General features: G+C 36.9%; 6 protein-coding genes and 4 long non-coding RNA genes across 19 annotated transcripts; 2 read left to right on the top strand and 8 right to left on the bottom strand.

Annotated features, from left to right (window-relative positions):
* The first annotated feature begins 3,331 nt into the window (after positions 1-3,331).
* LOC133783221 (cytochrome P450 71D11-like) lies at positions 3,332-5,271 on the top strand. The gene is made up of 2 exons (XM_062222767.1): positions 3,332-4,380; positions 4,507-5,271. The coding sequence occupies exons 1-2, from the start codon at positions 3,487-3,489 to the stop codon at positions 5,140-5,142; spliced, it is 1,530 nt and encodes a 509-aa protein (XP_062078751.1). The 5' UTR covers positions 3,332-3,486; the 3' UTR covers positions 5,143-5,271.
* A 6,215-nt stretch (positions 5,272-11,486) lies between these two features.
* Positions 11,487-13,414, bottom strand: LOC133783219 (cytochrome P450 71D11-like). The gene is made up of 2 exons (XM_062222765.1): positions 12,301-13,414; positions 11,487-12,211 (listed from the first exon to the last, which is right to left on the bottom strand). The coding sequence occupies exons 1-2, from the start codon at positions 13,207-13,209 to the stop codon at positions 11,573-11,575; spliced, it is 1,548 nt and encodes a 515-aa protein (XP_062078749.1). The 5' UTR covers positions 13,210-13,414; the 3' UTR covers positions 11,487-11,572.
* A 404-nt stretch (positions 13,415-13,818) lies between these two features.
* LOC133783220 (uncharacterized) lies at positions 13,819-14,501 on the bottom strand. Its single transcript, XR_009870836.1, has 2 exons — positions 14,225-14,501; positions 13,819-14,127 (listed from the first exon to the last, which is right to left on the bottom strand). It is a non-coding gene; the product is annotated as an uncharacterized LOC133783220 (long non-coding RNA).
* Positions 14,502-40,867: 26,366 nt separating this feature from the next.
* LOC133783218 (receptor-like protein 19) lies at positions 40,868-44,248 on the top strand. Of its 3 annotated transcripts, XM_062222764.1 has the most exons (3): positions 40,868-41,384; positions 41,605-43,957; positions 44,080-44,248. In XM_062222764.1, the coding sequence occupies exon 2, from the start codon at positions 41,855-41,857 to the stop codon at positions 43,904-43,906; it is 2,052 nt and encodes a 683-aa protein (XP_062078748.1). In that variant the 5' UTR covers positions 40,868-41,384; positions 41,605-41,854; the 3' UTR covers positions 43,907-43,957; positions 44,080-44,248. The 3 variants fall into 3 exon arrangements, with proteins under 3 accessions (XP_062078748.1, XP_062078747.1, XP_062078746.1); XM_062222763.1 differs by having other exon boundaries at positions 40,868-43,957; positions 44,090-44,248; XM_062222762.1 differs by having other exon boundaries at positions 40,869-43,957.
* Positions 44,249-45,328: 1,080 nt separating this feature from the next.
* LOC133786037 (cytochrome P450 71D10-like) lies at positions 45,329-46,574 on the bottom strand. The gene is made up of 3 exons (XM_062225250.1): positions 46,570-46,574; positions 46,127-46,394; positions 45,329-45,952 (listed from the first exon to the last, which is right to left on the bottom strand). The coding sequence occupies exons 1-3, from the start codon at positions 46,572-46,574 to the stop codon at positions 45,329-45,331; spliced, it is 897 nt and encodes a 298-aa protein (XP_062081234.1).
* Positions 46,575-51,652: 5,078 nt separating this feature from the next.
* Positions 51,653-52,330, bottom strand: LOC133786035 (cytochrome P450 71D11-like). Its single transcript, XM_062225249.1, has 2 exons — positions 52,313-52,330; positions 51,653-52,249 (listed from the first exon to the last, which is right to left on the bottom strand). Exons 1-2 carry the CDS (start codon positions 52,328-52,330, stop codon positions 51,653-51,655), a joined length of 615 nt encoding a protein of 204 aa, XP_062081233.1.
* Positions 52,331-52,927: 597 nt separating this feature from the next.
* Positions 52,928-53,670, bottom strand: LOC133783216 (uncharacterized). The gene is made up of 3 exons (XR_009870835.1): positions 53,567-53,670; positions 53,270-53,468; positions 52,928-53,010 (listed from the first exon to the last, which is right to left on the bottom strand). It is a non-coding gene; the product is annotated as an uncharacterized LOC133783216 (long non-coding RNA).
* A 143-nt stretch (positions 53,671-53,813) lies between these two features.
* LOC133783214 (uncharacterized) lies at positions 53,814-56,240 on the bottom strand. Of its 5 annotated transcripts, none has more exons than XR_009870830.1 (6): positions 55,993-56,240; positions 55,577-55,713; positions 54,911-55,437; positions 54,235-54,384; positions 53,983-54,098; positions 53,814-53,896 (listed from the first exon to the last, which is right to left on the bottom strand). It is a non-coding gene; the product is annotated as an uncharacterized LOC133783214 (long non-coding RNA). The 5 variants fall into 5 exon arrangements; XR_009870831.1 differs by having other exon boundaries at positions 54,911-55,113; XR_009870832.1 differs by having other exon boundaries at positions 54,911-55,009.
* Positions 56,241-61,564: 5,324 nt separating this feature from the next.
* On the bottom strand, positions 61,565-64,931 carry LOC133783212 (beta-galactosidase 9-like). Of its 4 annotated transcripts, none has more exons than XR_009870828.1 (5): positions 64,385-64,931; positions 63,229-63,811; positions 62,986-63,074; positions 62,244-62,354; positions 61,565-61,908 (listed from the first exon to the last, which is right to left on the bottom strand). XR_009870828.1 is itself a non-coding variant. In XM_062222760.1 (4 exons), the coding sequence occupies exons 2-4, from the start codon at positions 63,068-63,070 to the stop codon at positions 61,801-61,803; spliced, it is 279 nt and encodes a 92-aa protein (XP_062078744.1). In that variant the 5' UTR covers positions 63,071-63,074; positions 63,234-63,322; the 3' UTR covers positions 61,565-61,800. The 4 variants fall into 4 exon arrangements, 1 of the variants encoding a protein (XP_062078744.1); XR_009870827.1 differs by having other exon boundaries at positions 63,229-63,808; XR_009870826.1 differs by lacking the exon at positions 64,385-64,931 and having other exon boundaries at positions 63,229-64,158.
* Positions 64,932-64,954: 23 nt separating this feature from the next.
* Positions 64,955-67,039, bottom strand: LOC133783215 (uncharacterized). Its single transcript, XR_009870834.1, has 3 exons — positions 66,873-67,039; positions 66,275-66,372; positions 64,955-65,773 (listed from the first exon to the last, which is right to left on the bottom strand). It is a non-coding gene; the product is annotated as an uncharacterized LOC133783215 (long non-coding RNA).
* Between the last annotated feature and the right edge of the window lie 4,030 nt (positions 67,040-71,069).

The raw sequence follows: 71,069 nt of genomic DNA, 5'->3' as shown, positions 1-71,069 counted from the left end.
TACTCCTGACTGTATTTCCCCACATTGGAGATGTGGGTGGTGTCACTTAGGAAGGTTCGGGTGGTCTCCTGGTGACAAAAATGAAAGAACCTCGTACCAGACTGTTGGGGGTTGGATTTAAGGGCAAAGAGATAATTGACCTCATGGGGGGTAGGCTCTGGCCAATTTTTATGTTTATAAAGGATATAGAGTGCAGCAGGCATCCTATATTCGTTGGGTGTAATTTGGAAAGGGGCGACACCAAAGTAGTTCGCCACCTCCTGAAAGAATGGATGGAGAGGAAGGGCAGCCCCCGCCTCTATGTGATACCTCGACCAGGCGCTGTAAACGCCTCCATGCAAATTAGCCTTCTGTTCCGCAGTGGGGATTTTGAGAGTTACCCCAGTGAGGCAATATTTCCTGAGGTAATTAGCAAGCAACCTGGGGGTTACTTGGCTAAGTGGAGAAAGATACCACTCGACATCAGGAAGAATTGAATGTCGAGGGCGAGCCCTAACCTGGATAAGAGGGTCTGGGACAGTGTTTTCTCGACCACTGGTCGAGGGAACCCCAGCCTGCGAATCAGGCTGAGTTGGAGGGTTTGAAGTATGTTCAGGCTTTTTCTTTTGGGCAGTGGATTTGACACAACCCATTCTGGCTGCAGATGGTTGAGGTCTGGAAGGAGAGAGTCTAGAGAAAGGAATCTCGTGAATGCACTGGGCAGGCTGTTCTTCACCTTTAAGCAGTTGCGCAAGAAGATCGTCTTCGATCGGCCTCTCACCTCCCCACAAATCTAGCATTAAAATCTACGAACAGAAAAATTGGGAGGTGAGGATGAAGAGTCTAGAAAGTCGGTTAGAATAACGCTGGCCGTGTATAAAAGTCAAACTTTTATACAACAACATTTTAGCAAAAAACTAACTTTTCCATGCGAACAGTTTGAAAAACAGATCAAAAAGTGAAAGTAAACAGTTTTTTTTTTTTCTGAAAAAGCTTTTTCAACTTCAGTAAGGGCGGGAAAAACTCAGTTTTTCAACTAGCATAAAAATCAAATTTTTACTTCGATTTTACGTCCTAAATTTATGATCTCGACTATCAAACTGATTCATAACTCCTAAATGGAAAAGATACACCATCCTATCTAGCATCACTCGATAAATACCCTATTTTCATGCATCTCAACCCAAGAACGCAGACAATATCAGAACCTAAAAGCTAACTTACATCGGCATGCACAACAAAAATGAAGAGTGCAAAAGTTCTAAAGCTTACCGATGCGAAGATTATGAAGCTTTGAAGAAATTCCGAGCGTAGGTGAACAAACGACTGATTCCTGGAACGTCGAAAGATGATCTTCAGGGAGAGTAGGGGTTCTGACTTAGGGTTTCTTGATAGAAAAATAGCTTGCGTAAAAAGAAAAAGGAAGTTCTGGAGGCTATATATTTCGTTTGCAGCATGAAAAAAGAGGTAATCATAAGTTTCCTCTTTTCAAAGAATGGGGGAGAGTGATAGCTGTCAATGGATTGCTTGGGAATCGAAAAGGCATGATTAGACAGGGGTATGCCACTTTTTCCAAGAAGGCACGAACTACTCTGAGAGATTTGGTGGGGTAATCGAAGAGTCATTTTCCTTAAAGTTCATTTATTGCTGGTCGTAATAAATAAACTTGGGGGGCAAATGTTATCCAAAAAGCAGGCATGGGTGACGTGGCAGACGTTTTTAACACGTGGCTGACACCTGGCAGAAGTTTTGTTCGACCATCGACCAGTGAAATTCCCTTGACATAACATTTGGATTTTATATACGACCAGCCTGGTCGTATACTCCATATATTTTGACATAATCTTGTACAATTGTAATCATATTCGAGATTACCTCCCATGATCCATGATGATCCGATTATTTAGGAAAGAATATATGTAACTAATTCGTGTAATCCTCTTTGAGCCTATAAATAGAGAGAAATAGCTCAATGAAGGGACTTTTTAGCTGATTTAAGTTTATACTTTACAAGAGAATTAGAGCTATTATCTTACGATTGTATTATTCATCTCTCTAAGGTCTGTGAAACTCAGAGAACCCTAGTTCTTTGATCACTCCTTTGAGATTCAATATCAATAATAGCTTAAGTGGACGTAGGTCATTACTAATTCTTGGGGCCGAACAACTATAATATTTTTGTGTCGTTTACTATTCTTTCCATTAGATCTGTTTCAATACCTTTTGTCACATCAAGTATTTAACTCCGTGTCAGTTGACCAAAACGAGGGTCAACATCTTTAAACCCTCGGTCGTGGCGGTCGAGCAGCTGCATATTTACACATCGTCACCTAAGCTCTCCAACTCAAGAATGGTCCGGATTTCTTTTGCCTTTACCTGCACCACATAGCACCCGTGAGCCGAAGCCCAGCAAGAAAACTCAATATGCTCATGAATAGTAATAACATGTCATTAAATCATAAGGCACATGCCTAGCAAATATAGCCTTATTCAAGTATGCAAATAAGTTCACGTAATGATGGGCATCTAGGATAAGGAATCCTGCCCTCCTGAGTGGATGACTATCAAGTCAATCCTAATCCGATAAGTGATTTAACACTAGTGGTTCCGGTAACTGTAATGCCCCGAAATCCCTAATGCGATTTTTTTTTTAATTTTAGTATTTTTTCGAGATCTACAAGATTAGAATGAGAGAGTGAGAGAAAGAGCGATGTGTGAGAGAGAGAGAGTTCAGATTGAGAGAGAAAATGAGTGTTTGAATGTTAGGGGTATTTTTATCTAAAAAATTAAAATTGTCATATATTTAAAATAATAACATATTAAAAAAATTTACTAAATTATCATGCGTATAACATGAAATTTCCTTCTTGCTATTTGAAAATATTTCAGAATAATGTAGAGTCGGTAGCCAATTTTGATAAAATTTATACCTTTGTCAGTAAGTTTCTCTAACAACCCTTGGATCTCAAAAACTTGTTTTTTTAAAAAAATAATCCAATGGATACTATTGCTTGAGGTATGTAATCCTCGAAATGAAGTGAGGGATTAGAAAGGCCCCCAAGTAAGAAAGACTATTAAGGAATCATATCTTCCCTCTATACATCTCTTTCACACACCTGTTTAATATGTCTTTAAAAGTACAACCGGAACTGTTCAAAAAAGGAAAAAAGTTTTGTAATTAAAGTGAAGATTTTATGGACCCATTCTCCAAATTATTGTGTCGTTACCTATCAAATTCAAAATTTTGTTTTTATTTTACAATTTAATAAGCAGGACTAGCAAATTATAACGTTATGGAGTCCTTTATATTTAAATTTAATAAGCAGGACTAACAATTTATAACGTATGACCTCATGTAGTCCTCATGTGGAGGTGCGGAGACAAATATCAATACTCATCCTTATCCCTATCTAACTCCATAACTCCACAGCTATATGAAAGCTCGTCCTTTTAACCATAATTATTAGTGCAACAATATATTAGACCTTCAATCTCATTGCTTTCCAAATGGATCTCCAACTACCTTCTATCCCAATCCTCTTCTCCTTCGTTTTTGTGTTTATGGTAGTGATTATAGTTTTGAAAAGAGGTCAAACAAAGAACTCAGTTTCAAAGCTACCCCCAGGACCATGGAGACTACCATTAGTGGGAAATACGCACCAGCTTTTCGGCTCTTTACCCCATCTTAAACTCAGAGACTTATCCAAGCAACATGGGCCACTCATGTTCCTCAAAATTGGACAAGTTCCAATTCTAATAGTTTCATCATCAGAGTATGCTAAAGAGGTCATGAGAACCCATGATGTTGTTTTTGCATCTAGACCCCGAACTCTTGCTGCACAGATCATTGCATATAATTGTACGAATATTATATTTGCTCCATATGGTGAGTGTTGGAGACAGCTCAGAAAGATTTGTACGCAGGAGCTTCTAAGCCCAGCAAGAGTTCAAACTTTTCAACCCGTTAGAGAAGAAGAGCTGTTTAATCTTGTAGAAGGGATAACTTCAAAAGTTGGGTCAGCTATCAATCTTACTGAAATGGTTAAAAAATCATCTTATGGCATCACATCTCGGGCTGCCTTTGGCAAGAAAAGTAGAGACCATGATGAGTTTATATCGATTATGGAGGAAACTATCAAGGCAGCTGGAGGGTTTGAGTTTGCAGAGATGTTTCCTTCTTTGAGTTTTCTTGATTGGACAAGTCGTCCTAAGTTCGAGAGCATCAAACTAAGGTCTTCAAGGATATTGGAAAATATCATCCAGGAGCACATAAAAGAGAATGAAATTTCAGCAGAGAAAGGTGGAAGACATGAAGACTTGGTTGATGTTCTTCTGAAGTTTCATAACAATGGAGATCTTGGGTTCACCATAACAAGGGACAATATTAAAGGAGTAATCCTTGTAAGTTTCATCAACATCACCTTCTTTATATTATCAAAGTTATTGTTATAGAATAAGTACTTCTTCTATAAGTTTGTGAAAATAAGCATGAAGAATAATGAAATGAAAAATGGTGACTTATTTCAGGACATCTTTTTGGCTGGAAGTGAAACATCGGCTTTATCTGTGGATTGGGCTATGGTAGAAATGATGAGAAATCCTAGAGTGATGAGAAAGGCTCAAGATGAGGTGAGAGAAGTCTTTGGCAGAAAAGGGTCAGTGGATGAAACATCAATTGATGAGATGAAATATTTAAAATCAGTTGTTAAAGAAACTCTAAGGTTGCATCCTCCAGCTCCTTTGTTACTTCCAAGGGAAAGTAGAGAAAAATGTGACATAAATGGTTATGAGATACCTATGAAAACCAGAGTAATGGTAAATGTTTGGGCAATTGGAAGAGATCCCAAGTATTGGATTGAACCTGAGAATTTTCTGCCAGAGAGGTTTTTTGACAGTGCTATTGACTTCAAGGGCAATAATTTTGAGTACATTCCATTTGGTGCTGGAAGGAGAATATGTCCAGGGATGTCATTTGGCCTCATCAATGTTGAGCTTCCTCTAGCATATTTGCTATACCACTTTGATTGGAAACTCCCCAATGGAATGAAACATGAAAATTTGGATATGACAGAGTTATTTGGTATTACAATGAGAAGAAAAGATGACTTGTACTTGATTCCTACTATTTATGATCAGTCTTCTATAGCAAAAAATCATATATGATCTGTCATCTATAGAAAAATCTCCGATGAAGTAATTAGATCTAATGTTAGACAATGTTGAACTTTGTTTTGAAGGTTATTAAAGTTCACAAATATTGTGATTGGAATAAAGCAAGAGTATATTTATGAAGGACAATTCTTCAATAAGGGCTTCACTTTAAGCCCTATCGGTAGGGCTCTCAGTGTTTCTCGACCCGGGAATAGATTTTGGTGCGATTTTTTTTATGACCGTATATATTGTAACTATTTAGAGCATCCTGCAAATTTTCAGAAAATTCCGAATAGTTTACAGTACCGAAAACTAGGTTCAAACATATTAATTTCCACGCGCATAAAAAAATTAGTCACGCGTGCAACAACATGTTTGAACCAAGTTTTCGGTACCGTAAACTATTCGGAATTTTCTGAAAATCGTGCTGATGCTCTAAATAGCTACAATATACACGGTCATAAAAAAAATTCGTGCCGAAAACTGTTTAAAGGTCGAGAACATTGAGAGCTTCACCAGTAGGGCTTAAAGTAAAGCCCTTATAGAACTGCTACTATTTTTTTTTTATCAAGTATAGTACTATTTAAAAAAATTCTTATCACTTTACAAACTAATTTGTAGCAAATATGTATCCCCAATTGGTATAATATAGATTAAGTATAAATTCAAATGTTTGCGGAATAAATACTTAATGTATTACAAGAAAAAATACTCAATGTTTAATATATGTTAAAAATACATATCTAATCATTTTTCTTTGTGAAAAAAATACATAAAGTTTTTAAAACATTATTTTTTTTCAATACTTTTTCTGTTGGAGCTGTTAAGTGTTGACTAACCAGATATGTATCACTTTGTAATTTATGTATTTTTGTTATCAAAATATGAATTTTTTAAATTTCTATTAATTTAAAATGTCAATGTATTTTCAATTTATTTTTCTAATTTAAAATGTATTTTTCAAATATGTATCCGCAATTGGTACAATATAGACTTGTAGTTCTACCCTTATAATTGTTCATTGCCTCTGTAGCTTATATGATGTTAATCTCCTTAGTTTGCTTAAAATAAAGTGGTTCTTGATATTTTTCTGTTCACTTTAGTATTCTAATGTTTTCCCAATATATTTCACTGGCTTATTTTTATTACAAATGAGAAATTTCACTATTTATGCATAATAGTGGGTATAATTACTAAATAATACCAGCACTAATAAACTTTTCAAATTAGTGCTAAACTTTCAAGAAGTACCAAAAATACCCCTCTCATTTTTTTTCCACTCAAATTTTTTCCCACACAAACTCTCTCATTCTCTCAGTCTCTCAATCCCGAAACCTCATTTTTTCCCAAACCCAAACTGTAGAAATTCTCTCATTTTTTCCCAAACACAATTCGAGGAAACCCAAAAACCCCCTAAAACGAAGGAAACCGTCGATCTCAGGCTCCATTTTATCTTCTCCGGCATCGGCTGTCGAACCCATCGAGCCAACGGCGACAAAGAAGCTCGAAACCCACGTCGTCGAACCGTCGAACCCGTCAAACCCATCAATCGAACCCATTTCTCATTAAGGTATATTCTTGAACCCTCGTGATATTTTTGTTGTTTTGATTCTTTTGAATCTGGTGGTATGGAATGGGTATGGTAGTTCTTTGGTCTGGGTTGCTCAATGATTTTTTCTAGGTTTGAACCAGTAGCTCGATAGGTTCGATAGAAGCTCGATGTTATCCATGGTAATTTATGAAACTAGCTCGATAGGCTCGATTATGGTTCAATAGTAGGCTTGATAGGGTAGTATGAATGGTTCGATGGTGGATCAATAATAGCTCGATGGATATGTGGTATTAGGTTAAAAGGGCTCGATAGGTTCGATAAGGTTCGATAGAAGCTCAATGTTATCCATGGGTAATATATGAAACTAGCTCGATAGGCTCGATTATGGTTCGATAGTGGGCTCGATAGGGTAGTTTGAATGGTTCGATGGTGGATCGATCAGAGCTCGATGGATCTGTGGTATTAATAAATAGGGCTCGACAGGTTCGATAATGGTTCGATAATAGGCTCGATGATTATTTATGTAGACATATTTTGCTTAGCTCGATAGGCTCGACATTGGCTCGATAGTGTATGTTTCAGCTCGATTATAGCTCGATGACAGCTTATTTCAGTTTTTTGATGAAATTATTTTGAAGTTTTTCCTGATTATGTTTAACATTCTGTTTTCTTACCAATTTTTTTTTTTCATGTGTTGTTGCAGATGCCTAAGTTGCTTGTTCCGTTCAGTGATCACTTTCCTGGTCGAGTGACATATCGGGGTAGTAGTACTTTAAATATTATTAAGACCAGGTTTTTGGAGCTCGGGCTACTTGAAAGGGCTAAGGAATCCCCTTTCAAGCAGTTCTTTTTGGCTTCGGAGTTTAATTTCTCCGGAGTCTTGGTGCATCAACTGTTGCTGAGGAAAATCACTTGCAACAACGAAGATGAGGTGCATTTTTTCTTGGGGTCGAAGTCTTGTAGATTCGGTATGGGAGAGTTTGCCCTGGTGACGGGGTTGGATTTCAGTACCTTCCCGTCACCAGAAGATATTTGTTGATGCTGCCCCGGGGGAGGAGGTTGCAGGTCCCACCCCTCCTATTGCCCCAGCCCCAGCCCCAGCCTCAACCTTTGCCCCAGCCTCAGCGTCATCCCCAACACCAACCCCAACACCAGCCTCAGCCTCAGCCCCTGAGCTCGCTGACTTGACTGAGCGGTTGGACAGAGTCGAGGGTCGACAGGAGACCCTCCTGAAGAACCAGTCAGTGATCTTGGACATAGTCAGTCAGATCCTGACATTTATTAAGGAGAAACCGAGGGGCTCCGATGAAGATTCAGACTTAGAGTCATTGGATATTCCGCTAGACTATGTTGATGATCCAATGATGCCTCCTACCATCATTGTGACACCTGATGCTGAGACTCCGGGAGTCGTTATTGTCAACCCTGAGGATGTTGCTGGGGTTCAGTTTCAGAGGGATAGACGCCAAAGACGCAAGCCAGATTGGTTTGAGGACTATACCGATCCCACGAGGAAAAGACCTCGCACTGATGCAGCTGCACCAGCAGAGGAGGCTACACAAGAGGCTACACATGTGCTGGACCCTCTCAAGAAGCCAGATCCCAAACAGTATAGGACAATGTGCAAGTGGCTACTTGGAGACATGCCCAACAAGACCCCGCGGGATGTAAAGACTGGGAGTCACGGTCCAGCGTGGTTTCTGACGTTGAAGACACCCCAGTCGTGGCTCAATGATGGGGTAAGCCATTTATACCTAATTATGGACTGTTTTCAATTTTACATGTTTTGTTTTTACTGACTCGATATGAGCTCGATGATAGCTCGATATGAGTTCGATAGCAGTTTGATAGGAGTTTACAAGATCGATGTGAGTTCGATGGAGCTCGATATGAGTTCGATAAGGATGTTAAAATAGGGTTGTTCTTTACTATTTCAGATTGGCTCGATGTGAGCTCGATATAAGTTCGATAGGGATGTTAAAATAGGGTTGTTCTTTACTGTTTCATATTGGCTCGATGTGAGCTCGATAGGAGTTCAATAGGGATGTTAAAATAGGGTTGTTCTTTACTATTTCAGACTGGCTCGATGTGAGCCCGATGGAGCTCGATAGTAGTTCGATAGGGATGTAGGGTTGTTCTTTACTGTTTCATATTGGCTCGATGTGAGCTCGATGGAGCTTGATAGGAGTTCGATAGGGATGTTAAAATAGGGTTGTTCTTTATTGTTTGAGATTAGCTCGATGTGAGATCGATGGAGCTCGATAGTAGTTTGATAGGGATTATGGTTGTTCTTTACTGTTTCAGATTGGCTCGATGTGAGCTCGATGGAGCTCGATAGGAGTTCGATAGGGATGTTAAAATAGGGTTGTTCTTTACTGTTTCAGACTGGCTCGATGTGAGCTCGATAGTAGTTCGATATGAGCTCGATGGAGCTCGACAGCAACAATTTATGATGGTCTTTGCTAATTTTTTTATCGTACTCTCTTTGCAGCATATTGATGCGGCAGAACACATGCTTCGTATGCGTCGCAAGTATTTTCCCAATATATATCGACAGAATGCAGTTGTGATGAACAGTTATTTCTCACAAGTGATACCTGCCCGATATGATCAGTACAAGAAAACAGCCGACAAAACAAAGTATTCTTGGGATACTGACATTATGTCCATGTTGACCGGCATCGAGCAGCAGTTTCTGGCATCTTGGGGAGGAGTTGAGGATGTATATTGGTGCCAGAACTATGGACAACAATATTGGTTTGCCATTGAGACTTCCATTTCTAGTTGGACTCTGACTGTTTACGATTCAGACAACTCGGTGATTAGTGACGCAAAGCTTGAGGTTATTATGAGTCCATGGTGCTTTATGCTTCCTTCTCTGTTAATGCAGAGTAAACTGTTTACTGATAACTTGATGTTGAAGATTCCATCAGCAGGAAAGAGGCCGCATCAGTTCACATGGCGTTGCAAACAGAAACACGAGCTACCTCAGTCAAAGAGAAGGTAACAAACATCATATTCATACTAATTTTGTTTCTAACTAAATTTATAGCAATGTGCACTTAATATTTACTTTTTTTTTTACAGTGGGGACTGTGGTGTGTATGCTATCAAGTATATTGAGCATCTAATGGTCGGTCTTCCATTGGAAACTATCTGCGATGAAAATATGGAGGTGTTCAGGAACAAGTGGACTACAGACTTATGGTATCAAAATTTGTTACCTTGATGATTGTATATATACAGGGTCTTTACAGGTACAGTTTGTTGTTCACATTTTTTTATAACTTTCATGGGTTGGACCACAGACTTGTGGTATCAAAATTTGTTACCTTGATGATTGTATATATACATGCTCTTTACATGTACAGTTTCTTGTTCACATTTTTTTTATAACTTTCATGGGCTGTTATCGAGCTAATATCAAGCTATATCGAACTGTTATTCAATATATGAGAAATTTGTTACCTTCATGATAATCTTGTATACGGGGTCTTTACATGTACAGTTTCGAACTGTTATCATTTTTTTATAACTTTCATGGGCTGTTATCGAGCTAATATCAAGCAATATCATTTTCTTATCGAACCATTAACATAACTTTTAAGAAAAATCAAATAAAAAGAGTTTATTAATACAACAAGTTCAAATGGGAAAAAAGAGTTTAAAGCCTAGCTTTGCATGTAGCCCTGTTGTGGCCAAGAACACCATTGTAGGATACAAAAACGTAGACAATAGAGCCTGTGTTGGAAGAAAAAAACATTAACATTGTCAGGAAAACTGTTATTTTTTCAGAAATACATTAAAAAAGAACATTATCGAGCTTTATCGAGCAAACATTGAGCTCTATCGAGTTAGCATTGAGCTCTTATCGAGTTAGCATCGAGCTACAATTTCTCAAAACCGAACATAAAACCTAACCAAACCCTCCATCGAACCCTATCGAGCACATATCGAGAAACCTAAACCTATCGAGCTCAAATATTGTAGGGTCCAATCGAACCCTTATCGAGTTTCCATCGAGCACAATCGAGCACTAACACCCAAACCTATCGAGCTATAATCGAGCTCACATCGAGCTACATCAAGCTCTTACAAGACCTTCTTCTACATACCATCAAGCTCATATCGAACCGTTATCGAGCTGATATCGAGCAAAAAAATTGCAGAAAACCCAGAAAAACACAGATCGCGAAATCTCTCAAAAAATCCCGAAAAATACACCAATATAGGCTCAGATCTGTTCAAAATAGCCAAAAAATTGTAAACAAATAATACCCAACACATAAAATGTAAAATCTTATTACCCATGGTTTTTCTCCTCCAAAAACTCTCAAAATAGATGTTGCTTTTGATATTAACGACTTCACAGAGACAATGGAGATGGCTAACAATGATTTTGACAAGAAAATTATACAAAATTGTAGGTTTTATGGATGATTTCGTGAGAATGAGAGAGGGAGAGAGAGGAAGAGAAGGTTTTGTGATTTTTTGATATAATGGGAGGGGTATTTTAGATATGAGAGGAATGCTTTGCATTAAATTGAAAATATTATTAGTGTTGGGATTTTTTGGTAATATTAGGCATTATTAGACATAAATAATGAAATTTCCCTTACAAATCAAGATTGAAGAAGAAAATTAAGAAACATAAAACACTAATTATTGAAAATTGAATGCAGGGGATCCTTTAGAACAGATTCCTCTGTTTTGAATTACTTCAGTATTTTGGCTACTATAACAATGAACAAAACAATGATTTTTTTTTAAAAAAAAAAAAGAGAAAAAGCATTGAATCAGTTAATACAGGCTTTAATTAGTTATTTTCTTCCATCTTTATTAAAATTTCCAATAAATAGTTACAACTTAAGAAACAATAAACCAGATACATCATCCTCTTTTTGATTTTTCAACACATGAAATATCATGAGCAATAGGAATTAAGACAAGATGATCTTTCTTCCCCACTGTTATACCAAAACACTCAGTCATATCCAAATCTTCATGGCTCATTCCATTGGGGAGTTTCCAATCAAAATGGTACAACAAAATTGCAAGGGGAAGCTCAATGTTGATGAGACCAAATGACATGCCTGGACATATTCTCCTTCCTGCACCAAATGGGATATACTCAAAATTGCCCCCCTTGAAGTCAATGGTGCTGTCAAGGAACCTTTCTGGTATAAAACACTCTGGTTCAGTCCAATACTTAGGATCTCTTCCTATTGCCCATGCATTAACTATGATCCTGGTTTTCACAGGTATCTCATAACCATTAATCACACACTTCTCCCTACTTTCTCTTGGTAGTAACAATGGATTAGAAGGGTGCAATCTCAGTGTCTCTTTGACTAAAGATTTCAAGTATTTCATATCAGCAACTCCTTCTTCATCAACTCTACCTTTTCTGTTAAAGACTTCCCTCACCTCCTCTTGTGCTCTTTTCATTACTCTTGGGTTCCTCATAATTTCCACCATTGCCCAATCTACAGCTGTAGCTGATGTCTCACTCCCTGCAGAAAAGATGTCCTAAAATATATATGATGAAAATTAGTTTTTACCAACTCTACAAACTATAAATAACTTCATAGAAAGCAGTAGAAAATTGAAAAACTTACCCAAATAATTGCTTTGATATTGTTACTAGTTAAGGAAAAACCAAGGTCATCCTTGTTATGAAACTTTAGAAGAACATCTACAAAATCTTCATGTGCTTCACTTTCAGCAGCTTCCACAGATGTCCTGTTCTTCTCTTTGTGTTCTTGGATGATGTTTTCAATTATCCTCTCAGCCCTGTGCTTCTGTCTCTCAATATTAGCCCTTGCATGACTGATCAAGGCAAGAAAATTGAAAGAAGGAAACAAGTCTGTAAGCTTAAAGCCTCCTCCTAACTTAATACTTTCCTCCACAATTGATATGAACTCTTCATGGTCTTTGCTTTTCTTACCAAAGGCAGCCCGAGCAGTGATTCCATATGTTGAAGTTTGAATCCTATCACTAAGATCGATAGCCGACCCAACATTTGAAGCAATCCATTCCTTGAGATTATGCATCTCTTCTTCTCTAATGTGTCTGAAAGATCGAACTCTAGCTGAGCTCAAAAGCTCTTTCATACATAGTTTTCTAAGCTGTCTCCAATACTCACCATAGGGAGAAAAGGCTATGTCAGAATTGTCATACAACATAATCTGTGAGTACAAACTCTGGGGTCTTGATGCAAAACTGGCATCATGATTTCTCATCACCTCTTTGGAAAACTCTGGGGAAGAGACTACTATGGTTGGAACTTCCCCAAATCTTAGGTACATAAATGGCCCATACTTCTTGGCCAAGTCTCTGAGTGCATGGTGAGGCAAAGAGCCAAGAAGCTGGTGGATATTTCCCACAAAGGGTAGCTGCCATGGTCCGGGTGGGAGCGTTGAAGCTGTGCTTCTGGTTTTAGTTCTTTTCTTGAGTGTGCTTACCACAATAAACAAAAAAATGAAGGAAGAGAAAATTATAGGGAATGAGGGTAGTTGGAGTTCCATGTATGAAAAGTTAATATATATTAGTGCCTTTTAGCTATAGTTTCTGTATCCTTGTCTCACCGCCGGCCATATATACAATTTTTTTTCCAGATTCGTGGCATATTGTTTTGGTCGAAGTTCTTAAGGAATAGGTAGGAGTTAAGTTGTTGTGTCATATCGAAATGGAAATAGTGATCAATAATTTTGCTTATTCAATATCTAGATAGATATTATGATGGAAATATCTTTTGTCCATTTTTGTTTTTTTTTGTTTTTAATAAAAAGGTAATATATCATTCAAATGAGAGAGAGGGTGAAAGCCAATATAATACCACCAAGCAGAAAAGTTAATATATATTAGTTCCTTTTAGCTATACTTTCTGTATCCTTGTCCTAATAACACAGTCCCGTCGCTGTTCCTCAGGACAGCTCAATATCATCTTTTGTCGTTTTTGTTGGTGCCATATTTATACTTGGTAGATAATAATTGAGTTGAAAATAAAGTAAAAGATAATATTGTATGTAATATTTTGGGTCCACGACGACAGGCCTATATCAATTTCTTTTCTTCTTCTTTTAAAGGTAAAATGTGCCACAGCTAGATGGATATAAGTAGAAGAACTTGGCAACTATGTAAAATTTTTGCATATATTCAACCAAAACATTAACACCACCAAGTATGTTAAATACAAGTCCTTATTCAGAACCAATATTCAGTTACAGCCACTTACAAAATATTGTTACAACTAAACTCTTGCCAGTTTAACAACAAACAAAACAAAAGCAGTTCAAGATCAAGAAAAAAATCACAACCGAAATCTACTTTATTTTTCTTTCTTTGCTAGTCTATAAATACATGTAATCAAAAGGAAGAAAAATCTTATCATGTAATTTTTGAGTGAAAAGCAATTTTTGAGAGCTTTGAGAGGAGTTGTTTTCCTATAATGAAAAGAGAGAAAAACATTAGAGAGTGCTAGGGTTTTTTTTGTAAAAAAGGAAAAACATAGAGGAAGAAAGGAAAAGGGAACAAGATTACCTGTATGATGTAACTGAAATCTTGAAGGCTTGGATGTACTGATTCTTCATCTGATTAGTGGATTTGAGAGCTCTCAATCTCTGAGGCGAGCTCAAGAGGACGTAGCCCCAAATCTGTTGGTGGTGAACCTCTATAAATCTCTGTTTGTATCTCTCTTTCCTCACTCTTGAATGTGTGTATCTGGTTTGTGATTGTGATTTGGATTTGTGGGTTTGTGTTTGTGGTGTTTCGATTTTTTCTAGGTTTGGGCAGAGAAGGTCGAAGGGGTTTTTCATCTCATTTTTCTACAAATGATACAATATTAGGTCAAACAAAGATAAAAGTAAAGCTGCCTAATAAAACAAAGTTTCAGAAAAGGCAAAGTTCATATTTGACCTTGGTGTTACTAATGTGTGAATGATTGTGTAGGGTCACAAAGATAAAATACCAACAGTGGTATCGGAGTCAGGTTCTAGGCTTGCAAGATTCACTACAACACAGTAACCAAGACCAAGACAAACACTGGAGGAAATTGACCCTCAAGAAGCCGAGTCTCACAATGAAGAATTTGAGGATATTCCTCTGTTTGACCAGAATGAAATCTCTCAACCTTTAACTTGTTTTGATTATGATTATATTACAATGAGTAATCTAAATATTGACATTGATAAATTTGATAGTTTAGGAGACTACAGAATCTGGAGGAGAATAATAAGATCTCTTTTGGCTCAACAGAAGCTACTAAGGGTACTGGAGGATCCTATTGAATTGCCAGAGGGTACAACAAAGATACAGCAAGAAAAGTTCCTAGAAACAGCTACAGGGATCATTATCTTCAATCTTTCAGATGCAATAATAAGATTGGTAGATAAAGAAGAAACACCAGCTAAAATTCTGGAAGAAATTGGAGGAGTAATTCCAACAAAAATCATTCACAAACAAGATTTTCTTAAAAGAAAGAATCTTTGGATACAAGATGAGTCACTCTAAGACTCTAAAGCAAAATCTTGATGAATTCTTGCGGATGCATATTGAACTTGCAAACTCAGGGGAAAATGAAGCACTGAGTGATGAAAACCAGGCCATAATCATACTAAACTCTTTGCCAGAATCATATAGGGGAGTCAAGACTGCAATCAAATATGGAAGAACTGAGATTACACTTGAAGAAGTAATCTCAGCCCTCAAATCAAAGATTTGGAAATGAAAACAAAGAAATTAGGAACCTTTAGTAGAGAAGTGAATCTGAGCAGAGGTAGACCAGTTCACAAGAAACCGTGGCAAAATAGGGGAAGAAGTCAGAGCAGGGGTCACTACAAAGGTCATCACAGTAATGAAAAGAATCGATCTAATTCAAGAGGCCCTAGTGATCCTAAAGGCTACTACCATTGTGGTAAACCAGTTCATTTTAAGAGGGATTGCTATTTTTTACAGAGAAACAAAGGAAAATCTGATGGACAAGAAAATTCAAATAACTCAGATCATTTCGCAACAAAACACAAGTCAGATTTTCACAATGCAAACCTAAGTGATGGCTATGACAGTGGTGAAGTATATGTAGCTGCTGCTACATTTAAGGATGACTAGATTTTAGACTCTGGTTGCACTTTCCATATGACTAACAACAAATATTTTTTGTCTGATTTCAAAGAAACTCAAGAAGGAAAAGTGATACTAGGAAATGATCAATCCTGTTCTATTGAAGGATCGGGGACAGCAAGCTTTAAAATGTTTGATGGAGTGATTAGATCACTCACAAGAGTGAGGTATGTCCCTAAACTCTCTAGAAATTTGATTTCACTAAGTGTTCTTGATGATTTGAATATAGAGAGCAAGATTAAGGAAGAGCAAATGAAGTTGTGCAAAGGCTCAATGGTGATCATGAAAGGACGGAAAAAGGAAGGACCATACTACCTAATTGGAGAACCAATTGTCAAATGCAACAACACAGTGACTGTTTCACCTGAAGACTCAAAGGTTGTATTATGGCATAGAAGACTTGGACACATAAGTGAAAAAAGGACTACAAATCATGAATGACCAGCAACTACTTGGAAAAGACAAAGTAAGCAAGGTAGATTTCTGTGACTACTGTGTATTGGGAAAGCATCACAGACTAAAGTTTAAAACATGTACTCACAAAATCAAGTCTATTTTAGAATATATTCATTCTGATCTATGGGGACCTGAGAAAACTAGTACTCATGGGGGTAGTTCCTATTTTATGTCTATTGTTGATGATTTTTCTAGAAAAGTTTGGGTATTTTACTTAAACACAAAAGTGAGGCATTTACCAAATTTAGGGAATGGAAAAACTTAATAGAAAATCTCACTAATAAGAAAATTAAAATGCGAAGAACAGATAACGACCTTGAGTTTTGCAATACTGAGTTTGACACCTATTGTAGAGATAATGGCATACAGAGACATAGGACTGTTAGATTGACACTCCAACAAAACAGAGTGGCAAAAAGAATGAACAGAACCCTACTAAACAAGACTAGGTGTATGTTAATAAACTCTGGATTAACTCAAGGGTTTTGGGGAGAAGCTGTAATGACAGTAGCTTATTTAATCAACAGATGTCCCTCTAGTGCAACTGAGTTTAAACCCCTGAAGAGATGTGGACTGGTAAACCCCCCGATTTGTCTAACTTAAGAGTATTTGGTTGTGCAGCCTATGCTCACCAAAGTATAGATAAACTTGAACCTAGGGCCATAAAATGTATATTCCTAGGATACCAGAAAGAGTTAAAGGCTATAGGCTATGGGATAAGGAAAATATTGGTTTTAAAACTTTGATAAGTAGAGATGTTGTGTTTCAAGAAGATATATTTCCTTGTATGTCTATTACTAACCAAAATGCAGGTACAGAAGGAGATACTAACATTGCAGGAAACACTTCTAGTCACTATCCATATATTATTCAGGTGGAACCTATCTCTACAGAACCAGACATCAATCAGGTGGAACCTATCCAAACTCAGAACTCAAATCAAATGGAAACAATCATAGCTGAAGCAGAAGATACAAATCAAGAGGACACAACTCAAGTCGACCAAACTATAGATGAAAACATGGCAGATTATCAACTAGTTTGAGACAGAGAAAGAAGGGTACCTAAGCCAAATAAAAAGTACAGTTTTAATATTTGGAATGAAGACCTAACCTATGCATTCATGAGTGAACTGGAATCTAGAATGACCGAGCCACAACCTATGAGGAAGCTGTACAAAGCAGGGATTCTAAGCTATGGGTTAAATCAATGGAAGAGGAAATGAACTCTCTAAGAAAAAACAAAACTTGGAGATTGGTGCCTAGACCAAAAGGTAAGAGTACAGTGACTTGTAAGTGGTTGTACAAGCTAAAGGAAGGGCACAGTAAAGGGGAACTTGCTAGATACAAGGCAAGACTTATGGCAAAAGGGATTACACAAAAAGAATGAGTGGATTTTACAGAAATATTCTCACCAGTTGTAAAGTATAAGACTATTGGGATCATGTTGGCCCTATCTACTCAATTTGACCTAAAAGTGGATCAAATGGATGTCACAACCGCATTCTTACATGGGGAATTTGAAGAGGAAATTTACATGGAGCAACCTAAGGGATTTGTTAAGATTGGTAGTTCTGAAATGGTTTGTGTTATCCAAAAAGTAGGTATGGGTGACGTGGCGGGCGTTTTCAACACGTGACTGACATCTGGCAGAAGTTCTGTTCGACCATCGACCAGTGAGATTCCCCTGATGCAACAGTTGAGTGTTATATATGACCAGCTTGGTCGTATACTCCATATATTTGGAGAAGATCTTATGCAATTATTATCATATCTGAAATTGTCTCCCATGATTTCCTGAATATCCGACTAATTAGGAAAGAATATCTGTAACAAATTTATGTAGTCTTCCTTGAGCCTATAAATAAAGAGAAATAGCTAAAGGAAGGGACTTTTGGCTAATTTTGAGTAAAAACTTTACAAGAGAATTAGGGCTATTGTATTATTCATCTCTCTAAGGTCTGTGAAACTCGGAGAACCCTAGTTCTTTGATCACTCATTTGAGATTCAATATCAATAATAGCTTAAGTGAACGTAGGTCATTACCAATTCTTGGGGCCGAACCACAATAATATCGTTGTGTCATTTACTGTTTTTCCATTAGATCTGCTTCAGTACCTTTTGTCACATCAAATATTCGACTCCGTGTCAGTTGACCAAAACGAGGGTCAACAGTTTGTAAGCTGGATAAATCCCTATATGGTCTAAAACAGTCACCTAGATAATGGAATAAGAAGTTTAATGCTTTTATGACCAAACAAGGATTTATTAGGAGTAATTTTGACACTTGCTTCTATTTCAAAGAAACTCAGATCCTAAAAGCTACCTATATGTTACTCTATGTTGATGATATGCTTATAATAAGCAAAGACAGAAGTAATATAGAATCTTTAGAGACATTATTAAGATCAGAGTTCGAAATGAAGGATCTGGGAACAACTACTAAGATACTTGGGATAACAATAAGCAGAGACAGAGAAAAAGGGAAAATGCATCTTGGACAGAAGGACTACATACAAAAAATCCTGGAAAAATTCTCTATGAATAATGCAAGGATCACAAAACTGCCAATTACTAATCAGAATCCTCTATCCAAAGATCAGTGCCCCAAGACAAAAGAAGAAGAAGACTACATGAGTAAGGTCCCCTACTCTAATGCTGTTGGGTCTATCATGTACTTAATTGTGTGTACTAGGCCTGATTTTTCATATGCTATGAGTATGCTAAGCAAATATATGTCAAACCCTGGGAAACCTCACTGGAATGCTATGAAATGGACCCTAAGATATTTATTGGGAACCACTGATATTGGACTGACCTACAGGAGACAAAATCATGGGCTGAGACTAGAAGGCTATAGTAATGCTGATTATGCAGGGGACAAAGACCAAAGAAGATCTACTTCTGCCTACTATTTCCTATTTGGTTGTAACTGTATTAGCTGGAGAGTACAAGTACAACCCGTGGTGGCCCTATCAACTATAGAATCAGAATACATGGCAGTCACAGAAGCTATAAAAGAAACAATTTAGATACATGGCTTACTAAGTGAAATAAACATCAAATGTGGGATTCCTACAGTATACACAGACAGTCAAACTAAGCATGTAGAAGTCAAGTATACTTTTATCAAAGAGAAGGTGACTCAAGAACAAGATTTCATTGAAAAAGTTCCTACTGAAGAAAACCCAGCAGATATGGGTACTAAAGTTATGACATTACACAAGTTCAAGCTATGCTTGAATTTGCTTGGGGTCGACATAAGAGGATAACAAAGACAATGATAGAGTGTAGACCCTCAGAGACATTTACACTAACAGACTTCTGGATCAGTATGAGAACTTGGGTGGAATTTTGTTAAATAAAAGTCCTCATTCAGAACCAATATTCGGTTATAGCCACTTACAAAATATTGTTACAACTAAACTCTTGTCAGCTTAACAACAAACAAAACAGAAGCAGTTCAAGATCAAGAAAAAATCACAACCGAAATCTACTCTATTTTTCTTTCTTTGATAGTCTATAAATACATGTAATCAAAAGGAAGAAAAATCTTATCATGTAATTTTTGAGTGGAGCAATTTTTGAGAGCTTTGAGAGGAGTTGTTTTCCTGTAATGAAAAGAGAGAAGAACATTAGAGAGTGCTAGGGCTTTTTCTGTAAAAAGGGAAAAACATAGAGGAAGAAAGGAAAAGGGAACAAGATTACCTGTATGCTGTAACTGAAATTTTGAAGGCGTGGATGTACTGATTCTTCATCTGATTAGTGGATTTGAGAGCTCTCAATCTCTGAGGCGAGCTCAAGAGGACGTAGCCTCAAATTTTTTGGTGGTGAACCTCTATAAATCTCGGTTTGTATCTCTCTTTCCTCACTCTTGAATGTGTGTATTTGGTTTATGATTGTGATTTGGATTTGTGGGTTTGTGTTTGTGGTATTTCAATTTTTTCTGGGTTTGGGCAGAGAAGGTCGAAGGGGTTTTTCATCTCATTTTTCTACAAATGATACAATATTAGGTCAAACAAAGATAAAAGTAAAGTTGCCTAATAAAACAAAGTTTCAGAAAAGGCAAAGGTCATATTTGACCTTGGTGTTACTAATGTGTGAATGATTGTGTAGGGTCACAAAGGTAAAATACCAACAAAACAGAATAAATATCATTATAATTAATAGGCCCTTAATTGACTTCGGTTTTGAGAATAAACGTGTAAAAAATGGGGCAAGCCAAACACGCTCTTTATTTTTTTTTAGAGACTATTTATGGCTTTCCACTTCGGTTTTTATATACTAATCGCAGTAAAAAGGGCCAAGCCAAATAGGACTTTAGTACTTTCTAGAGACTTTTTACTGCGGTTTTTATATAAAAATCACAGTAGAAATTTTTTAAAATCCTCATCACGCCAATCGACCCCTCATTTCTCTCTGCAAAGAATAGAGATGTTATGACCTCCATTAAAACCCTAAACCGTACGGTATACCCATTTTCTTGAATCAAATTCTTTTTTTCATCATTATTTACAACTTTCCTTGATTAATAACTGAAATATAGCCTATAAATTGTTCCATTTTGGTTTTTGAGAGAAAAAAACGGGTTTGGCCTTGGGTATTTTCCCCCATGGGTTATTGATCTTTCTTGCTGGATTTTGACAGAATTTTTGTCATTTAAGGGTGTCTTTTAGCTTCAAATCAGGCATGGATCGCTAAATCATTGTTTGGATTTTCTATGTTATTTTAAAAAAAAAAATTTTGTTCTCATATAATGTGTTGAATGTTTATAGGTGTTTGCATTTCAAAATTGTGATAGAGGCTATTTCAAGCATCAAATAATATGTTTGATCCTTCAAACTTTGTTTGAGTTATTTTTATTTTTTTTATATTATTCTGAATTTAATAATTATTTTTAGTAATATTTTGTAAGTTTTCTAGTTATTTGTTTATTTTGTTATTTAATATTATGTGATAAAAATTTGTTTGATTATAAATATATATATATATATATGTATATTAGTAAATTTTAAAAATTGTGACAAGGTGAACTTGCTTTTTCAATATTTGAAAAAATAAATAGCTTGAAGATGATCAAAGTGTTGTTCATTAGTTTCTATAACTAGTTTGATTTTTATTTATTTAGTGGTTTGATAATTATGTAGTTTACTAATTATGTAAGTAATGTTTTAGTAGGGTCGTTGATTGAATGGTGACTTTGTTGTTGATTTCGGGTGAATTGAAGAGTAATACTGGAGGTGAGTAAATTTTTTAATTTTATTTATATTGCTACAAGATTTATGTATAAAGACAGGGTTTATAAACACTTGGGAAGTGAGATATAGTGTGTGTTCAATATCGAGGTGTAGATTGGTTCTAGTACATCCAAAGTTATTCCTAATCTTAAGTTCATTACCATATGGTTCTTCAGTTTTCTTTAGTTTTTACTCAAATCCTAACTCATTGTTTTCAATTCTTGGTTAGGTATTTAAGTTTTTTTAACTTAAGGTTTCTTTTCGGTAAGCTTCTTCTTGGTGGTTTAGTTCTCTTCTTTAGAAATACTCACCATTATTATTGTTGGTTTTAGGAATGTTCCAAATCTTGTCCTTGTTCTCAAATATCCCAGTGTTGGTAAGGAAAATAGGATAGATTTTATGTGCTTATATGATATGTTTATGTTATGTTATGTATATGTTATGATATGTGTATTTTATGATATGTATATGTATAAAATATGTTTTATAGTTATTGGGCATATGACTTGTTTAGATAACAAGCATATGATTTGTTTAGATAACATGCCCCAAGAGTGTGTTTTATAATCCTTGGGCATATGATTTGTTTAGATAACAAGCCCCATAAATGTATATGATTTGTTTAGATAACAAGCCCTACAAATTTATGGGCATATGATTTGCCTAGCTAGCAAGCCCCAAGAAGTATGATAGCCATTGTAATTGTGACAGTAAGAATCCCGTGATTCAGAAAGACTGGGTAAAAAGCTGTGAAATCCCACATCGCGCTGGGGAAGGTCTAGTGTGATGATTCTAAGACTGTGTAGGTATGAGACTACACAGTTGAAGAGGGCTTAAATGGATTGATGGGTACTACCTATGTCAACAAGATGCATCTTCTTTTCAGTAGCCCATCACTTGAGAACTCCGAAGTTAAGCGTGCTTGACCTGGAACAATCTTATGATGGGTGACCTCCTGGGAAATTTTCTCAGGAAGTGTGCGAGTGAGGACAAAACACGCTGGAAAGACTAGTGTTGGTTTCAAGGGCCAGTCGTCATTCCAGGAAGCAGTCATAGTGACGTGGGGCGTTACAGTAATAGTCATATATTCTATAGTGTATGCCTATGATATATGATATATGTTTTAGATAGTCTTATGTTTTATAGTATATGATGTAGTCTTATACTCATGTTTACGATGTATGATTTTAGTAGATTGTCCTTGCTGGGCATTAGACTCATTCCTTTATTTTTAGTGTGATGCAGAAAATTAAATATGGAGGGCGAAAGGATTCATGACAACTTGGCTTGTGTGTTGGGGATGAATGAAATGAATGGGCTACGTGTCGATCGAGGATGACGTTTATTTTAGTCTTTTAAAAAAATTATGTTTTGATGAAATTCTGCAACTAGTATTTAGAGTTTATGTTTTTATGTTATCAAACAATGTTTTTTTTAATGTTTTAAACAATGGGTACCCATACCACATTTTATATTTTACTTTGTAATTTGCACAATATTTATGTTAGAGTTTTAATAAATTTATTATTATTTCTTATGTATGTTTTCTTCAAAGTAGTAGCTATGTCTAGTAGCTTTAATGGTCCAAGGTCTTAAAAATAGTTGGGTTCACTTTGGTTGATTTAAGTAAGAAATGTCACAAGAATGATCATTTCATCCTGGCTACCCAAGCAAAACAAGTGTTTTACATAAATGATCTTGCTGATGATAAACGGTCAATTGTTTTACGAACCCCGGAGAGGTAGTTTTTAGAAGATGAAAATGACGAAGAAAATGATGATTTATTTCATGATAATTTTATTGTTGGACAACCAATACATGAGCAAGTTCATCAAATCCATGATTTCAATGAAGATGATGATGATGGTGAATACATTAGAAATGATATTAAAGACGCAATATGGGTTGATTGTGAATCGACCAAAAAATAAAAATAAACGTGTCCAGTGAGTAATATATTAGTTTTTATGTTAAATATGTATTTATTTATGTCATAATAGTATATATATATGTTTAATTAAGTAACGTTAATTCTTGTTTATGTGAAGATGACAAATTCTGAAGATGAGAATACACCAAATAAGCGAGACCCAACTAAGGAGAACAATATAAATAATAAAAAAGTTAAGGGAATCAGGAGAAATATTACGTTTAATGATAAGGGTCAACCTATAGGGAAAGCATATGATGAGAAGCAATCATACCTTGGAGTTAAAATTAGGAGAAAAGTCCATCTCAATTATAAGGATTGGAGAAAAGTCCCACAAGATTTCAAGAATAAAATAAGGGAGGATGTATATGTAAGAAAATCTTTTAATTATTTTAATATATTGATCATTTTCATGAATTACTTTGTATTTCATTAATAATTTTTTTTCTATTTTCAGGGTGGCTTTAACATTCCAAAAAGTTGGAAACCATAATTAATTAAATGCGCGGGAAGAATGATGAGAGATTTTAAGACCAACATCACTAGTGACTACATCTACACTTTGATAGAAGCAGGTATGATGCAAGAACTCTAATTTCTTCCTAAGAAATATCCAGAACTTGACCTAGAAGGTTGGAGGACCATTGTTAGGCACCGTCTATCTTCTGAGTTTCTGGTACTATTATGTATGATTTATTAGTTTTGAAATATTAATAGTTGCTTAAAAACTTACTGTTGACGCCGTTTTTCGTCAACTTAAAATGTAGAACACGTAAACAGCAAAAACTATGGCAAGAATAACACAGTAAAACAATGAGTTTTTTTACGTGGTTCAGCAGTTAACTCTACCTAGTCCACGAGTCCTTTTTATTAAGACTTAGGAAATTTTTGGAAATTCTTTAGGGATGAATTCTCCAGAGATTCTCTCAAGATCACAAAATTTCGGTCCCTTACAAAGGTACATGATCTCTCTATTTATAGAGGAGATCTCAGGATACAATCCCACACATTTTGGGAAGTTATTCTATACATTAATAAATTTAATGACTTTAAAGTGTGTAACTCCTATGTACAAGGAAACGTCCCCTGAAGACCAGGGGGCGTATAACCGACTAGTTACTATCCCTTTATTGTAGGGAAGTTACAACAATAAATATCTCTTGAATGCATAGACTGCGTCTCCTCAGGTGACCTATTAAGTCGTTCGAGATCAACAATCAGAATCATGCCAGTCTTGGTCTCTGAATAAATTACGAGTTGCATTATTTCCCCAAGATCAGCTCAAAGTGGGTAAATATTACCGAAGCCACCTTATTTGGAGCTCACACCCATGCCAAGCTCGGACCTCTTGATTTGATGCCACCCGAAAATGGGCGTCCTCCGATGTTCTATCTTTCGAGCTTATAAGGACTTCAAGGTTACCTATCTTCGAGGTTGCCACCTGTATCGAGGAGTTGGCGTCTAAATCATGAACATGTATTTTAGCTATCGCGAGCTCACACCTGACGGATCCAGCTTTCGAGGTCACAACCTCAAGTCTCGAATTCTGGGTGTAACATTTTGCCCCCTCAAAAGTATTAGTTCGAATCCTATGAGAAGGAAACTTTTGAACTACTTTCTTCGAGAACCGCACCATCACACATACTCGAGTATGGACACGCGTCAGTTGAGTATTGCTTATCCAAGGTACTCGAGTACCTTGGAAACCTGCCCACGATCGTTCACCTGTCACCTTTACAGTACCATCACATCACTTATCCCTGACCATCGGATTTGGCACGGAATCTGGCCAATGGCTTAGATTGGTTCGGCTTTCAACATCTCCATGGGCCTATAAAAAAGCTTACAGTCGCCTTCTTCATTTTTCCCTTACATTCGAAAATTTTATAGAGAAAAAATACTAGTGCCATTCTCGTCCGATTCTTGCATGTTCTCCAAGCCGTGAAGACAAAACACGGTTGGACTTTTTGAATCAGTGAGATCGTACTTGCAACCACTCGTTCAGTCATCTATTTCTCTGTTCCCACCGATTACATTGTGTAAGTATCTGATCTTGGCTTTATGTATGTATTATTTTTATTTTTTCTTTTACTTGTGTTTCTGCCTCCATTGCACCTTAGTCACTAGAACTGTGTTGGTTCATTCTTTAGTTTAGTGCACTAGGATGCTTTGATCGATAGATATTAGGTTTAGGTTTCCACATTACTGGTTTTAAATCCAGTTCATATGCAGGAAGACCCAACTATGGCCTCTTTTCTGAGTTTTAAAACTTTTTGAGGCCCTATCTTGCACACCAAGATATCGAGTACAAAATCTGGGTTTTAAAGAATGCACGATTCTAAAAAATATCACTTTTTTAATAACCGCCATTTTTTTCCCTGGTATTTCGGGATTCCCCACAACATGTCCACCTTCTTTCCTTTCGGTGGAAGACACGCTCTGAGATTGGCCTCATCCTTTAGATCGAGCTTGCCTTGTAGCCTTGATCATTCGAGCTTAGGTATTATTTTTTGCTTGCTTGGCCCTCACCCTTTTGCTTTCTTGTTAGATGTCGCAGAATTCAGGAAAGTGGTGGGGGTCAAAGCTCGCGATTCCTTATTCACAAGTAGCTCCAATTCTGAAGTCTCCTTTTACTCGGAACCAGCGTTTAATTCGGGAGCACGAACTGAGGCGTGAGCAAGAGGACACTCTAGATCACTTCTGACATCAGATAGACGAGGTCGAGGAAGGGAAAAGGAAGAGACTAAGGGTCGCCCTTCATCCGGACCCTAACACCGAGCCTAGACCGATTCCCCTCGACCCTAAGCTTAAAGTGACAGTTGCCTTCAAACCGAGTGATCTGCAGTTTTCACTGATGGGGGAGCCCTCTACCTCACAGCCGAGGAGGGAGTTTTTCAAGGCCGAGCATTATTGGAGCTTGGTTATGTCACTAGGCCAGATAACAGATATCCTGGCCTTTCATGGTATAGGACTCTCAGGCTCGTTAAGGTGTCGAGCCCCGACCTCCCACGAGCGAAGCTACCGCGCTCCAGGAGATGGAAATAATGACAACAAGTTGAGATACGCGGCTTGGAGCCAGGAGCACATGAAGGCAAGAGCGGTACTTCCTTTGAAGTCTTTCTTTAAAGACTTCACAGACTTTGTTGGGTTGGCCCCCTTCCAGCTCAACACCAACTCTTACAGGGTTTTGTCTGCCCTGAGGTCGTTATACCACGAACTGAAGTGGGAAGGACCATCGCTAGAGGAGATCCTGTATCTCTTTTCTTTGAAAAGCAATCCCTCCCGAGCTCGGGGAGGAGATAGCTTCTATTATCTCTTGAGCTACCCTAAGGAGAAGAAGATGTTCGAGGATCTTCCCAATCATCCTCCTGACTTCAAGAAGGCCTTCTTCTGGACAGATGGCCTAGCTCCGTCTCGATACTACTCGTTCAGACAGATTTGTAAGTACCTCAACCTCTTTCTTTTCTGTGCTCGAACCCTATTTTTAGGCCCGTACTTAGTTGAAATGCGTTTGATTTTCCAACCAACTATCATCGCCCTGCTCCCACTGATGAGATGAAGGAGCATAGAGAGACTCTGCTCCAACTCCCTTATGACAGGAGATCACTCTTATATCTTTTGCACGAAGAGAAGCTTCGAGCTTGTGGGCTTTTGGGAAAGGATCATTCCACCTCGGATTGGTCCAATAAAAAATACGACCGCTGGGAGCTCATGCCCCTGCCAACGGGCAACCTCCCCCTAAGGAGAGAGGTGAGGCCTCCACCTCTAGTTCGTCAAAGGAGTCTGCAATCAGGGAACGAGGCCAACGACGAGGCCTCAAGCTCGGGCTCGGATGATCAAGGTACAGTCATCCTAAGCTCGAATATGTGGTCCCCCTCCCTACTAAAGCATAAACCCGATAGGTTAGTATTGTGTGAGGACGATAGGAACCATTTTTATGTATGGTCCTGGGTAGATGAACAGGTTCATAGGTTCGATAGCTGGCTTGGGAAATACGACACCATGTATAGCTTGAATGAGGTGTGGGATGGAGTAGCCGTTCAGTATGGAACTAATGACTATAGGGACCTTTCGAGGTTGACGTCCACCTATAGGGAAGGTACTCCCCCCGCCTCTTCTGAAGATGGGGGAATTTCATGGTCGCCGAGCTCAAGCTCGGGGGAGAGTTCCAGTTAGGTTTTTCTCCACTCGTCTTTTTATTCTTTCTCATTTTGCGCCATGCTAAATCTTAATTGCAATTGTGTAGGTGCCATGGATTCTGACCTTGATGCCGTGCTCGCAAGTGGCAAGGGGGCTCAAAAGAGCAAGCGCTCGAGAGGCTCGCGGAGGTCGGACCGACCCTCCAAAGTCCTCAAACGCACTGAGAGGACTCCACCAGCTCCGAATACTGCGAGCACCGTCGAGGACCTGACTGCTCAGGTCGACGCATCTATCTCAGCCACTTCTTCCGTGCTTCCCCTGGTCACAGTCCACCCAGTACTCAGCCCACCCCCAAAGAAGCACTCAACTTCCAAGTCACATATGTTGTCGATCCGACCTCATGTTAATGAGTTCGCGATTGACAATGCTGCTGGCGCCCACGGGGCTATACTCGGTTCGGACATCCTGTCTCAGGTGGGTCAGAGCCTTGGTGGTTTCGACGCTGAGCATTGGGTGTGTGAGAATAAAGCTCGGGACTGCAATACTCTTTATGATAAGAGTATTGAGCTTACTGCCGCGGTAACTTTTCACAACTTACTTTTAATTGTTTATGTGCCTTATCATATGCTCTAATTCAATCTCTTTGTGTGCCAGGCTCTTGTTGTCTCAGCTCAGCTTAATTATAAGCTGACCAACGAGGTGCATTCGAGCATGTCTTTAGCCCAAGAGTCGAAGGATCTTCAGCCTAAGATGGTTGATGAGCTCAAGGCTGCGAAGACAGAGGCCGAGGCTAAGACAGCCGAGCTTGAAAAGGCGAATTCTCGGCTTGCGGAGCTGGAGAAGGCCAATGCCAAGCTTGAGGAAGAGAAGGCCGCCACTTTCGAGATAATAGAGAATGAAAAGTCTCGGCTCCTCGCCGAGTTTAAAGAGAAGAAGGACAAGGCGGTTGATTTAACCATGTATAGGATCTGGGCCAGCAACGCCGACCTCGACACCAGCTTCCTTGGCTCTTTCGAGGTAGGATTCGTGGCCAAATGGCTTGCTCGGCTTGAAGCGGAGGAGACTGCTCCTTCATAAATCTTACCTCAGGGTTTCGTCCCTTTATTTTTGTAATTGTTTTAATTTATGCCCGTAGGGCTGATACAATTTCTCTTTCTTTTTGACTTTCTTTTAATATATATGCTTTAAATTTCTCGGTTTGAAATATTTTGCACATTTAATATTAAAGAGTCGTATATGCTTGTTTAATCACACAAACATAGTATTGATTTAAGCTCGAGGTTCAATGCATTCATGCACAGTTTGCTCGAATTATCCGCTTTCGATCTCGTTATTTGTCAAGGTCGGATATTACTTTAACCATGCACCCGAGAGTACTTATATGGTGTGTAATGCAAACGATTTAGTTATATCTTACTTTTTAGTTACTTTTTCTCGTCCTCGGTTATCTCTCCGAAGTTATGAGGTCGAAACTATCGTTTCGTAAGACACTCCAGCCTCGGTCTCGGTTTATCCGAAGTGGGTTATGCTCCAACTTACTGCCAATTAATTTTAGCTGGTTTGTTCCAAACCTATTAAGGTTGTGTTAGGTTTGTAATCCATACACTTACATTTTAATCTAGTTTGGTTATATCCAAACTGTCTTAGCTCGCGTATTTGGTTATGTCCAAACACTTGTACGTTTTTTTTTTATGTTTTATAGCTTGGTTACATCCAAACTATCTTAGCTCGCGCATTTGGTTATATCCAAACACTTGCATGTATTTCGTATATGTTATTTTATTTTTCAAGCTGATGGTATATATACCAATGATGCCAATTTAATATCCTATGAATGTGACCATAGGTTATTAAATTAAGAGAGATTTCAAAAAAAAAAAATAATAACATATTAAACGAAATAAATCTTTATTTGGCAAAACCCAAAAATAGACAAAACAGTACAGATAAACAAGCATGGTTACAAGCAACATCCTTCCTATACTATTGATAGTAAGGTCGTAGGTGTTCGCCATTCCATGCTCGCGGTACTAGACTTCCATCCAATCTCGCCAACTTGTAAACACCGGGTAGGATGACTGACTCTATCTGGTAAGGTCCTTCCCAATTTGGCCCAAGCACGCCAGTTGCTGGATCTCGCATTGCCAAGTATACACGCCTTAGTACTAAGTCTCCCACACCGAATTTTCGATCCCGAACCTTTTTGTTGAAGTACCTGGTAGCTCGCTGTTGGTATGCAGCATTTTTTAGCTGAGCTTCATTCCTTCTTTCTTCAATCAGGTCAAGCGTTTCTTCGAGCTGAGTGTGGTTCGAGGCTTGATCGTAAGCGAGGGCTCGAATTGTGGGAGTTTTGACCTCAACTGGCAACATAGCCTCGCAACCGTACGCCAGAGAGAACAGGGTATGTCCTGTCGAAGTTCGGGCCGTAGTCCTATATCCCCATAGGACTTGGGGCAATTCTTCGGGCCATCGTCCTTTTGCTTCTTCCAACTTTTTCTTCAGCGAACTCTTTAGAGTTTTGTTTACAGCCTCGACCTGGCCATTCGCCTGGGGATGGGCTACCGACGAAAAACCCTTTATTATTCCATTTTTTCGCAAAAGTTGGTAAACAGATCGCTGTCGAACTGGGTTCCGTTGTAGAATACAATTTTCCTTGGCATCCCATATCGACATATGATGTTCCTCACAACAAAGTCAAGGACTTTTTTTGGAGGTTATAGTTTCTAACGGTTCAGCTTCTGTCCATTTCGTGAAGTAATCTACGGCGACTACCGCGTACTTTACTCCTCCCTTGCCAGTTGGGAGAGAGCCTATGAGGTCGATTCCCCATACCGAAAATGGCCACGGGGAGGTCATCATAGTCAGCTCGGACGGTGGAGCTCGAGGAATCGTGGCGAATCGCTAGCACTTATCACACTTCTTTACGTACTCAAAAGAATCTGACTTGATGGTAGGCCAGAAATAACCTTGACGTATGATTTTCTTGGACAAGCTATGCCCCCCGGTATGGTCTCCACAGAACCCTTCGTGAATTTCTTCAATGATTTTCTTGGCTTCGGGTGGAGTCACACACCGAAGTAATGGCATGGAATATCCTCTTCTATACAGCCTTCCATCCATAATGGTGTAACAGGGGATTTGATACATCAACTTTCGAGCTTGGTTCCGATCTTTTGGAAGGATGTCGGTCTCTAGATATTCGACTATTAGAGTCATCCAGGTAAGCTCGAAATCGATCATACATACATCTTCCTGCCCCGGCTCGTTAATACTAGGCGCCGAGAGATGTTCAATTGGTACGACGTTCAGCTCGTCATTCTCGGTAGAGGTAGCGAGCCTGGCAAGGGCGTCCGCATTCGAGTTCTGCTCTCGCGGGACCTATTCGATCGCGTAAAACTCGAAATGTTCCAATGCAGACCTTGCTTTTTCTAAGTACGCTGCCATTTTCATGCCACTAACCTGGTATTCTCCCAAATTTTGGTTAACCACCAGCTGGGAGTCGCTGTAACAATGTATTGCCTTAGCATTGAGCTCCTTGGCTATACGAAGTCCCGCCAGTAAAGCCTCGTATTCGGCCTCGTTATTAGATGCGTTGAAGTCAAATCTCAAGGCAGAATTAAATCTGCTTCCTGCAGGAGTGATCAAAATTACTCCTGCCCCCGATCCATTTTCATTAGATGACCCATCAATGTAAAGTTTCCACAGCTCGTGGGCCGGGGTTATAACTTCATCGCTGGTTATGCCAGTACATTCCACTATAAATTCTTCCAAGGCTTGTGCCCTAATGGTTGTCCTTGGATGATAGGCGATCTCGAATTGCCCAAGTTCAACTGCTCATTTAAGAAGTAGACCTGAAGCTTCTGGCTTAGACAAGACTTGTCTTAGTGGTTGATCAATTAGTACATGGATGGAGTGCGCTTGAAAGTAGGGTCGAAGTTTCCGAGAAGAGTGAATTAAGCTGAGAGCTAGCTTTTCCATCAAGGGATATCTCGACAAGCACCGCACTTATGGCGTGCTCGATAGTGGCAAGATATAAGTATAGCACTTCTCCTGTAATTGGTTTTGATAAGATAGGGGGTTCTGCGAGGTGTTTTTTAAGCTCCTGGAAGGCCAACTCGCATTCTTTCGTCCATTCAAATTTCTTTCCTCCCCTCAACAGGTTGAAAAACGGAAGACAACGGTCTGTAGATTTCGAGATAAACCTACTTAGTGTCGCCATCCTGCCGGTCAAACTCTGGACATCTTTGTGTTTTCGAGGTGAGGGCATATCGATCAGGGCCTGGATCTTGTCTGGGTTAGCTTTTATTCCTCGAGCATTTACAATGAAACCCAGGACTTTTCCTAAAGATACCCCAAAGGAGCATTTCTGAGGGTTAAGCTTCATGTTATATTTCCGGAGCACGGCAAAGCATTCTTCGAGATCATCAACATGGTTATCATTAAGTTGGGACTTGACTAACAGGTCGTCAACATAAACTTCCATGCATTTCCCTATTTACTCCAAGAACATCATGTTTACGAGCTTCTAGTATGTGGCTCCAGCATTTTTGAGCCCGAATGGCATGACATTATAACAGTATAACCCTTTATCTGTTATGAAGCTCGTATGTTCCTGGTCAGGGGCATGCATGGCAATCTGGTTATATCAAGAATAGGCATCCATGAATGACATTAGTCCATGCCCCACCGTGGCATCCACGAGCTGGTCAATCCGTGGTAAAGGAAAGCAGTCCTTTGGACAGGCCTTGTTGAGGTCTGAATAGTCAATGTAGGTTCGCCATGTCCCATTGGGATTCGAGACCAGTACCGGATTGGCTACCCAATCGGGGTAAAAAGCATCCCTAATGAATCGGTTTGCTTTTAACCTGTCGACTTCCTCTTTCAGTGCCTTTTTTCTATCATCGTCCAGTAGTCTTCGCTTTTGTTGCTTCGGTGGGAAGCTTTTATTGATATTTAGCGCGTGGCTCACTATGTTCGGACTTATTCCTACAATGTCCGAATGTGACCACGCGAAGACATCCTGGTTTTTCTTCAAAAAGCAAATTAATTGCTATTTAGTTTCTTCATGGAGATGTTTCCCGACCTTTACCATTTTCGAGGGATCTGACTCTTCGAGCTTGATTTCTTCGAGCTCTTCTAATGGTTCGAGATCAGCTTTTTCTTCCACCCTTGGATCGATTTCTTTATCTATCTCCAAGATCGTCCCGTCCTTATTCTGGGTAACGATGAGTGCTTGTTCACTCGCCTATTTCTTTACTCTTACATAAATTTTATAGCATTCCCTTCCGGCTAGCTGGTCTCCCTTCGACGTCCCGATACCACTAGAAGTCGGGAACTTGATGGCCAGATGCCTTGCAGACGAGACTGCCCCCAGCCCTACTAGGGCGGGTCTCTCAAGCAGCACGTTGTAGGCCGATGGCAGGTCCACTACTACAAACTCCATCATCTTGGTTACTGAGACTGGGTAGTCTCCCAAGGTTACCTGGAGTTCGATGGACCCCATGCAGGCAATCCCCTCTCCTGAAAAACCGTACAAGGTCGTTGCACAAGCTTTTAGGTCTTGAAGCACGAGTCCCATTTTTTCTAAGGTGGCCTTATAGAGAATGTTCACTGAGCTCCCATTGTCTATGAGAACTTAGTGAACTCTCTTATTCGCGAGTTAGAGAGTGATGACCAGTGGGTCATGGTGAGGAAACTGAACATGGGACGCGTCATCCTCAGTAAAGGTTATCGGCTGAGATTCAATCTTTTGACTTTTTGGAGCTCTAGGCTCAGGTTCATAAGGAGACCCGTCCCCAGTTTTTAGCTTGTTCACATATCGCTTCTGGGCATTCCTGCCCACTCCTGCGAGATGAGGCCTGCCCGAGATGGTTATCACGTCTTCTCCATCAATTGGAGGGGGCCTATCTTCTTCCATTGCTCGGGAATTATTGTTTTGAGCAGGTTGTGGCGCAGCTGCCCTCTGGCTATTAGAAGCCTGATTATTACTTTGGTTTTTGACATACCGTCTGAAATAGCCTCTCGAGATCAATCCTTTGATATCGTCCTTCAACTGCCTGCATTCATCAGTAGTGTGTCCACTGTCTCTGTGAAAACGACAATACTTACTGGAGTCCCTCTTGGACTTCTGATTTCTCATGGGGTCTGGATGCTTGAAAGAGACTTGGTTTTCATTAGCCAGGTATATATTCTCCCGAGACTCGTTGAGCTCGGTGTACACTTTGTACACGGAGAAATATCTTTCTCCCTTCTTCTTCTTTCCCCCTTCTTCCTCGGGGTTACTCCCTTCGTTCTTCTTTCTTTTGGAAGGGTTTTCTGCAGGAGGCTTTGAAACTGGCGGGTCCACCGAGGTTGAGGCAGAGTTTATGTTTATCGTTGTAGTTACGGGCAGAGAAGTCATATTCAGTGTTGGCCTCGCCTCCTCTACATTGACAAACCTCTGAGCTCGCTTATTAAACTCGGTTAGGGACCTCACTGGTTTTCTCTGCATATCGTCCTAGAGAGAACTTCCTGGCATTACTCCAGCCTGGACAGCCATTAGATGACCGCTGTCATCCACATTTTGAGCTCGGTCAACTTCCAAATTAAACCTCGTAAGGTAGCTTTTCAACGTCTCGCCTGGCTGTTGTTGAACGTTGGTCAGAGTTGATGCCTCGGGTCTTACCCCGATCATGGCTCTGAACTGCTTCTTGAAATCCTTTGATAGCTGATCCCAAGAAGTGATCGAATGTATTTTATATTTCTCGAACCAGCTTTTTGTTGGCCCTGTAAGCGATGCTGGAAATAACATGCATCTGAGCTCGTAACCCACATTACTTGCTCTCATTATGGTATTAAATGTACTCAGATGGCTGTACGGGTCGGACTTCCCCTCAAAAGGTGGGACATGAGGGATCCGAAACCCTTGAGGAAACGGAGTGTTGGAAATATGGGGAGCGAATGGTTCGAGCTCCTCGTCAGAATCCTCATCCCGACTCTGACCTCGCTCATTTTGTAAGAGCCTAAAGGCCCTTTCCAGTTGATCAATTCTTTCTTGAACCGGGTCCGCAAGGGGTCTTGCCTGAAATTGGCTATCATTGATCACAATTCAAGGCTCGCGCCTTCGTAGGGGATCTTTGTGTCCATTTAGGCGATCTCTCAGGTCCGGGTTCGATGGATTACCACTACCCCGATTCTGATTCAGATGTTCTCGCAGGTCGGAGCGGTTCCTATGGTTTCCAGTATTTCCTCGACCTTGATCATACACGCTGACTGATCTAGTGTCTCCTGAATCATCACTGGCAAGGCTCGTTGCATGATTATTTCGAGATGGATCTCTTTCATGCTGCCTCGTCTCCGTAGTGCGAGACCGAGACATTTGACTTCTTGTAGGCTGGGCGCCTCTCCGTTCCCTGAAGGCTTCTTTATTTCCCTGTTTCCTCCCTGCACGCCTTTCCTCATCACCTCGAACCGGCTGAGTGTTCCTGCAAGGTGGTGAAGGGTATCTTATAGGTGATGGAGGGAATCGTATGGGTGACGGTGGCTGCCACCCATTTCGAGGCCTAGACAATCCTGAGTTCGCCCGTGTTGGGTCGGTAACATTCTGCGTGTTACCAGGGATTTGAGTCCGAGCCTCTGTAGGGGCTTGGTTATTCCCAGTTCCTGCTGGTAGCTCCGTAGTTGAATTAATCAGAGCCCTAGCTCGAGTACTTCTTCGGGGTCTCGAGGGAGCGGATTGCTCTACTAGTGCCGGAGGTTGCTCTGGTCTCCTTGTCGCAGCATTTTTTCGAGGTCATCCACGAGGCCTGGGAGGAGGACCATGCACGTCCCTCGGAGGTGGGGCTTGGTTCTTACGCGGAGGTGGGGGCTGAGCCGCCTGGGCCTCCGCGGCTAACCTAGCCAATTCCTCGTTCCGCTTATTGGCCTCGGCCAACTATTTTTTCAGCTGTCGATTTTGAAGTTCCACAATGGGGACGTACCGTTCAGTATTATAATACATGTCCTCATCCCTTAGGGCTGTAGGTGTTAGAGGTCCCCGAGAATCGGAGGACTCGCTTCTCTCTTCAGTCTCTGGATTTACCATTGGCTGCTTCCCAGGGCGTCTTGGATAGTTTTCTTCAGGAATGTTTTGATCATTCGTGACCATAGCTGTTCAGGGATCGTACTGCTTAAGGCTCTCAATGAAAGCACCAAACTTTTGATGCCGTTTTTCGTCAACTTAAAATGTAGAGCACGTAAACAGCAAAAACTATGGCAAGAATAACACAGTAAAACAATGAGTTTTTTATGTGGTTCAGCAGTTAGCTTTGCCTTGTCCACGAGTCCTTTTTATTAAGACTTAGGAAATTTCTGGAAATTCTTCAGGGATGAATTCTCCAGAGATTCTCTCAAGATCACAAAATTTCGGTCCTTCACAAGGGTACATGATCTCTCTATTTATAGAGGAGATCTCATAATACAATCCCACACGTTTCGGGAAGTTATTCTATACATTAATAAATTTAATGACTTTAAAGTTTGTAACTCCTATATACAAGGAAACGTCCCCTGAAGACCAGGGGGCGTATAACCGACTAGTACTATCCCTTTATTGTAGGGAAGTTACAACAATAAATATCTCTTGAATGCATAGACTGCGTCTCCTCAGGTGACCTATTAAGTCGTTCGAGATCAACAATCAGTATTATGCCAGTCTTGGTCTCTGAATAAATTACGAGTTGCATTATTTCCCCAAGATCAGCTCGAAGTAGGTAAATATTACCGAAGCCACCTTATTTCGAGCTCACACCCATGCCAAGCTTGGACCTCTTGATTCGAGGCCACCCGACAATGGGCGTCCTCCGATGTTCTGTCTTTCGAGCTTATAAGGACTTCGAGGTTACCTATCTTCGAGGTTGCCACCTGTATCGAGGAGTTGGCGTCTAAATCATGAACATGTATTTTAGCTATCGCGAGCTCACACCTGACGGATCCAGCTTTCGAGATCACAACCTCAAGTCTCGAAATCTGGGTGTAACACTTACCTTTACTTATTTTATGTAGGCTTTGCAGGAAGCACAACGTGAAAGAGCTCTCAAATATACTTCGAGGCATCGCACATCTCGTAGAGGGCTTGCCAATGTTAGAGAGGACTTGGTAAGTAATTCACATCACTATTTTACATTTAAAGAATATTGCACACACCAACTTTAATTATGTTGTATGTTGTAGAAAAACGAACTAGGTGTGGAAGATGTAGAGCGGTACCAAGTTTGGATAAGAGCACGAGAAAAGTATAAGGTTCTTGTCACAGATTTGGACAAACAAATTGAAGCAAGAATTGTAAGTGTTTTAAAGTAATGTAAGAATGAAGCAAGAATCGATCACTGGTTTGTTTCACAGAGTGAGCTGAAAGACAAAGTTAGCAGTGGATAGATCATTGCAAAGGGTCGGGATGACATATTAACGAATTTTATTAGGAATTTCAAAATGTTACAACCGAGCTTAATAAATTTAGAGCAAATTGCTCAACATCCCTTGGACAAGATTTGCCTCTTATTAATTTACCTCAATTATTTCAACCTCGGCCTTTCCATTTTCATTTCAAACACAACCACAAAATTCAAATGGAGAAATAGATGGAGATGGAGATGGAGAAGGAGAAGAATAAGATGAAGACCTAGGAGATGCATAGACTTTTCATATTTTAGAAGATACCTAACTTTTAATGACTTAGAAGATAATTAACTTTTGACATTTTAGAAGACACATAACTTAAATATTTAGTTTTTCTGTGTCACTTGATGTTTAGTTTTTTTATTTATAATTATGCATGTCATACAATTTTTAATTATTCATCATATAAAATTAAAATTAAATTAATTTAAATAAATTAGAATTAAATAAAAATAAACAAATCATTAGATAATTTCATATAGAAATTAAAATTAAATTAAAAAAATAATTAAAATTAGAAAATAAGGAAGCATTAACGAGGATATCATCCTTGCAAAAAAGGTGCCCAATAAATTCTGCGGCAAAATATTTGCAACAAAATATTTTAATTAGCAAGAATTATTATTCTTGCTATTATCTTGTATTAGAGAGGACTCTTAAAATCCTGAATACTGCTTTGATTTAGCGGCAAAGCAATAGCGACAATATTTAGCAAAAATAAAATTCTCGCTAACATCAATAGCGAGGAGTTTTGCACATTCAGCAAGGAACAAAAATCACTAGTAATAACATACTTTATTGTAGGATAACTACAATATACACCTGTCATATAAAAATATTAGGTTAACAATTTATCCTGAAAACAATAAAAGTACTGTAGAGTCCAAAGAACTTTACTTAGCTAGTTAGATAGTAGTATAATAGTTATAATAGTATTATTGTTATGATTGTGGATTTTTGGTTCAGACCGGGATTTATTTGGACACTCATAGTAACACTTGTAGATTTTCTAAGTTTAACCTATAGTTTAAGAATATTAATTTTAACCTAAGGTTTGATTAATATGACTGATATTGAGGGTAATATTCATTATATTATAAGGTTTAGATAAGACCCAATAAGATAATAGCACTTTTCATGTGTATGTTTAATGATAATTAAGCATTTTTGAGGAATAAGTTTATTAAGAGTAATATTTGAATACCCTATGGTCTATCAGCAGCTTTGAAAACGTTAGGGGACTTAGTCAAGGCTGTTTACTCAATTCAAATTAAGCTAAAATTGTGTAATTTTGTATTTAAATATTCAGCGTATGCCGATATATCGTAGCTTTAGGGGGCGATATATCGCAGTACGGGGATACGAAAAACACGAAACTTCGCACGATTGCCTCGGGCATGCTGGCCCAGGCGATATATCGCCTACAGGGGGCGATATATCGCCTCCTTCAGTGTATTTTGAAAGCTTTTGAAAATTTTCTCAATTCAAATCTTTAATCTCTTGATAAGTCCAGCATCTTTCTGAACGAGTCTTCAGCCTCTGCTAAACGATAATTCAATTATTTTTCACTTAAAAAACCATTATTTTTATGAATATCTTTTCATTCCTAAACTCTATAAATAGGACCTAGTACCCAGCCATTTATTCATTCATCAAACTAAGTTCAGAGGCTGCAAGTTGCTAGGTTATTGTGAGAGTGTAAACACTTGAGTTGGGAATTATAAGCTTAATCATTATAAGCTTACCAAACACTTGGGAAGTAAGGTTTATAGCATTTCAGTTCAAGGTTTAGATTGGCTATAGAAGCATTCAAGGTATTCCACACTCTAGTTCATTTGGTATTATTAAGTTCTTATAGTCTTCTACTTAGCATTCTAACCTTATTCTTTATTCTTGGATAGGAAATCTAAGTTCTTGAACATAAGGTTTTTGGTAAGTATATTATTAATGGTATAGTTCTTCCATTCTTTTCATCTCATTCTCTTTAGTATACTCACCCTTCCATTTATGGTTTTTAGGAGTGTTCCAAAGTCCCAAAACTGTTCTCATATCCCGGTATTTTTGGTAAGGAAAATAGGATATGATTCTATATGTTATATTATGTGTTATCTTATAATATATGTGTTATGATTAACCTATGATTTATGTGATGTTATGTTATGTATGTTTGTAGACTTGGGCATATGAACTGTATAACTAACAAGCCCCAATAAATTATGGGCATATGACTTGCTTAGCTAGCAAGCCCCACTAATCTAATGGGCATATGACTTGTTTAGTTTATGGGACCCCAAGTAATAATGACAATTATAGTATGTATGTGACATATGTGTTATGATATGTTTTATGTTACATTATAAAATTTATGTATATGGTTTATGTGTTAGATTTTTCCTTGCTGGGCATTAGGCTCACTCCTTTTATGTTCATATGTGCAGGAAAATAGCTTTGATGGCGGAAAAGGTTCTTGGTAGTTTGGGCATGTGTATTGAGGCGGAATGGAATTGAAGGGCCGAGAGTTCGATTCGAGGATGAAGTTTCTTTACTTATGGTTTTATGTGTATTTTTCCGCACTTTATTATGTAATCTCTTTTAATTACAATTATGTTATGTTTTGATTTTAAAACAATGAGATCCCATATCCTACTTTAAATTTTATGTAAGTTTAACATTTATTTTTACAAGTTTTTAATAAAGTTATAATCATTTCACTTGTAAGTTTTATTAAGGATTAGTGTCTATGGATAGTTTTCGTTAATAGTCCAAAGGTCTAGAATAGTTTGGTCATTTCAAGTACCTACCCCAAACTTCTCAACTATACCTCTAGTACTCATTATGTTTTATTTTTATTTATTATAAACAAAACGAAATATGAATAAGTTGATATTAAATATGTCTAGCTAGGTAGATAAAAGTCTACCTAATCTGATTCACTTAACACAAGTTATAAAAGTCTTCCATGGCATCCTTAATAAAAATAAAAGTTCTTTGTCCGCCAGTATTTCAATAAATCTGTTTTTAAACAGCTTTTTGGGGTTCAAACGTCATTAATTTGGCATTGGTCCAAATCTAGTATTCAGAAACAAAATTTTTCTCACTTAATCATACGGTTGATATGAGGTGGTTTTACGTCCCACTTAATCATCGCTGCTATGGGTAGTAGTAATAATTGAACGCAATAAGTCATTGCGCAAAAAATAAAAATTTATGCAGTAAAAGTCAAAGAAAACAAGGACAAATTATAAAAGTGAAAAGAAAAGAAAACTTATAGATCCATGTTTTATCACCCCTTTATAAAGAAATTATATAAAAAAAAAATCTTTCTATATCCATGTTTTATTAAAAATAATAAAAAAAATTGATGCATCTCCTTATTTAAAACAAAATCAATTATAAACTTTAATTTTTATTCTCTTAAACATAAGAACAAATAATATTAAAATTATTCTCTTAAAAATGAATATTAAAAACTTTAGTATTTTTATTCTCTTAAAATTATGTTATTTTGTAGCATTATAAGGATACGACATACGAATAGTTATTTTTAAAATCAAATATTCAAAATCCATTTGGATTGATTCGAAGAAATTACTTTATTGGTCAGTATTCAAAGAGTATAATTTTCAACGTAAAAGAACAAAAACAATAATTTAAATTATATAATATATGGCACAAAAGTCCTATAGAAAATAAGTTTTTTGGGGCCCAGCTTCATTACTTTTGCATCGGTCCAAATTAAATAAGTGTTCAGAAACAAGACTTTTCCAACCTGGAGGATATATCAACTCATGCATTATTTTCTTTCTTTCTTTTTGACACAATCAATTGATCACATATGACCATAATGGTAAGCAGCTATATTTACACACACACACATATATATATATATACATAAATATAAATATCAGGACCGAAACCAAACAAAAATAGAGTTTTTGTTCTAACTACTTTGAGGAACCTGCGAATCTAAGATGGGGTGGTTGGTGTTTCTCGTTTGCTTTGTACTACTTGATTCTCAATTTCTAATCTACCCCTCTACTCCTTTACCTTCTCAATTGTGCCATCCAGATGAGAGATCTGCTTTGCTCAAATTCAGCAACTCCTTATCTCTCAATCCAGAATACTTAGATATTGCACACTTGAAGACTGTCTCTTGGAAGAATGGTACTGATTGTTGTTCATGGGATGGAGTGTTGTGTGATACTATTTCGGGCCATGTAATTGGCCTTAACATGAGTTTTAGCTTCCTTCAAGGCTCTCTTCATTCCAATAGCACCCTCTTCTCACTTCGACATCTCCAATCCTTAATCCTCGACGACATTAATTTCAATGGCTCTCCAATTCCTTCTGATTTTAGTAGTCTTGCCAACTTGAAAAGACTAGCCTTGGTAATACCAATTTTTCTGGTAATGTACCTGTCGAGCTGTCTCACCTTTCTAAACTCTCTCATCTCATATTTTCTTCTACAAATAGTATTTTTCTGGAGACATATGTCTTAAAAAGAATGCTTCAAAATTTCACCGATCTGAGGGAGCTCACTTTGAATCGTGTCGACATGTCTGGTGTTTCACTAGATAATAACTTGTTCACGAATGTGTCTTTGTCTTTGATGTTTCTTGATCTCAGTCACTGTGAATTGCGAGGGAAATTTCCCGGAAATGTCTTTCGCTTACCAAACCTTCATCACCTTGATTTATGGAACAACAATGACTTGACTGGCTCTTTGCCTACATTTAATTGGAGCAGCCCACTCAGGTACTTAGTTCTTTCACACACCAAAATCTCTGTTGACTTCTCGAACTTGTGTACAAGTGCCAAGTTTTTGCAGGTTTTGTCTCTCCGAAATTGTAGTTTTAGAGGGCCATCATATCCTGTAATGTTGACTAATCTCACCCAATTAGTACAACTCACTGCTTTATACCTCAATTACAACAATTTTGGGGGTCAGATCCCATGGTTTTCTCTTAATATTCAACAACTCATCGAATTAGATCTTTCTGGCAACAATTTTGTTGGTGAGATTCCTGAAATCTTAGAAACAAACTCCACCCAAAGTCCATTGTCAGTGCATTTAGAAGTCCTTATTTTATCTGATAACTTACTCAGTGGATCAATACCTTCTTGGATATATTCTCTTCCATTTTTAAGGTATTTACGCCTAAATCGTAATAAATTTACTGGCCCAATTAAAGACTTTAAATCAAAATCTATTGAAAGCCTTCTCTTGGGTTTCAATAAATTTCATAGCCAGATTCCAAGCTCAATTTTTCAACTAGAGAACCTAAAACATCTATTTCTCTCCACCAATAATTTGTATGGTGATTTGGAGTTATACAAGTTCTCAATGTTGAGAAATCTTGAGAATCTTGATCTTTCTTATAACAATGTTACTTTGAGCTCAAATAACTATCTTGATAATGATAATCTTTTCCCTCAACTTCAATATTTGAGTTTGGCTTCGTGCAATATTAGTGCTTTTCCATCTTTTCTGAAAAGCATGAAAAAACTAAAGAGGTTAGGACTTTCCAATAATCAAATTCACGGAAGTATTCCCGAATGGTTATGGAATCAAGGCACTCCTTCATTGTCTCATTTAAATATATCTCACAACTTTTTGACACATGTAGAGCAAATTCCATTTAAAAACTTACAATATTTGGATCTTCGCTCTAACATGATACAAGGGAATCTGCCAATTGTTCCACCTTCATTGATTGTTCTTTTCATCTCCAACAATCTTCTGTCTGGAGAAATTCCTTCTTCATATTGCAATTTGAGTAAAATTTACATCCTTGATTTCTCTAATAATAGTATTCAAGGAAAAATCCCTTCATGCCTTGGAAACAAATTCTACCTTTCCGTATTGGATTTGGATATAAATAATTTGAGTGGAGAAATCCCTTGTGACATGTTTGAAAATTCAACAAATTTGAGGAGTCTGCACCTTAATGACAATCAACTAGAAGGATCCCTTCCACGATCATTGTGCAATTGCAAAAGTTTGGAAGTTTTAGACGTGGGAAAAAACAAGATAAACGATACCTTCCCTCACTGGTTGGAAGATCTTCCAATGCTTCAAGTTCTTGTTTTGAATTCCAATAGATTCCATGGTTCTATAGGCGCACCTACTGTTAAATCTCCTTTTCGCAAGTTGAAAATCATGGATCTCTCTAATAATGGATTCAATGGTCTCTTACCCACAAAATATTTTGAAAGTTTCACAGCTATGATGGATGGACGTGCAATCAGTAAAATGACACGCATAGGAGACAACTATTACCAAGATTCTGTGATTGTGTTCATGAAAGGTACTGAACATGTGCTAGAAAAAATAATAAGTATTTTCATAACAATTGATTTCTCAAAAAATGACTTTGAAGGAGAAATTCCGAAATTGATTGGAAATCTAAAAGCTTTGAAAGGGCTCAACTTTTCTCATAACAAGCTAAAGGGATCCATTCCAATGTCATTGATATATTTAAGTAATATTGAATGGTTAGATCTGTCTTCAAATGAGTTAGTTGGAAAGATTCCAAGTAAGTTAACAAATTTGACACAACTTTCATTCTTAAACCTTTCACTTAACATATTAGTTGGACCAATACCTTGTGGAAATCAATTCGATACATTCAAAGATGATTCATATAGTGGGAACTTAGATTTATGTGGGTCTCCTCTATCTACTTCGTGCGACAATGGTAAGGTGCAACAAGAAGGAGATCATAGTGAGAAACATGATGATCGTGGAATATTTGATTGGAAGATCGTGATGATGGGCTATGGATGTGGAATGATAATTGGAATATTTTTTGGATACACAATATTTTTCAGTACAAGGTTTCATGATTCTTGGCTGAGGAAAAAGATTGAAAGAGGAGGGGTGCGAAGACTGCCTCTTAAAATAATTCTTCGTTTGAGAAGGAGCTAGAATAGAAGAAAGAAATAGATCGTGATGAGGGAAAGTGGTGACATATATATGGTAAGCGTGGAAAACCAACTAAGATATTAATGTCCCTTTACTAATTTTAACTTGCTTTTTTTTATATAACAAAATTTGAATAACTCAATAATGCCTTATTTATTTACTTTTGTGTTAATGAGGTACAAAAAGGCGAGACAGTGATGAAGTTTGGAGATGTACACAACTACTCTTGATTTGCCTATGATGTATGAATTCTCTTATATTTGTCTTGTTTCCTTACAAAATATACATTTACATATATAATCGTTGAGTGAGAAAAATAAAGAATATTTTCTTTTCTTTTTCTAATTTAATTGTATTTCGTTGTTATGTTTAATAATGCATTAACGATGTATTTGCAATGGTAACTTAAAAACATGATTTTTAGGCCAAAATGATGCATTAACGATACATTTGCAATGGTGGCTTAAAACAATGCATATCGATGTGCTAATGATGTGTTTGCAAAGATGGCCCAAAAACATGTTTTTTAGGCCAAAACGATGTGGTAACGATGTGTTTGTGACGGTGGCCTGATAACCATGTTTTTAGGACAAAACGATGCAGAAATGATGTGTTTGCGATGATGGCTTAAAAACATGTTTTTCAGGGCAAAACGATGCCTAATGATGCAATAACGATGTGTTTGCGATGGTGACTTAAAACAATGCATAACGATGCGGTAACGATGCAATAACAATGTGTTTGCGATTGTAACCTAAAAACCATGTTTTTAGTGGAAAACAATGCCTATCGATGCATTAACGATGCGGTGACGATGTATTTGCGGTGGTGGCTTAAAATGATGCCTAACGATGCAATAACGATAGATTTGCAGTGGTGGCCTAAAAAGCGATGCATTAACGATGTGGTAGGAATGGTGACTTAAAAATATGGCTTTTAGGCTAAACAGATGCAATAACGATGTGTTTGTGAGATGGCTTCAAAACATGGTTTTTAACCATGTTTTGACCTAAAGGCCATGTTTTTAAGCCACCATTACAAACGCATCATTTGACAATTGTTAAGCATTTATTTCAAATCTTGTAAATCATTTCAAGTTTTTTTTTCTTTTAATTATTCTTTTTAATTTTTACAAAAGAAAAAAGAATTTACTGGCTGACTTTTGTCAGATATTGCTAAGCTTGGAAAGACAACTTTAATTTGTGATTAAATTAAGGACTTCCTTCAAATCTGTTATTAGTTATTTTCTTCCATCTTTATTAAAATTTCCAATGTTTGAGTTTTTGTAATTAAAAGTATACAAGACAGAGTAACACTGAGCAAATACTTCTTACAAATGCTTATTTATGATTAAATCGTTACACTTAGATATTAATACATAGTTACAACTTAAGAAACAATAAACCAGATACATCATCCTCGTTTTCATTTTTCAACACATGAAATATCATGAGCAATAGGAATCAAGTGAAGATGATCTTTTCTCCTCACTGTTACACCAAAACACATAGTCATATCCAAATCTTCATGGCTCATTCCATTAGGGAGTTTCCAATCAAAATTGTACAACAAAATTGCAAGGGGAAGCTCAATGTTGATGAGACCAAATGACATGCCTGGACATATTCTCCTTCCTGCACCAAATGGGATATACTCAAAATTGCCCCCCTTGAAGTCGATGGTGCTGTCAAGGAACCTTTCTGGTATAAAACTCTCTGGTTCAGTCCAATACTTAGGATCTCTTCCTATTGCCCATGCATTAACTATGATCCTGGTTTTCACAGGTATCTCATAACCATTAATCACACACTTCTCCCTACTTTCTCTTGGTAGTAATGGATTAGAAGGGTGCAATCTCAGTGTCTCTTTGACTAATGATTTCAAGTATTTCATATCAGCAACTCCTTCTTCATCAACTCTACCTTTTCTGTTAAAGACTTCCCTCACCTCCTCTTGTGCTCTTTTCATTACTCTTGGGTTCCTTATAATTTCTACCATTGCCCAATCTACAGCTGTAGCTGATGTCTCACTCCCTGCAGAAAAGATGTCCTAAAATATATATGATGAAAATTAGTTTTTACTAACTCTACAAACTACAGAAAATTTTGACTAAAAAGAAGGTGGCGTGGTTAAACTTTGAGCTTTTAGCAATACAGACATATGTGCATACATCTCTATATATAAATAACTTCATAGAAAGCAGTAGAAAATTGAAAAACTTACCCAAATAATTGCTTTGACATTGTTACTTGTTAAGGAAAAACCAAGGTCATCCTTGTTATGAAACTTTAGAAGAACATCTACAAAATCTTCATGTGTTTTACTTTCAGCAGTTTTCACAGATGACTTGTTCTTCTCTTTATGTTCTTGGATGATGTTTTCAATTATCCTTTCAGCCCTGTGCTTCTGTCTCTCAATTTCAGCCCTTGCATGACTGATCAAGGCAAGAAAATTGAAAGAAGGAAACAAGTCTGTAAGCTGATAGACTTCCCTGCAATTTCAGATAACCAAACAACAAACAAACCAGAAAAAAAACAACACAGAACAGAGAAAAATGGAATGATATATATTGAAGTCTAGGTGTCCGAGAGCCTAGTCCCTCCCACTTACTGAATACACTTTTTTCACACCTTTAACTAAGACAAGTCCCCTTTTTATATCCCTACCCCATCACAGTAGGTACACCCTCCCTTACAATAACCTTTCTCTCATAACTAACTCTGCTCACATTTATTCTCTACTGCTCACCCTCACGTTTGCCCTTATACTTCCTAGAGTAAACATAGGTGATCGGTGGCCTATCAATACCGCCCCCTAAAAGCTTCACCTTGTCCTCAAGGTGAAAATGAGGAAACTGGTGTTGTATGACGTCAAAGTCTTCCCATGTTGCTTCAAAAACTGGGAGGTTACGCCATTGAATGAGAGCTTGTGGCTGTTCCTTGTTGGTGCCGGGTCTGACCTCCAAAACAGCCGCTGGTTCCAGCATCCATTCGAGCTCTTCAGTCATTGCAGCGGGCATTTGTGTTGGTGTCTGGTTTGGTCCCAAGGCTGGGCGAAGAAGAGAAACATGAAAAACGGGATGGATAGTTGCTGCTGGAGGAAGTTGCAATTTATACGCTGCTGCCCCAACCTTGGAAATTACTGGGTACGGACCAAAATACTTGGGCGCCAGCTTCTCATTCTTACGCTTCGCTAAACTTCGCTGCCTATACGGTCTGAGCTTCACATAAACCATGTCGCCAACTGCAAATTGAAGATCCCGCCGTTTCTTATCTGCCTGATGCTTCATTTTCTGCTGAGCTCGCTGGAGGTTTTGTTTCAGCAAGGACAGAATATCATCCCGTGCTTGCAAAGTCTGTTCTACCTCTGAAACACGCGTACTAGCAGGCTCAAATCGCAGCAAAGGAGGTGGATCTCTGTGGTATACTGCCTTGAAGGGAGTCATGCCAGCGGAGGAGTGAAAAGATGTATTGTACCAGTATTCTGCCCAAGGAAGCCAACGTACCCACTGGCTGGGTTTGAGGCTAACAAAACAGCGCAAATACGTCTCTAGGCAGCGATTAACCACTTCCGTTTGGCCATCCGATTGAGGATGATATGCCGTGCTTTGCTTCAGCGCCGTGCCCTGCAACCTGAAAAGTTCCTTCCAAAAAAGACTCAGGAATATTTTGTCTCTATCGGAGACAATAGATCTTGGAATCCCATGTAATTTCACCACCTCTCTAACAAAAACAGCGGCTATAGTAGTTGCTGAATATGGGTGACGCAAGGAAATAAAATGGGCATACTTGCTTAAACGGTCCACCACTACTAAGATTGAATCAAACCCGTTGGACAGCGGTAATCCTTCTATAAAATCCATAGAAACATCCTCCCAAATTTGCTCCGGAATAGGCAGCGGTTGTAGCAAACCCGCTGGGGTCTGAGCAAGGTACTTGTGTTGTTGACAAATCGAACATTCGGTGACGAATTTCTGAACATCCCGACGCATTCCTTTCCAATATAAGTCCGCTGACAGCCGCTGAAACGTTTTAAAAACCCCTGAATGACCCCCTAGCTTGCTGCCATGATACTCTTGTAGAAGGAGAGGGATGAAAGGAGATGATGAAGGAAGAACCAATCTGCCTTTAAACTTCAAACACCCTTGCACCAGTGAGAAACCCCCACACGGCCTCCCTAGAGACAGTTCTTGAAGTATCTTCGCTAAGGCTGGGTCCGTCGCCACATGTGCTTGCAAATCGGGAATGGAGATCAAGTTAGGTGCTGAAATGACAGCCAAGGCAGCGTCATTGCACACTCTAGACAAAGCATCAGCAGCTTTGTTTTCCAATCCGGGCCGGAATTGAATGTCAAAATCATAACCCAAGAGCTTAGTAAGCCACCTTTGATGTTCCATTGCCACCAACCTTTGTTCCAACAAGAACTTCAAACTCTTTTGATCCGTGCGCACTAAAAATTTCCGACCCAACAAATAAGGCCTCCATTTTTGAATAGCAAGCACAATCGCCATCAACTCCCGTTCATAGACCGATTTGGCCTTAGCTCTTGGTGATAAAGCATGGCTGAAATAAGCTATAGGGCGGCTGTCTTGCATAAGAACCGCCCCTAAACCTCCTCCCGAGGCATCCGCCTCTACTACAAATGGTGTGGAAAAGTTGGGAAGTGCCAAAACCGGTGCCGAACACATCGCTGCCTTCAAACAACCAAACGCTTCCTCCGCCTCTTGTGTCCATCCAAAGGCATCCTTTCTCAATTGGTCCGTCAAAGGTCTTGCTATCCCACCATAACCCTTCACAAACTTGCGGTAGTACCCCGTCAAACCCAAGAATCCTCTCAATGCTCGTATATTCTTGGGTGTTGGCCACGTTTCCATGGCTGAAATCTTGCTGGGATCCGCTGAAACTCCTTGGGCAGAGATAATATGGCCTAAGTACTCCACCTTTTCTTGAGCAAATAGGCATTTCTTTTGATTGGCATAGAGTTGATGTTGTTGTAGGCGTGCTAGGACCAAGTGAAGATGGTGGGTATGCTCTTCCAAAGACGTACTATAGATCAAAATATCATCAAAGAACACAAGAACAAATTTCCTTAAGTACTCCCGAAAAACGTCATTCATGAGGGCTTGAAACGTGGCCGGGGCGTTTGTCAACCCAAAAGGCATAACTAAGAACTCATAGTGACCTTCATGAGTTCTAAAAGCTGTCTTCTCCACGTCCTTGGATGTGACTCGAATTTGGTGATAGCCCGACTTGAGATCTAACTTGGTAAAGACCGTGGCACCATAAAGCTCATCCAAGAGCTCATCGATCACCGGAATAGGGAATTTATCAGCCACCGTTTCTCTGTTCAAGGCCCGATAATCAACGCAGAAACGCCAACTCCCGTCCTTCTTTTTTACTAACAAAACCGGGCTAGAAAATGGGCTGGTACTTGGGCGTATGATGCCGGCATTGAGCATTTCGCGCACTAACTTCTCAATTTCATCCTTCTGAATTTGTGCATAACGATAGGGTCTAACGGAAATCGGTCCCGACCCTGCCTTAAGGGTGATAGTGTGCTCACGCCCACGGCTAGGAGGCAACCCCACTGGTGTGCAAAAAACTTGACGAAACTGGTCCAACAAATCTGTAATCATCGGTGGCAGCTGCTGAGTGTCCACCTCCTGTCCCACGGCCACGTGCCCAAAATGAACCCAGAACCCGTGAGCTTCCTTCTCTGCCGACAGTATCATCGCCTTAAGGGAAATAGGGGATTTGCACAAACTCGGATCTCCTTGTAGCGTCACCCACACTCCTGCCATTTCAAAACGAATAACCATTGTTTTCCAATTAACATGCATATTTCCCAAGGTTTCCAGCCACTTGATGCCCAAGATCACGTCTGCCCCTCCCAACTCCAAAGGCAAGAAATCAGTCACCACCCGTACTGCGCCCAAATCCAATTCCACCTGAGCACACACACCTTCGGTTCGCACCTTTCCCCCAGTACCCAGCAATACACCATAGCAGGTTGTAGCTGTAATCGGAATGCCCACTTGAGACACCACATCCATGGAGATGAAGTTGTGAGTGGCGCCGCTGTCGACTAACACCGTCACTGGTCGCTGTCCAATGTGGCCTGCCAATTTTAAGGTATGGGCGGAGGAAATGCCCACCAAAGAATTAAGAGATAGCGTTGCCAAAGTCTCCTCCACCACCTTTGTTTCGCCGGAATCCGGTGATTGTGGCAGCGACTCTTCTGTGCCCCCGCCATCATCCTCGTCTGTAATCAACAATATTTGTAATGCTCGTTGGTCACACTCATGCCCCCTATAGAATTTCTTGTCACACTTGAAACAGATTCCTCTAGCTTTCTTCTCTTGATACTCGGCCTCCGTGAGACGGCGGAAAGGTGGCGGCGACCTCGACGGCGGCGTGGTGGTCGGCCTGGTGTTGGTGGCTGCTGGAAACGATTGGTGATGTCCTCCCTGAGTGGCTGGCGGCATAGATCGTGTAGACAAACCAGTTAGGGTTTGTCTAAAATGCTGATTAAAATTTGGGCCTGATTTCTGCAAACTGGGCTTCGGGTGTGGGCCTGCCATAAACAATTGTTGCCCCTCCTCAACTCTCTGTGCTGTTTCCATTATTTGGGCCAGGCCTAGAGGTTGTAAAATATGGAGAGCAGCCTTGATGTCATCCTTCAGCCCACGCATGAAGCTTCCCTCCAATATGTGCTCTGGAACGTCAGGAACACGTGAAGCTAGGATCTCCCACTTCGCACGGTACTCCTTCACCGTCGACTGCTGGGTCACAGAAAGGAACTCTTCCGACAGAGACCCGATCGGGGCAGCTCTAAATCGAAGGATGAGCAACCTCCGCAGAGTTGCCCAAGAAGTAATAGGACGCCTCTGATTCTCCCACTGAAACCAAGTCAGTGCATCTCCATCTAAACTGACTATGGCCGTCTCCAACATCATAGCTTCAGTCATGCGAGTGAGTAAAAAATAACGCTCAATGCGATAAACCCACCCATCAGGATTCTCCCCCGAAAACAAGGGCAACTCCATGCGGAGGGGGCGAAAATCTGGGCCCATATTCACCTCGGATTGGCCGGCGTCCATGGTGGCCACTGGTGGCGGCGGCGGCGATGATTCCAGATGCGGTGGTGGGCTGTGCAGTCCCGTAGGACGCGGAACAGTATCTCGCAATGGCCCTTCGTCCCCTGCCCGAGACGATCGATCTCGACTTCCCCCTGTGAGATCGGCTTGCTGATTCCCCTGAGCTTGCAACAACACAGTCAGATGTGCAACCAGATAATCCATCTTCTTCTCCATAGCCGGCAACCTCTGCACTTCTTGCTTCAACGACTCCAATTCCTTAGGGAATTGCTGAAATTCAGTTCTAACGTCGTGCAATTCCCTTTGAACTCCCGTCTGAATTTCTTCCAGCCTCTCCTCCAAATTGTCAAACTGTGAATCCCTCTTAGGTCCCATGGAAGTCGGATTGCTCTGATACCACTTTGATAGACTTCCCTGCAATTTCAGATAACCAAACAACAAACAAACCAGAAAAAAAACAACACAGAACAGAGAAAAATGGAATGATATATATTGAAGTCTAGGTGTCCGAGAGCCTAGTCCCTCCCACTTACTGAATACACTTTTTTCACACCTTTAACTAAGACAAGTCCCCTTTTTATATCCCTACCCCATCACAGTAGGTACACCCTCCCTTACAATAACCTTTCTCTCATAACTAACTCTGCTCACATTTATTCTCTACTGCTCACCCTCACGTTTGCCCTTATACTTCCTAGAGTAAACATAGGTGATCGGTGGCCTATCATAAGCTTAAAGCATCCTGCTAACTTAACACTTTCCTCCACAATTGATATGAACTCTTCATGGTCTTTGCTTTTCTTACCAAAGGCAGCCCGAGCAGTGATTCCATACGTTGAAGTTTGAATCCTATCACTAAGATCGATAGCCGATCCAACATTTGAAGCAATCCATTCCTTGAGATTATGCATCTCTTCTTCTCTAATGTGTCTGAAAGATCGAACTCTAGCTGTGCTCAAAAGCTCTTTCATACATAGTTTTCTAAGCTGTCTCCAATACTCACCATAGGGAGCAAAGGCTATGTCAGAATTTCCATACAACATAATCTGTGAGTACAAACTCTGGGGTCTTGATGCAAAAGTGGCATCATGATTTCTCATCACCTCTTTGGCAAACTCTGGGGAAGAGACTACTATGGTTGGAACTTCCCCAAATCTTAGGTACATAAATGGCCCATACTTCTTGGCCAAGTCTCTGAGTGAATAGTGAGGTAAAGAGCCAAGAAGTTGGTGGATATTTCCCACAAAGCACTATACAAGAAAAAACATTTAGAATAACTCTGAAAAAGTGCTATAAAAAACTGTTTATAACACTTTATCAAATGTTAACATAGGCCGTGTTATTAAAAGTCCAAACATTTTTATAATAATTTTCAAGTGTTATCAATTGTGTTATAATTAACTATTATATAACATTTTTTCTTTGTTATAATATACATATAATATCTATTTATCAAGCTTATAAATATGATGTCAAGAGCAACTAATTATGCCTATTTCATAACATTATTTAAGAGTTATAAAAAATGTTATTATAGATTTTTTATAACATTTCGTGCTTGTTATATCATATTAATGATAACGTTTGGTTATAGTTGTAATTATCTAAACTAAGCACTATAATATGTTATAAATGATGAATTTATAACAATTTCTTTTTGTTATATTATAAATGTAATAGCATTTATTATTGTCATATATTTTAAAACAAATTATTATATTTTATTTATATAATATTTTAATAAATTTTATTATGTATATATTTTGATCAAATATATTACAAAAACAAATATTCACTAAATATTAATATCATTACATTAGTAATTAGTAATTAAGTGCAATACAAAACATTTCTAAAATATTAACTAAAAAGTTAAGCTAATATATAAAAGTAGTACACCACAAAATAAAAAAAAATAAAAAACACTTCTAAAATTTTGTAGTCGAACTCGAATTTGTCATCACTGGATCATGTGGTATACTCCGAAGAAACTTTATATAGTAGGAAGTACCTAACCAAATTTAGAACACAAACTTAAAACCAATAAACCAGGTCACAACAAGTCTAATTAACATGTCTCAAGTAAAAAAAGTTTAGGATATAATTTTTTTTTTTTAAATGTAAGGTTCAGTAGCATAACAGCTATTTTTTCAATAAATCCTAAATTTACATAAGTAAATTACTAGCATTTGTATAGTACAAACTTGTGTTAGTGTGAGAATTTACATTAAAAGCATTGCAAACAAAACAAAAGGATCAAGAGCACAAACCTCAACCAGATGTGGAACTGAGAAATGTAGGTTTCAAGAGTAACCTTTCCAAGCCATCTACATATAAATTGTCAAAAGTATAACGTTAAAAAAATTAGAAGAATAAATGATCCTGATGTTTGAGCCTTTTTAAGGGTTAGACAATTTATATGGAGAAATTTCGGAACTGCTGGGTGAAGTTCCGCAAACTTATATAACCCTGGTAAAAAAAGAAGAAGAGAAATTAAAGACAGAAAGAAGTGTCCTGTGAATCTATGCAAATGATTTATGTCATCATAATATTATCCATATTATTACTCATGTATAACACGCACGTTATAGGGATCCATGAGGTGTAGGGATGGAACTTGTTATATGAAACCTTGTCGAGCTTGTAAATGTACTCGAACCATAAATAACCAACCTACACAAAGGATCATGAATGAAGTGAGAAGAATATATATATATATATATATATATATATAAAAGAGCCATAAAAATCATCACTGGCATTATATAAGCTCATGATACTAAAATTGTTGTCACATAAATGCTACTCACAAAAACGGAAACAGCAACTACAATCCCTTTGATTGAAACTCTCTTCTTGGTTTCTGTTTCCTCCAATTTTTCCATCCACTTCTCAACCTAAGATAAAACAATATTGTTCAGCTAAAGAAACCAAAAGGAAAAATAATTATTAGACAGGCGAGCATGAACATTCAATGATTTACATTTGGATGACAATATGCATATATCATTCCAATGATCCATATATAACGATCAAGTCCAGATCTGAAATGCCACTCATGCAGCCGAGAGAGATCTGGCTTTGCAGGATCGGTATACCCTGCATGGTGCAGAATAAGGAAAGATATGAGATTACTTTAGTTTTAGTCTATTTTTTTATTTTTGGCGATAAAAAATCTATTGTTAGAAAATACATATGACACATTAAATGGAAATGAAATAAAAAAAAAATTCACCTGAGTAAAACGTGCAAGACTAAAATCTTTTCTGATGTAATAGTAGGAAAAGTTGCCAAATCCAATCATCCAAACATATGCAGCAATAAAGACACGGATCACATTATATATCTCAGTTGCAGCAAAGAAATGATACATCAAAAATAGGACCTGTTAATGGGAAAAAAATAGTCATGGTCATAAGATATGGAAATTTTAATCAGAAACTGTTCGCAGAAATAAATTTTCAAAATAGGAATTTAATAATTTCAAGTAATGTAGGATCAAATAAGGTTTGCAGGCTTAGTTCTCAGAACTGAATACTTTTATGGTTCCAGACTCCTAGAATAATCAAAGAAAAGGAAATAAGATAAAAATGATTTATCTTTGTTATGGCCACATGAAACTTAGTGCCATTAATTCGATCAACCAAATATGAGTTTATGAGTTTATATATGTATGAATATATATATATATATATAGAGAGAGAGAGAGAGAGAGAAAACAGAGAGACAGAAAGTAAAATACTAGTATATCAAGAATCGGTGAAAGAAGGTGCAAAACAGAGGTTTGTGCTCTTGAATAATTAAAGCATTGCAAAGAATTTCAAACTACTAGGAATTAAAAGCTTATTGATGCTGCAAAGCAAAGCAAAGATAATTGGATGATTTAAGTTAATTACAACTTACTGAAGTACCTTTCTGATTGAAGTATATATGCTATCCTTTGCTGTACTTGGTTCTCATGTCTTGGTACACACAACACAATCAATCTGGGTAATGCAGCCACTTATTCCCTAATTTGTACAATGCTAGTTACGGAACATAAACTATATGATGAGAACTCACTACTAACACTTGTGTTTTATCAACCTTCATATAGCCTTTGATCAAAGTGAATCTGGTAAACCCCGTTTGATAACATCAGTTCATATAACTCTTTCAGTTTCTCCACTTTGCAAAGAGAATCAATTACAATACTATATGTACATACATCAGCTAAAATTTCAGAATCAATCATGTTGATTAGGAGTCTATGGGCTTCTTCAAAACTACCAAATTATATAAGCAAATTAATATCAATCACTTGAAACTTTAAAGAAGGACCCAATACCCTTGCCCAAAGACATGTTTCCTTTTCCTTTAGTTCTATCTCAGTCTACCAATGCCTAGGCCTGTTTACCATCCCAGACATACCAATTGTTTGAGCTGCTAGCTGCAATGACTGATTTATTATCATGAGTCATAGTCAGATCAAGAACAAAACCAAGGCAACAGTAGAGTGTGCGACTTAATGATCCAATATTGGTATCTAAATGCGTGTTACGCCAAGAACAAACAGGTTTCAAAGTTAGAGAGAAAACCTGAGAAACTAGAGGCTTCGATAGAGCGATATAGGCCAGAGCATGAGCGCCTTCTTCAATCCAAAGTCGCTTTCGCTTAATACATGCTTTATTGCCTCCCTGGCTATTTCTCCTCCCTGGCTATTTCTTCCTGCGATCTAGATAGATAACAATCCCACCAAAACCATAGTCAAAACCAACACTAACACAGCTCCATCCACAGATCATCACTGTGATCACCGAAACCAATTCGATAGTTTCCCCAGAAAATGCAGGCAAAATTGAATAAAATCCATAAATTTACTCAAAGCAAAATCAATCCCCAATTTCTATAAATCGTAATTAATAAACCAAGGCAGTCCTTTTTATATAATAAACTTTCCAAAAACCAAACAGAAGAAGAGTTGAAAAACCACATTGCTAATCAAAAAACTTACAAAACGATCGAACTGGAAGATTTTTCAGCGATCGATCGAAGCTTACAAGGAAATGGGTTTAGGTTTTGGCAAAAAGAATTGGGAACTTGGGATTGGAACTAGTATAAATGAATCGTGAGCTTGATAATAAGGTTATCATCACCAATTTCCGGCGATTAGATTGGCGGCGAAGTCACCGTCGGTGAGGAGAGCAAGTGGAGAAGATCTAGGATACTTCGTTCAGAGAGAGAGAAGAGTTTTTTTTTTTTTTTTTTTTTGTATGAACAGGCTTTATAATTAGCCTTATTATATTTGTCAGCCCAATATTCAAAAGCCAATGGTATTATTTTTAAGATATTGACCCAATTTTTCAATAATAACACTTTTCAAAAAGTGTAATTTTTTTAATGTGATATAAACTCTAAAATGTTGTAGTGAAGGGTAGCTGCCATGGTCCGGGTGGGAGTGTTGAAGCTGTGCTTCTGGTTTTTGTTCTTCTCTTGAGTGTGCTTACCACAATAAACAAAAAAATGAAGAGAAAATTATTGGGAATGAGGGTAGTTGGAGTTCCATGTATGAAAAGTTTATATATTAGTGTCTTTTAGCTATAGTTTCTGGATCCTTGTCTCACCGCCGGCCATATATACAAAAAAAAAATTCCAGATTCGTGGCATATTGTTTTGGTCGAAGTTCTTTAGGAACAGGTAGATGTTAACTAGTTGTGTCATTTCGAAATGGAAATAGTGATCAATTTTGCTTATTCAATATCCAGATATTATGATGGAAATGTCTTTGTCGTTTTTCAAGCAATAATGCCAATACAAGGCGGGACCACCGCACTTTGGCACTCTCTAAGGACTAGTTTTGCAAGGGAGTGGGATACTCCATTAGTGTTAGTTTGTGGAATGTGGTTTAAAAGGTAAAATAGGGTGCATTGTAATAAGGATAGAGTTTTATTTTAAAATTAATTGGGGAAGAATGCATTAATTTATGTTTTATAAATAGTATGATGATCCCATACACTTTTATGTGAGATTTTTAATATTCCCTCAAGTTGGTGGTTATTTTTACTTACTAATCTTAGATGGATCAATCGCAAATGACTTTTTTTGCCAAATTATTGCTGAATCACAAGTGATTCTGTTGACTAATTTTTTAACCGGTTGGTTTGGATTTGGATCGGATACTCGTTTGGGCTTTCTTTAGCTCAAATACCATATTAGAATGTAAATGTGATTTAGAAAGTAAAATATGATATATGAAATTACATATCAAATTATAGAAAAAGATATTGGTGGCATAAATACCTAAGTTCATGCTTATGTTGCACTTAAATATTTAATTTATTTTTTTGACGGCATAAATACCTAACATTTATTTTTTGTTGCAACCGTTACTTTTTCCCGTTAAGTGACAAATGTCAAACATTTTAAATATATATATTGATGGCATAAATACATAAGTTTATGTAACCGTTGCACCTAAATACGTAATTTTTAATTTTTGTAGCATAAATAATAAAAAAAATGTTTAGTTCTAAAAAAGAAAATATTTATTATTTATGCTATACATATTAAAAATTAGTTATTTAAGTACAACAATTACATAAACTTATGTATTAATATCGTCAATATCGCTAATTAAAAAGTTTGGTATTTTCTTTTTAACCGAAAAAAAATAACGGTTACAATAAAAACAAAACGATACATACTTATGCTAGTAAAAAAATAAATTAAGTACTTAAATGCAATAGAAACCTTATTATTTAATCCATACTAAACTGTTAGGCCAAGACCAACCAGACGGGATTACGGCATATATATGCCGTGACAGTGCATATATATCTTCAACCCAACTTTAATTAATACCTCATTTAGTCATGTGTGAATAGTGATACGGTATATATGGTGTGCACTGTTCACACGGCAAAAGTTTTTTTTATATATATATATATAAACATATATTATTTGGGTTTATATTTTATGTTGAGTTTTTAAAATTATAAATACACATGTAATTTTATTTTCTAAATAAAATTTCAAATATTTCGTAATTAATTTTTAATATAATTTATTTTAATTTGTGTATGAAAATTCTTACTCTACACTATAAGAAAATAAAATTAATATTGAAATTGATTAAAGATACAAAAGATAATTAAAATATTACAAACTTACATTCTAATATTAAAATCAAACACACTAAACATAAAACGGAAAACAACAATATATATATTTATGAAATAAGTTTCATGTAATTAATAATAATATTTTTACTTAATTGATTAATTAAATAAATAAATGATCAAATAATATAATAATAAAAAGAATATTCTATTTTATTAAAAAATAATATAATAATAAATAATATATTTTTTTGGTGTAATTTTTTATGTTATAGTTGAAATAGAAAAAAAATATAGTACTAAAATTCTTTTAACTTTAGAGCACTCACATTGGATGAGCTAAAATGTGTTATTCTTTATAATATAGAGAAAAAATAGTTAAGTAGTCTTCCATTGGATGATGTAAAGTTATATTTTTTTACCTAAATGAATAGTATTTCTTTATATGTAGTGAAATACTATTCATCAAGCTATAAATATTTTATTATTTTTTTATAAACTTTTGTATATATATGAGTGTGATACTATTATTTTAATGATTTTATTTCTTAAAATAAATAAAATATTTTTAAAAATTTAATATATAAATAATGTAAAGAAGCAGATGTATGGTATAATGTAAAAGTTTTGAGGTAAATTATAAAAATGTAAGTTTTTGTGATATATTTTATACTACACTTTCTTTATAATATTTAGCTAAAACTCATAAAAACATCTTCCATCAGCTCCTTTACACATATATTTATAATAGTTATGCACAAACTCCAATTAACCCATATCTACATTTACATATCCTTTATATAATATTTTAATATTTTTTTTATAACTTTTCTCTCTCTATTTATAGTATATATTTATTTTTATTTTTTTTTAATTATTTTATTTTACTTTCAGTAATAAAATATGTTTAAAGATATAATATTTAAATGATGTAAAAAAATATATAAAGAAGCTGATATATGGTATAATGTAAAACTTAAAGATAAAATAAAAAAATGTGTGTTTTGATTAGATATTTTAAAAAATAGAGTAGAACACTCAATGTGAGTGCTCTTAGTGTTAGTGCAACACTTGTTATGGGTTGGAGATATTGTTACAATAATCGGAGGCACTTTTCAATAGGATTCTCTACAATGATTGAAAATAATAACTTGGAAATCTTTAGCTACACACTCAATATGAGCAAGATCAATACCAAGCGTGGCAAATGTTGCTGTTGACAATACCATACTCTAGAGTAGCGACAAGAGGGCAATATCATCTTTTGTCGTTTTTGCTGGTTGATAATAATTGAGTTAAAAATAAAGAAAAAGATAATATTGTACAAAATTTTCTGGTCCACCAATTTGCATACTGTAAATGAAATGACATGGCCTATATTAATTTTTTTCTTTCTTCTTTAAAGGTTAAATGTGCCACGCCCTCGGCTAGATGTAACTCAGTGTAAATGAAAGACTCAATTATTGTGGAGTAATCCAACAACTAGCACATGTATAAAATTTGCATATTCAACCAAAACATTAACACCACCAAGCAGAACAAATTTCATTATAGTGAGAGGAGTGACAATGAAAGCCTATATTTCACTCTTCTTATTTATGCATGACATATATGTATATTATTCAATTTTTTTATTTTAATATTTTTTTAAATTATTAGTGAAATCTACATATCATTCATTGATTTAAAAAAGTATAAAAAAGAGTGTAATATAGAGTGTATTTAATATTTCTCTTATAATTAATAGGCTGTTATCAAAAGGAAATTTCACTATTTATACTTTAATAGTGCCTAATATTACTAAAATATCCTAGCACTATTAATCTTTTTAATTTAATACTAAACATTACTCTCATATCAAAAATACTCTTCTCATTATATCAAGATTCCTAAAATATTCTCTTCCTCTCTCTCTCTCTCTCTCTCTCCCTCTCTCTCTCATTCTCACAAAATTCTCCATAAAATCCACAGATTTGTATGATTTTCTTGTTGAAATTATTGTTAGTCATCTCCATTGTTTCAGTGAAGTCGTCAATATCAAAGGATACATCTATTTTGAAGGTTTTTGGAGGAGAAAAATCATGGGTAAGAAGATTGTTCATTTTATGTGTTGGGTATTGTTTGTTTACATTTTTTTGGCTATTTCGAATAGATCTGAGTCTATATTGGTGTGTTTTTTTGGTTTTCTAGAGAAATTTCGCGATCTGCATCTTTCCGGGTTTTCTGCAACTTTTTTGCTCGATAGGAGCTCGATAACGGTTCAATAGGGGCTCGGTGGTATGTAGAAGAAGGTTCTTTTATGAGCTTGATGTTGCTCGATATAGTTCGATTATAGCTCGATAGTTTTAGGCTTTTGTAGCGACCCAAATTTCTTAATAAGGTTTATGACCTTGATAAGGAGGGCGAGAGGGCCATATAATTGATTTATTATGCCATTAAATGATTATATGCATGTTTATGTGAATTATATTATAATATGATGATAAATGCATGCATATGAGTCCACTTTTCATTATAAGGGCATTTTGGTAATTTGGTCTGTTGATGGCATATTTGTATATTTTCATGAATGTTGGTGAATTATAAATAATACCACATTATAATGTGGATTTGTTCGAGTCATTCGACATGAGACGATCTTTGAATGCAAGTTATCGGTCTGGTCATACCACATTATAATATTGGACTGGGTACAATTTTCTTACCTCTGGTTCGAGCGTGGAATAACAAATGAGCGACCATTGAGAACGGTCATTCCTTTGATCCCTTAGTGGTCACCTAGTCATAACCAAATATAACTCCCATCAATAAAATCAATCAATAAAAGGTTCCCGGACCAAGACCTAGCCTCCGGGACATCAAATCCCACTAAACCGGGTAGTATGAACGATCCTGAGGCCTAAGGTTTGGATTCCCACGATGAAAACACACTTCTGGCAAAAAATTCCACTAACACTACAAGAAAATGGGGTCTTTACCTACCAATTGTAAGTGTAGGTAAAACTAGCCTAATGGTGGGTAATATGGTTTACCTACCAATATTGAATTGGTAGGTAAAAGTTAGTGGGGAAAGAATCTTTACCTACACTTATTAACACTGGTAGGTAAAACAATCAGTGGACCCCACTAAGTTATAAATCAATTGATGAGTCATCAGATGACGTGTTTGATGGCATGGCATCCTACGTGTATGCTGACATGGTTTTTGTAGTTTTACGTGTCTGATGATGTGGCATCCTACGTGGCTTCCTACGTGGCATCCTACATGGCATCCTGCGTGGCATTCCGCGTGGCATTATATGTGTCATCCTACGTGGTATCATTTTATTAGCCCACATAGCATTATTTTATTGGTTTGTTACACAATTTATATTTTGTTCAAATTTAATGGTTATGTGTAGGTAAAAGATAATAACAGTTATTTGTAAATGTTCTATATTAGAAATAAACTAGAAAAAAACCATTCAATAATAAAATGTTTAATGCTAAAATTCTTTATAATGTTCAATACTAAAATAAGTCATAAAGTTATCATTTTAAGGTTACCCCTACCAAAATAAAAAAAACTTCATAAAGTTCATTCCTTAGTAAATTAATGTAAATAAACTAAGAATCATCTTGTGACTCCCGAACTGAAATAGATGGCGACTATCTTAAATTTGCATCTGAAGCTTGGTCTATTGGAGGTGGTGGAGGCGGTGTCATCAAATTGTTAATATCGATGGATCAGCATCTGGAGTTAAATCAGTCCACCCTGCCTTTTCATTTTCTTCTGCAGCATATATCTTCAAGAATTCTCCCTTGAGCCCAACCTAGAACCATGTTAAACAATACGAAATCCACTTTAAAATCCCAACCTTAAATATATCAAATAATGATAACTTATTAAAGGGTGTCTAGAATTTTTTCCTAAAAAATTCAAATACAATTTTTTTTCGTCTTTTTTGAAACAAAACATCGACTTTTATTGAGAGATGTCTACTAGATACCATTATTTACCTGGATAAAAAGTGAATTTAGGTGCAACACCATTTAACTGACTAGCAAATCATGCAAAAGGGAGAAAACAAAAATATATTAAAGGGAGCCAACAACTTTTACTTTCACAGCCAACACAAAGGAAATGAAACCTTGAAATTGAACACACCTGGTAGGTCCATAAAGACTTTGAGAGGTCTATATCCACATTTTGAAATCTAGTAAGTTTAACTTGCCCTCTAAACCCTGCTCCGTCTTTCTCCAAGAATGCACCATAATTCTGTATCATAGATTAGATGCACCATATAAATATAAGATAACAAGTGACAATAAAATGTCATATGTACTTGGAACTTCTATAAAGAGTACCATTAGGCAGTATATGATTAGAAAGAAATAAAATTTTCAATGAAGGAGAAGAGGACACGGGAGTTATCTGGGAAAAAGTTAAGCCTTGGTTGGCTATATGGATTTTCAACTGTAAGCATTTTAAGGCATAATCGTTCTCAATGCTTCTCGGTCATTGGTATTTGTGGTTATAATGAGTTAGTTTTTATGTTTTACGTCTTACTGGATGTTTTAGATTGAAGCAGTCTTTCAGAGGCTGTCTACAGTAATACACATCATATCATCCATTATTAATACAAATTTGTTTCACATAAAAATTAATAATAATAATAATAATGATAACAATAACTTATACATAATGTACCATTAAAACTGATAAGAAAACTATGAAAAAGATTCAGAAAGAAATTAAAACATTGGCTTGGAACTTGTATCTTAGTGATCGGGAAAGGTAAGTGCTAAATTCCATGTAAGGAAGTAGGGATACAAGAAGGGGTGTCCCGCAGTTTTAACAGCCATAAAAGGAAAAAATAATAATGACATTTTATAAGATATTAGCTTACCATCCATCCCAATTTTCAGTCCAAAGCGTGGGTTTGTTATAGGAATTTGGCGTATAACCGTCACAGTAGTATCCATTGCATGCATCTATCTGTAAATGAAGAAAGTAATTTATGAAAAACATCATATTAAGATACAACACTTGATACAATTTAACCGCCACTACTCTGAAAGTTTCACCTGTCCCTATACATTCTTACAGCCATAATATATAAGTTCAGAAAATTTAAAGCATTGGCTAAGACCTTACAACTTCATCCGGAGAATCAGTTTGCCTGCACATCACCCATGGAACCCCAGCACCAAGGCTTAAAGCCATCTTTGCTGCCCACTTAACATGTCCTTTCCTTTTTTCCCAAACTTCCCTTCAATATTTCCGTATTCATTTTCAATCTGATAAATTTGCAATAAGAACATATAAGAAAATGTGAAGCATCTTAACAATCAAAGAGGTAGACAACATAAGGATTATGATTCAAATGAACTACTTTAATCTCTACATTTAGTATAGTTGAAAAAAAAATTATTCAACATGAATTCCACACTATATAAGCAACAAGGGACAAAGAACCAAAACAATCAGGGATTAGCTCGTAATTCATAATTTTAAAGGAGACTTCCATTCTACTTCTGTGGTTCTGCATGAATCATACTTAGCATTGTTGTGTATATTTTCCATAACCATTTCTGGGTTTTTCTTGAATTCAATTAGAACTGCAGAGAAAATGGATATATCTTAAAGCAATCTCAAGAAAAAGAATGGGATTATGAGTAACAAGCTTCTGTTTACAATCTTTTCCATAGCTGCAAGCTTTATACTTCTAACTACTAAGGTACAAAGAAGGCAAACAAGAAACCGTGAAAGAAAAATCCAAGTTTGATATTCCACAACATACATTATTTTTGCTGCATACATATGTATACTAGTATAGTACTCCTCTATTTGATCCAATTCAAGTATTCAAGAATCCAACCAACTCAATTACATATACAGGTTCATACCCAATATTTGCATTTGTCTCAATTTTTTAACTTTGAATGGCAATGCAAGTAGAAAAGAAAAAAGAAGAGCTTTTTCTTTTAAAATGTTGTTGAAATGAACATACATTGGGTCAGAATATTAAGTTACTTAAAAGTTGGTCGTTGGGATTGGGTTCCTCGTATTTATGATAAGAAATTAGCGAGAGCAAAATATATGCAGAATAATAAGACATACAATTCACATGGTTCACCAAATTATGACTACATTCACGACGAGCTGCTGCATATCTTTCACTATAAATAGAAATGTTACAAAAATGTTTACAGATACTCATAGGTCACAATCCCGACCTCAATTATACCCAAGAATTTTGTTCTCACCAATGACAGATTAAGATTATACAGTAAATTGGAAAGTACCTTAATGAAATCATCCAACATTAGATGAGATTGCCTTGTGTAACCTACCTGTCTCCTGCAAAACTGGGATCAAGACTTTATGCAAGTTTGAACAACATAGTTAAAGTGAACTAAACCTTATCCTCGTATGTTTGTTTCTAAGTTTTTCACGATTAATTTTTGCAAGGGTGTGTGTGTGTTGGGTTGGGGTTCGAACCCCAAGTGTAACAACTAAAAAAAAAAGTGTAAGGGCTAGTAAATGTTTAGTGACAGAGCTAGTAAATGGTTAGCATAAGTTACATCGACTTCTCTTAGTGCTCAGCATAAGAACATAGCCATATTAGATGCAAAATATTCAAGGAAATACGGAAAGCGTCAAATTTTAATAAACTACAGAAATGGCAAAAAGTTGGTAAATTTTGTCTCAGGTCTATCTACTCATTTAAACCACTTCAGAATTCAAAACCAGATAGGAATGCGTCCTATTAAAAAGACAGTAAGGCCTATCTTTGCAAGGCTAGCTGAGGATGTCACAGACAAGAGACCATGATAATGCTGATGTTGTTCAAGAAAATGACAATTATTTATTTATAAATATACGGAAGCTCATGCATTTTAGTCAAGGCACAAAGGTCACTAGGGGCACTTGAAATTCAATACTCAATATTAAATTTATAATAAACCTATATAAATTCAAAGTTTAAGCTCATTTTGACTAAACAGAGTAATCACAAAACAAAGCTTGGTATCATTTGCTCTAACCCCAACAATATATTTCCGGACATAATCACAGCAGCTCTATAACCTACTACTTACCAATTTGTTCAAAAAATTTAAGAAAACGGATGTCAAAAGTCCAGTCAATTATGAGACGTAATGAGAATTCAATATTAAAATTTTAAAATATTAAAAGTAAAAGGAATACAACAAGTAGACAAATAAACAAAATTCAATAATCAGCAATAACAAGAAAGCTACATACGTAATTTGTGAACTTTATGTGACTTCAAAATATTGAACAAGTCTTACAGTCTTTCTTGACTAAGTAAAGACAAAAAAAAAAGTGAACAGAAACAACAATGATAGAAGTCTCAGTTTAAGACAGGACACTAATCATCCAAAGCCAAATATGCAACATATCCTAGATCCTAACTTACATGAATACCCAATTATATAATGGTATTGAAAACAACAATTGTTAAATTGGAAAAAAAATGGTCATGAAGCAGCAAGGAAACAACGACTTTGGTAAGAAATTAACTGTCAAAAAGACTAAAGGAAATATGTTCAATAACTACACAATACAAATTGAAGAGTCATACCTGAAACTTATATAAAGAGGTAGTAATATTCTATATACTTCTCATATACACTTCTCTTCAAATAGATGAGCATAGCCTTCTTCCAAAGCTATCCATTAACAAGAAAGCACACACAATTATGGAGACAATTAGAACAAATCTCGAAAAATACCAGCTACAATATTTCATCTTAACATTATGATAAAAAATCATAAAGCATAAGCTATTGCAGCAGCTAGGTTGTGCTATGCCTTTGCAAAACCATCACTGCCTCATTATATGGACATAGATAGATAGACCATCAGGAAACTTTACTTCAATTATAGCAAGATCTTGTTTGTAAAATGAAGAATCATAATATATATGTATATATAACTTCATTCTTCATATATTATGTTATATAGCATTTATATAACTTCATATATCTATAGCATGAAGACAAAAGCATCTTGAATAAAATCTAAAAAAATCCATTTTATTCAATCGATATCAAATCATCAATCAATCGATGATTTTGCCTAATTTCCCCCATGATCAATCGATAAATCAATATCAAAATCACACAAAAACCATAAGAACAATAAGTTATAAACAAGTCGGAGAAAGTCACCTGAGCACCACGCAACATGTCGATGAAGCAGAGTCGCTGGAGCCAGTCACCTGAGCACATTCACAGTGCAAGCCGCCATTGCAAAGATTTGAGCTCGTCTGAGAAAGTGAATTTAATTTAGAGAAATAGGCAATTAGTGATTGGGCCTACTGTTATTCTATCAAAAAACTGGGCTTTCTTTCAATGAATGAATATTTTGTCTTCTTCTGATATTTATCGGGAACCAATAAACGGATCATCCTCCTGGCGATGCATGTGTTAGTTTCTTCTTTTTCCTAGATTTTTGATTTGCTGGTTTTTAACATTCTCATGTTGGAATTTGTTTGTGCTGTTTTTTTTAAATGATAATAATAATAAAAGCTATGTTTGCGTTGTGACAGTAAATATATATATATATACTCTTAAAACTTACACAAGTGAGAAATCAAATTCAGGCGAGTGATACTGGCGATTTTCATTTCGCAAGATTTCGAATGAAATTGTTGGCTGGATCGTTGTCGATTCAAGATCCAGACAAGAAGCTGTTCTTGCTTTTAAATTCTAAACTATTTTCTTTGATTTGAAATAAGAAAAAACTGATTATAGTCGTGGGTGATACCTTGTATTAATCGGTAGCTGGGTAAACCCAGCAGTTGCAGATGAATCGGTCTTGACGAAGAACTGGAAGAGGCGATTGTTGTTGAAGATCAAAACATCAGGGACTCCAACGGAACGGCTGTGAGAACGGAACGGAATGGCAGAGAACAGGGCTGTGAGCGAACAGGGAACGGAAACAGGAAAGGGTGCGTGAAAGGGTTATAAAATATAATATATAACATATAATATATTTGTTAATTTGATAAAAAAAAAAAAATAGGCCACATGGCAGACACATATTACAACAAATTTAACACATCATCAATATTATAACACATCAGCTTACACATAAGCATTTATAAAAATATAAAATAAAAAGTAAGCAAAAATGGGAGGAAAAATTGAGCGGGAATTGTAAAATTTTTCCCTGAAAAATAAAAAACGAGGGGAAAATTGAGCGGGAATGGTTAAAAAATTTCCCTCCATAATATACGTAGGTAAAGATTATTACCTACTGATATTATTGGTAGGTAAAGCTCTGTTCCGAAATATAATATAATGGACTAGCATTTACCTACTAATATTATCTACCAATAAATATTGGTAGGCAAAACATTACTTTCCCTACCAATATATATTGGTAGGTAAAATATTGGTAGGTAAAGATCAGATTTCTTGTAGTGTAATGGTCGCGGCCCTACTCCACCATGTCACGACGCGCCTCCCAAACAGAGGTGCCTGCCTCCCAACCATCAGCACGCGCCGCGACCAGCTCTCCCCCATGTCGCAGCCCTATGGCCTTTCAGCACCACCCTTCATCTTCATCAAGCTTGGGTCGCGGCCCCACCTAAAACCCTACCAAAAACCCCTGTTTTTCCTCTTCGAACTCAATCCAAAAACCTACTAAAACACTTCCAACTCCACAAAGCAAAGTTCCCAACTATTACCACAACTTGTCCATCATATAACCAACAAAACGTAAGCCTTAAACCATTCAAAACCTCATAAAATTCCCATTCCTATGACCAAAACTCCAATCTCAAAACTAACACAAAAATAGAGCAAAGAACTAGAAAATTGAACTAAAACCTTACCTTAAACTCGAATTGAATCATCTTCAATGGCTGAACACAAGCCTAAACCCTTAAGCCTCAATTCCCAAGCTTGAACCCTCAATTTGAGCTTAAAAAATTCTTCAAAAATTCAAAGGGAAGGAGAAGGAGATGATCGGGAAGGGAGAGAAAGGAAACACTCTGTTTTTCTTAAGCTTCTACAACCTTCTAACTCAGCATATATCCCCAAGGTAAAATGACTAAAATGCCCCTAGGCTTATCTTCTTTCCTTAACAGCCCCTTTAGTTAATGGTTGTGATTATGGAATAATATTTATGATTATATTAGTCCATAACAATAATTATAACATTCTCCCACTTGGACAATATAATCAAACCACCACAATATTGTCTAACACACATATGTTATTAGTCCAATAAATCATACATAATATCATACCGATAGGATACAAATATTACATATGACTTGGCCCTCTAGACATTTAAATATCATACTAACCATTAACTATCAACCCAAACATGCATGAGGTACGACAGATTGAGACTATGCGCATTCATCTCCTTTTGTACATGTCACTTCGATGAACAATAATATATATATATAAACATATATACGTAATAACAACAATAAGAAATGACTTCAATTATCATTATGCATGTTTAGAGAAAAATACAAACTATAAGCAGTCCATACAAAATACTAGCATTTTCAATACATAAATGGCAAAACTCCCACTGAGCTCAACGAGCTAGGCTCCTGACAATCCCATTCGGGCAACGTGCTCTAAAAACACACATATAGGTAAGCCTTTCATTAGTGGGTTTGCTAACATGCTAGTGGTAGGCGTGTACTCAATAGAAATGAGGGACTTAGCGACTTTCTCTTTAACAAAATAGTACTTTATATCAATATGCTTTGAGCGAGAAGTACTCCTAGTGTTCTTAGAGAAAGCTACTGCTGCGGAGTTGTCACAATACAATTTCAGCGGCCTCCAAATAGAGTCTACAATACTCAATGCTGAAATGAAATTCCGCAGCCATATTGCTTAACAAGTAGCCTCATAACACGCCATATACTCTGCCTCCATCGTAAAAGAAGCTGTGAGGTCTGCTTGACACTTTTCCATGAAACAGCTCCTCCAGCCATCACATAAATGTAGCCTGAAGTTGACTTTTTATCATCCACACATCCTGCATAATCGGCATCACTGAACCCAACTATATCAAGAGTGTCAGCTCGCCGGTAAGTCAACATATGATCCTTAGTGCCCTGAAGATACCTCATGACTTTCTTAGTCGCTTTCCAATGGCTAAGTCCAGGATCACTCAAGTATCTACCCAACACGCCGACAACAAAAGCAATATTAGGGCATGTGCATACTTGAGCATACATCAAGCTACCAACCAGTAACGCATAATGAACGACTTTCATTTCATCTCTCTCTTTATCATTTTGTGGATATTGAGCCTTTGAGAACTTATCACTCTTCACTATTTATTTTTTAAAAAAAATATTTTAAATTAGAAAAATGAATTGAAAATATATTTTAAATTAATACAAATTTTAAAAAATACATATTTTGATAACAAAAATACCTAAATTACAGAGTGATGCATATTTGTTGAGTCAACACTTAACATGTCAGACATATGATGTATTGATAAAAGTAATGTTTTAAAAACTTTAGGTATTTTTTCCGCAAAAAAAAATGATTAGGTATTTATCTTTAAAATATATTGAACATTGAGTATTTTTACCGTAAAAATAAAAAATTAAGTATTTAATTATAACAAGTATAAAACATTGAGTATTTATACCGCAAATATACATTTTTTAAATAAGCTAATTATCTTTGTTGGCTAGTTGTGCATATGTTTTATTGGCCTGAAAAGCAAAAACACGTGTTCTTTTGGTGAAACTTGATTTTTGGCCATCATTTCGTTTGTCAGTGTGAGATTGTGTAAGGTTTGATAAAATGAAAGGTAATAATATTTGTACCCCAAAATTTTATAATTATATTCCACTACTAAGTTTATCTTATTTTATTTATCAAAATATTTTTTAAGGAGAATATCCATCTCTATTTACTAAATGGGGTCTTGTTTGAAAAACAAAACACCTCAAATTTTTTAAACATTTTAATTGCTCTACATTAGATGATTATTCTATAAATAAAAGGTCATTTCTTTTCTTTCTTTCCTTAAATACCCCTGTTTTGACGGTAAAATAAACAAAATAAGCCATAAGTATGGTAGTTGCAATTATATATTGGGGTTAGGATTTTAATTGCCAAAGTATGTGCAAAAGGTTAAGCTGATTGGGTTTTTTTTTTTACAGCAAATAGCCTATTTATATTTTTTTATTCAATCATGCATAATCATCACATTCTGAGAAAAAAGAAGAAAAAAAAAAGTAAAAAATTACAACAAAATATTGGTCGAATAATAATAACGCATCTGCAAAGTAAGAATATGTTTATCACGTGTTCTAATCACGTGGTTTTGTATCCAACTTCTAAAATATGGCTGCACCTGCATTGTATACTACATAGGTACAGTATATAGATTCAAAATATTTGTCATTTTATTCACACGTGTTTTACTGGAGGAGACATGTTTTACTGGAGGAGAAAGCAGTTGAAAAGATAACGATAAAGAAACCAATATAGTGGTTTAGGTAATGAAAACAAAACAAAATATTTTATTTAGAAACATGAAAATATTTATTATCCAAAATAAAAAATATATAATTTTTATAATATCACCCTGAAAGATTAATTTAAGTAAGCATGACTCATAATATATAAATTTACACAATATAATTAAAGATAACAAAAGTTTTACAATCAATATATTTAAATTAACTTTACAATATTCAAAATAAATTATATAAACGAAAAACTACACAAACACGAACAAGAATAAGTTTATTTCTAATTCCTAAAAAAATGTAGCTCACTTACTTATCATTTTACAAGTTCTAGAATTAATGACGATGCATGTGAATGTAAATTATTAAAATTTACAAGGCTTTCTAAATACTAATACTCATGCTCTCAGTCTCAGGCTGATGTTTAAATATTTTCTCTTGGATACTTTAATAGGCTGAGAGATCAGTAATATGATCACAGCATTAATAAATTTAAT

Source organism: Humulus lupulus, chromosome 6 (genome assembly GCF_963169125.1).
Source record: "Humulus lupulus chromosome 6, drHumLupu1.1, whole genome shotgun sequence".
In the NCBI taxonomy this organism is placed as follows: Eukaryota; Viridiplantae; Streptophyta; class Magnoliopsida; order Rosales; family Cannabaceae; genus Humulus; species Humulus lupulus.
This window is presented reverse-complemented; position numbering and strand designations above follow the sequence as displayed.

Coding starts and splice junctions, on each gene's coding strand:
- LOC133783221 (XM_062222767.1), top strand. CDS start 3,487: ATGGATCTCCAACTACCTTCTATCCCAATCCTCTTCTCCTTCGTTTTT. Junction 4,381..4,506: donor ATATTAAAGGAGTAATCCTT/GTAAGTTTCATC, acceptor GACTTATTTCAG/GACATCTTTTTGGCTGGAAG.
- LOC133783212 (XM_062222760.1), bottom strand. CDS start 63,070: ATGCATGCAATGGATACTACTGTGACGGTTATACGCCAAATTCCTATA. Junction 62,330..62,985: donor ACTGAAAATTGGGATGGATG/GTAAGCTAATAT, acceptor TCTTGGAGAAAG/ACGGAGCAGGGTTTAGAGGG. Junction 61,909..62,243: donor AGTCTTTATGGACCTACCAG/GTGTGTTCAATT, acceptor ACATGGTTCTAG/GTTGGGCTCAAGGGAGAATT.
- LOC133783219 (XM_062222765.1), bottom strand. CDS start 13,209: ATGGAACTCCAACTACCCTCATTCCCTATAATTTTCTCTTCCTTCATT. Junction 12,212..12,300: donor ATATCAAAGCAATTATTTGG/GTAAGTTTTTCA, acceptor TATATATTTTAG/GACATCTTTTCTGCAGGGAG.
- LOC133786037 (XM_062225250.1), bottom strand. Junction 45,953..46,126: donor ATGTCAAAGCAATTATTTGG/GTAAGTTTTTCA, acceptor TATATATTTTAG/GACATCTTTTCTGCAGGGAG.
- LOC133783218 (XM_062222763.1), top strand. CDS start 41,483: ATGCTTCAAAATTTCACCGATCTGAGGGAGCTCACTTTGAATCGTGTC.